The sequence below is a fragment of the Nicotiana tabacum genome, chromosome 11 (assembly GCF_000715075.1).
Source record: "Nicotiana tabacum cultivar K326 chromosome 11, ASM71507v2, whole genome shotgun sequence".
Classification (NCBI taxonomy): Eukaryota; Viridiplantae; Streptophyta; class Magnoliopsida; order Solanales; family Solanaceae; genus Nicotiana; species Nicotiana tabacum.
Genome location: NC_134090.1, coordinates 180,751,412 through 180,823,500, shown reverse-complemented (window position 1 = coordinate 180,823,500; position 72,089 = coordinate 180,751,412). Strand labels below are relative to the sequence as shown.

Below are 72,089 nucleotides of genomic sequence, written 5' to 3'. Positions count from 1 at the left end.
CCTGGAGAATGAGGATGAGAATTAAAGAAGTCAGGCGTCCACCTGGAGAATGAGGATGAGAATTAAAGAAGTCAGGCGTCCACCTGGAGAATGAGGATGAGAAAAGAAGAAGTCAGGCGTCCACCTGGAGAATGAGGATGAGAAAAGAAGAAGTCAGGCGCCACCTGGAGAATGAGGATGAAGAAATTGAAGAAGTCAGGCGTCCACCTGGAGAATGAGGATGAGAATTAAAGAAGTCAGGCGTCCACCTGGAGAATGAGGATGAGAATTAAAGAAGTCAGGTGTCCACCTGGAGAATGAGGATGAGAAAAGAAGAAGTCAGGCGTCCACCTGGAGAATGAGGATGAGAAAAGAAGAAGTCAGGCGTCCACCTGGAGAATGAGGATGAAGAAATTGAAGAAGTCAGGCGTCCACCTGGAGAATGAGGATGAGAATTAAAGAAGTCAGGCGTCCACCTGGAGAATGAGGATGAGAATTAAAGAAGTCAGGCGTCCACCTGGAGAATGAGGATGAAGAATTGAAGAAGTCAGGCGTCCACCTGGAGAATGAGGATGAAGAAATTGAAGAAGTCAGGCGTCCACCTAGAGAATGAGGATGAGAATTAAAGAAGTTAGGCGTCCACCTGGAGAATGAGGATGAAGAATTGAAGAAGTCAGGCGTCCACCTGGAGAATGAGGATGAAGAATTAAAGAAGTCAGGCGTCCTCCTGGAGAATGAGGATGAGAATTGAAGAAGTCAGGCGTCCACCTGGAGAATGAGGATGAGAATTAAAGAAGTCAGGCGTCCACCTGGAGAATGAGGATGAGAAAAGAAGAAGTCAGGCGTCCACCTGGAGAATGAGGATGAAGAAATTGAAGAAGTCAGGCGTCCACCTAGAGAATGAGGATGAGAATTAAAGAAGTCAGGCGTCCACCTGGAGAATGAGGATGAAGAATTGAAGAAGTCAGGCGTCCACCTGGAGAATGAGGATGAGAATTAAAGAAGTCAGGCGTCCACCTGGAGAATGAGGATGAGAATTAAAGAAGTCAGGCGTCCACCTGGAGAATGAGGATGAGAAAAGAAGAAGTCAGGCGTCCACCTGGAGAATGAGGATGAGAAAAGAAGAAGTCAGGCGTCCACCTGGAGAATGAGGATAAAGAATTGAAGAAGTCAGGCGTCCACCTGGAGAATGAGGATTAAAGAAGTCAGGCATCCACCTGGAGAATGAGGATGAGAAAAAGAAGAAGTCAGGCGTCCACCTGGAGAATGAGGATGAGAATAGAAGAAGTCAGGCGTCCACCTGGAGAATGAGGATGAGAATTAAAGAAGTCAGGCGTCCACCTGGAGAATGAGGACAAAGAATTGAAGAAGTCAGGCGTCCACCTGGAGAATGAGGATAAGAATAGAAGAAGTCAGGCGTCCACCTGGAGAATGAGGATGAGAATTAAAGAAGTCAGGCGTCCACCTGGAGAATGAGGATGAAGAAAGAAGAAGTCAGACGTCCACCTGGAGAATGAGGATCAGAATTGAAGAAGTCAGGCGTCCACCTGGAGAATGAGGATAAGAATTGAAGAAGTCAGGCGTCCACCTGGAGAATGAGGACAAAGAATTGAAGAAGTCAGGCGTCCACCTGGAAAATGAGGATAAAAATTAAAGAAATCAGGCGTCCACCTGGAGAATGAGGATGAGAATTAAAGAAGTCAGACATCCACCTGGAGAACGAGGACGAAGATGTTAAAAAGAAAGTCAGGCGTCCACCTGGAGAACGAGGATGAAGAAGTTAAAAAGAAGTCAGGCGTCCACCTGGAGAATGAGGATGAAGAAGTTAAAAAGAAGTCAGGCGTCCACCTGGAGAATGAGGATGAAGAAAGAAAAGAAGCAGTCAGGCACCCACCTGGAGAACAAGGGAATACAATTGAAGTATTGAAGTCAAAAGCCCGCTCATATAAGAAAGGAGCACACTTAGAATCATTAAAGCAGAGGAATCCAACAAAATCCCCAGCAAGAAACAACAAGAATCCCAAACAGATGAAAGAAATACGGGACACAATGAAAAGGAATACGGAATAAGCCAAACGCCCAAGAGTCACCAAGAAATCAAGACAACAAGAAACGCAAGGGCATAATCTAGATAAGATTTTATAATTCATGTACCATAGTCTAGTTTAGCTTTTTGTATTACCTTGGAAGTAAGGTGTAATAAGGAGGTCAGCAAGCAGTAAAACATCACGAAGCAGCAGTAACATCACAGTCCCACGGTAGTCCCAGCTACCCAAAACTTCCCGAACTACATTGACCTGATTCCTTTATAGCCAAGGATATGTAAGAAACCTTTGAAGCAGAGGTTCGGTCAAATCTTTCAAAAAATGCTTCCCACGGAGTATTCGAATGGGCAAAAATCGCTCGTATCCGCTCACTTTATCTTTGCACGGAAACTCTTCGAGTTTCCGCACAAAGAGGGGCAGCTGTGAGCACGTGATTTTTGCTTAAATGAAAACTACTCCAAAATAAATCAAAAAATAAAATAAATTTCTTTTACTGGGTAATTTTTGAATTTGCGTGATGTTAAATATTTGTTTTATGTCCGTAAATATTTACGGTGTCATAATAGAATGAAAAATAAAATAAAATACATGTTGCATGCATATAGGATTTAATTATGTATTTAAAAGATAATTTAAACAAAATCACAAAAAATATGCAATAGTTCTATTTTAAATATTCCACTGTGTGATTGATGTTTTGTCTATATGTTAAATAATTGTTATAGAATAATTAATATATTTTGTGAAGTTAAAATTGTTTTATAATTAAAATTAGAAATTTAAATTAGAAAAAATGAGAAAGAATGTATATATATATATATATATACAAAATCGGACCTGGATTAAAATCCAGGCCCAAATGAATTAATTCCCCCCCACAGCCCTATCCAGATGACCATGTCCAGTCCAATTCAGCTACGCCAAACAACGTCGTTTGGTGATCATTCATCAAGGGCCGTTAGATTAGATCAATTTAACGGCTGAGATACACTACCCTTACCCGTAACCCGTAACCCGACCCTTTGACCCAATACAGGCCGACCCTGAACTTAGACCAAACGACGACGTTTGGTTAAGTGGATTGATCTCAACCCTTCATTCTATCTAATCCAACGGACAATATCAATCCACCCCACCCCTATATAAGTCCCAGGCCCCTACCCCGGCCCCAAACTAAACACCCCCCCCCTCCTACACTGTTCATCATCGTCCCCCAAACCCCCACTCCTAACCCTAGCTGCCCTAGGATCCCACCGCCTGAAACCCGGTGGCGTCAACGCCGCCGGTCACCAAAATAACACCCTAGAACCCCCTGAACCTCCTCTATCCGAATATGTTAGCCGTTTGGCTCGAATCTTCCTGAAGGTTCTCGAATCTTCATTTGAAGATTCGAGCCAAACTTAGATCTAAACCAACCAGCCCCAAATTAACACCATGGCTTCCCCTAACTACCCTCGTTGTGGATCTGGTGTTGGTTTGGTTCGAATCGCCTCAGAATTCTTCGAATCTTCTTTTGAAGGTTCGAATCAAATCTGAACTCACTCAGATTCTTTCCAAACTAACACCAAACGACCCTTAGGCCTCCCTCACCCTTGTGTCATCTTTGGTTCCCTTCGAATCTGCCTAGAAGTGTTCGAATTTAGGATCCAAGAATCAGAAAACCCTAAAAATTTCAAAACATGGAATTTGCCTGAGTTAAATAGAAGATTGGGGTCTAATCGACCTTAGTTGAAGTATTTTCAACTGAAAATACTTCGACTAAGGTCTGTTTGATTTCAAAAAGGTCCGAATTCAAAGTCAAGTTCGAGTCCGTATGAAATTGAAGATTCAGAGGTATTTTCCTATTTTTCTTTTGTTTCCTACATATGTTGTTGCCTATTTTAGTTGTCTGTTTAATTTTTTCATTTTTTTATTTGTTTAATTCCGTGATTCTGCCTCCTACCTATCTACTTGATCCGAATGTGAATTGTTTCTGTTGGTTGTGATTAATTACAATGTGTCTAATCGACTCGATTAAGTTCGTTGATTAGTTATATTATAGAATTCTGTTTCTGAAAATGTTGTTTGAAATAATCTGTTTATCAGTTGTTTGTCAACAATTGTTGTAAATAATCAGTTTGACTAATACTCGTTAATTAAATTAGCTTTGTTTGAAATTCAATAAGATGCTGTTGATTTCTTAGCATTAAGTTTCAGGCAGTGTCAATATACTGACCATGCCCCTGCACTTATGCTAAATTCAATTTCAATTCAGATTTTTGTTCTGTTAAGTTCTGTGTATTGTTAATACGTTTGTATACAAGTTCAGTGTTCAATCTGAATTTAGTTTTGTCCATTAGCTATTAGACATTGGGTGTGGGATCAATTAGCTATCATTAAAAAGACAAAATGTTTGTTTTGATTTAGGAATTGGTTTTTAGCTGCTAAACAAATTAATTCAGATAAACCAGTTAAGATTTAGGCAGTCTGTGGTCTGGGGCAGTAAAAACTGTAATTACAGTAGGATTTCAAGGGTATTTCTGGGATAGAAACAGTAGGGTAATGTGATAATAGTAGTAGGTTGAAAGTGGAAAGTTAATGGCTATTATTTAGTGTGATAATGGGAAACAAAGGGTAATGGGCTGCTGAAAATCAGGAAAAGTTAGCCTAATGGGATTTAAAGTGGAAAAACAGATTTTTAATGGAAATTTTCTGTTTTTAAAAGATAAAGGGGGTCCGGGCAGCACTTAAAAAGGGGGGACAGACCTGTATAAGATAGAGGGGATTGGGACTGATTTAGGAGAGTTTTACACACAGACTTTGAGAGCTTAGAGAGAGTTTAAAAACAGACTTTAAGAGGAGAAGAAAAAAAATCAGATTTGAAAGCAGATTTTAAGAATTTAGGAGAACTTATCAGATTTTAAGAGGGAATTTGAGAGAGAGAAATCAGTTTTTTTTTCAGACAGAAATTTTAGAGTTCAGTTTTTCAGAGCGATTAGAACAAGGAAAAGTGAGACTTTGGGTAGATTTTAAGAGGAGAAACAATCTGATTTAGAAAGAAAGAAATATGAAATAGGAATCTGAAACAGGTAGAGGAAAGAAACTGAAATCTGAAATGTTATCTTTCTAGAATCTGTCCGTTGTTTGCTTGTGAATATTGTTCGGCTCAAATCTGAAATTTTCCTCAAGCTTCTGTCACTGTTCATCTGGGTTAACGGGTCTTGTTCAGACTTGTTGTGTTATTGGTATATTCTGCTGATTTTGTTACTGCTACTGCTGAAATTTACTTCTTCTACCTCCATTTCCAGGTACATACTTTTTAAACTTAGGTTGTGAAAAGCTTCAACACGACAAATAAATGAAGTTTGGAGTTATAATTTTGCTTTTTACTCATCTAAGTCCTTTAGTTTAAATTTCTGTTTTATTTCATGTTGGTTAACTAGTAGTGAATTCAACACTATGGCTATTAGTTAATCATCTTATTTTGAAATTCGTGTAAAAGTTTGTAATAATATTATCCATTTCGAAATCTCATTAGTATAGTTATATTTGAATTGTCAAAGTAGGGAATATGGCATGAATGTTGGTCATTATTTAATTTTGTTGTTAGCTAAGTAAGAAAGTAATGTAGAAGTATCAAGAAAACTACAGTAGTAATATCTATTGTTAAATAAGGTAAAATGGTGTTGGTATTATTTTCATGTATAAGATAGCATGTATCTATAGAACCATCAGTGGATGGTAAGTTGAGTTGTTATGGCTCATTATGATGTTAAAGTGCTACGAATGTTTCAAGACATACAAATATGTGGCATGTAAGGCAATGTTGTTAATCAATTTGTACAATAATTCCCTTTATTATCAATTTGATGTCTATTTACCATTCTAAATAAATAATTAGGCCTATTAGATTAAAAGCAAGTATATGAGAATAAGATGAGATATACAAATTGCAACACTTTTTATCAACGACAATTAGAAATAGGACTTGCACTAAATAGAAATAATAAAAGTTCTTGAAAAAATATTCTTCCCTTTATAAATCATTTTTAGTTTCATATACAATTCATTATTGGGCATATAGATATATATGTTGTATTTGTGAAGAATAGTATTAATCATGTTCTTATTCTTTATTTTGAATTTGAATAGTCTTGGATGAACATGTTATATGCGGAAATTATAATCAACGGGCAACATTCAATAAATTGTGAATTCTTTTTCAAGAATTAAAGGGTATCTTAAATGAAGATTTCTCATAATATAATAAACAATTTGGGGGAAAAGTCCATAATACTATCTTGCGCGATCAGGGATGCGTTCGCGCACCCTGATTATTTTTTTTAAAAAGTAACTTCGGATTATGCGTATGCGCAATTTCGAGCGAATATTTAAGAAAAGGATTTTTCCAAAGGCGTTAAATCAATTTCATAAAAACCCAAGATGTACGGTTCACTATTTAAGAAAAACAAATATTCTTGATTCGACACAATTTCGAAAAAATGATTGTTTAATAAATATATTATCAAAAGTTATCGTGTACACGTACGCGTGACACAATTCCGTATTTTTAAATTTATAACACGAATATACGTACGCGTAATTCGATTCAAAGAAGGGTCCTCAATCACAATAAGTATAAGTGGTAGTAAAATCATGTAACATCAATATATTTAATAAAATCAAGATAATTAAGCCAATAATAAAAACAGTTAAGCGACCGTGCTAGAACCACGGAATTCGGAAATGCCTAACACCTTCTTCCGGATTAACAGAATTCCTTACTCAGGATTTCTGGTTCGCAGAATAATAAACAGAGTCATATTCTCCTCGATTCAGGGATTGAAATTGGTGACTTGGGACGCCTTAAAATTCCCAGGTGGCGACTCTTAAATAATTAAATAAATCTCGTTTCGACTGTCCTTTAATTGGAGAAAACTCCCCACGCGCCCCGCGGGTGCGGTAAAAAGGAGGTGTGACAGCTCTGGCGACTCTGCTGGGGACGAACCCAGAATCTCTGGTTCAGGGTTTAAAGAATTCGAGCTTAAAATATCTATGTTAATTGGCTTTATTTACTATATGATTTTCAACTGTTTATATGCTAATATGCTAAATATTTTTTTTTACCGCTTTAATATTATTTGAATTGGGAATATATACAACTGCTACGAAACCCCTTCTTTCTGAGTCTTCTGAATTTATGGTGTACACGTGCGCGTGACCCACCTTTCTGTTAAAGTCATACCAAATAAGACGGAGTTGGGACAAGTAACTAGGCCGGGCAGACTTTCGTGCTCCCGGTACGTTGCCCCCGCTTCGGCTCAAACTGTCCGTTTGGGTAAGCCAGGTTTAGAACAATCAACCTAAGGTTTTACACTTAGAATAACTCAGCCATGTATCGGATCCCTAGTAGGAACGAATATTTGCATCATATGCATTTGGCCTTGGAGACTCAACACAAGGGTTGGGTCTGTCTAGGACAGGTGAACCCAAAATAAAAAGACCATCATGATGCATCCTACTTGTTACTTGTGCATTCATTTGCCTCGAACATGCTTGTTGACCAGCTTAAATAAAATCATGGTGAGAAGAAAGGAATAAAATGGGTTGTTTTAAAATTTTCGAAAAAAAAAATAGTTTTAAATTTTGAAATAAAGGTATTTAATAAATAAATAAAAAAATCGAAAATGATTTTTTTTTAGTATAAATTTTCAAAATGAATTTTGACTTATCGAAATTAAATTTCAGATACAAAATGAGCACCACACAAAGCCCCTCATCCACAAGTACGGAAGAATTTCTATGTCAGCTTCAAATGTGGTGGTATGATTTAGGCGAAGACGGTCAAAAATGGGTGATCTGATTGCAGCGTTATGAAAGTTAAACCCCGTGATGATCTGATTGCAGCGTTAGTAACTTTTTGGGACCCTGCTCACAATGTTTTTCGTTTCTCTGACTTCGAGCTTACTCCTACATTAGAGGAGATAGCTGGATATGCTGGTTTTGACGGAAGTCTAAGAAATCAAAGCTTGATATTCACAAAGGCTCCTTCGGTACATCGATTTTTCGGTCTTCTGAACATCAGCAGTCAGGAAAAGCAATGTCATCAATGGATGTTGTTCCTTCAACTTTTTGTATTCAAGATTCGGAAAGTCAGATGGGTTCGAAATTCATGAGAAAGGCCTTACTAATAAGCAAAACAAAGACACTTGGCAGATGCACCGTCGATTTGCTTTCATGGTGGCTTTTCTAGGAGTCATGGTCTTCCCAAATAAAGAGCGAACAATTGATATTCGCACCGCAAAAGTTGTGCAAATCCTCACCACTAAAGAAAATCACACCCTTGTCCCCATCATTCTATCAGATATTTATCGGGCTTTGACTTTATGCAAATCAGGAGCAAAAGTCTTCGAAGGATGCAAAATTTTGTTGCAAATATGGGTGATTGAACATCTCCAACAACAGCCCAAGATCATACAGTATGGGTCAAACAATGATAATTGCATCGAAAGCTATGAGGAAAGAACAAAAAACTATCAGGTTCCAGAAGGGATAGAAGCATGGGTATCTCATCTAAAGGCTTTAACAGCAAATCAAATTGAATGGACCTTGGGATGGCTCCCAATGAGGGAAGTAATACATATGTCAACCTCAAATAGTTATCTACTACTATTGGGATTAAGAAGCATTCAGCCGTATGCACCACTAAGAGTCCTAAGGCAACTAGGGAGATATCAAATAGTTCCTGATGATGAAGATTTGAGTATGCAAGTAATCGAATTACACCCAGAAGCCACTATTCCCGAAGCTCTACTTCAGCAGATGTGGAATGGGTGCCGATACTTGAAAAGTGATACTCAAGTCCTAGACGCTACAAAGGGTGAGATAAATCCTGGATATGCAAGGTGGTTCGAAAAACGGTCTCGCGTGGATGATGTACCAGAACCTGAGCTAAAAAGGCCAACAAAAAGACCCCATGTTCAAAACTTCAATGATAAAATCCAAGAGCGGTTGATCTGGGGAGAAAAAGAAAAAGGGTACAAAGCAACTATCCATGCCCTAAAAGAAAATCTGAGAAGCCTCAGTTTGGAAAAAGATTTACAAGCACAAGAAGCCGAAGGCGAGAAGAAGAGTCTAGCTTGTGAGAATGAAAGTCTTCATGCCCGATTCCAAAAAATGAAAAGAGTTTCTGAAACGCCAAAAAGAAGCTGGAAGGATCAAAAAACCATCGCCAATCTCTTTGAAAGAATGCAAGATTATGATTCCATTCTTGCGGAAAATGAAAGGGCGTTGAGCAAAGCAAAAAAAAGGATCCAACAATTAAACGAAGAAGCCAGATCTAACAAGGAACGCCAGGATAGGCAATCCGAAAAAGACAAGGCACAATTCAAGAAGGAAAAAGACTATTGGATGCGATCAGAAGACCAGTTTCGCGCACAACTAGAAGAGGCAAGAAGATGCAACAGAGAATATCAACAAGCAGACCTCGACAGGGAAAGATCGCAAGCAAGATTAGAGCAGGCCAGACTCCGAGCTCTATTAGAATCAACTTTAGATCGTGAAAACCGTGTCAGAGATATAGCCACCACTCGTCAGCAGCAATTGCAAGACCAAGACCAACATCTCCAAGGTTTCAGGGCACAAATCCACGACCTGGCAGTCTTCACATCTCAAAGTTATGTAAACTGCCAAGGAATGGATTATGAAAGGTTTACAGAGCATGCGCCCACTTTTGCTCGTCATCTAGCAATGGAGTTGGAAAGGATGTATCGTACGCTGGGAGGCCATCCGGGTCAAGCCCCACATTGAGCAGATAATCCAATATTTGACAACAAAAGTGGAAAGTGGGGCACGTTGTGAGATGTTAAGAATTGTATCTTTTATTTTGATTTAAGTGTGTGTTTTCAAGCCATTTTCTTAAAGTTTTCAAATGTAATTCCATCTTTGTGTAATGAATAAAAGTGAGTGCCTTTGGTCCAAACTACGCAAGGTCTGATTCATGTGAGGCATGATACGTAGGCAATCTCTAAGATTCAACCACCACAATAAAAGATATATATAATAAATAAAAATGAATAACAATAAAAATTTCAAGAAAGCTGGGACGACACAAACAGCCGAGCAAATGCATAATAGAAAGGGATTATTTGTCTAGGAGCATTGCATCTCAACGTGTAATTATATATGTGTTAAACTCTCAAAACTACCAAGTTTGTTCATTTCAGAATTCAAGCAGTTAGTTTCTCTAAAGAGTATACTGGCATATTATCACTATCACACAAGATCAAAAGGACCAATACCCGAAAGTATGTCTATCCCAGATGTTGACACAGGTATGGAGCTAGAGGAGATGGATGTCGGGAAAATGAAAGAAGAGATGTTTAAACTCAAGCAGCAAATGGCTGAGATGTACCAAGCCTGGTCTACAGGACAGTTACCCCCATCTCACCCAAATAACCCTGCTCCATCAATGACCCAAACTCAGGATAATATCACCACTGAATTATCCCCAAATTTCCCCATTTACCAGCACTACCGAGGCACCACCTCTCAGACACCACAGTCTCCACCTCCAAAACCAGTTCCGTACTTTCCTCCAACTATGACTCCTGTTTTCGTAGCACCTCCCCCTGCTACATTTCACAAATCTCCTAGTGAGCCTACATTCCAGGCCTAGTACAACCAATATTACCCCCCGGAGCCCACCTTCAAAGCCTCCGAAATCAATTCAACTGCTCCTCGGTTTGATCTCCCAACCGAAATTGACAAGCCAGCCAAAAATGCTGAACAAGAAGAGATGTTCAGGAAGGTCAAAAGTCTAGAACAATCGTTCCGAGACATGCGGGGATTAGGTGGGCAAGTCAGTGTAGCATACAAAGATTTATGCTTATTCCCCAATGTACAATTGCCAGTTGGCTTCAAGATGCCCAAATTTGACCTATACAGCGGGCACGGCGACCCAGTAGCCCACTTAAAGGGTTTTTGTAGCAAGATGCGAGGAGCTGGGGGAAAGGATGAATTATTGATGGCTTACTTCAGTCAAAGTCTAAGCGGATCAGCTTTGGAGTGGTATACACGCCAGGACCATGGAAGATGGTACACCTGGGATGACCTGGCACAGGCATTCGCATACCATTTCCAATACAATCTGGAAATCATCCCAGATCGATTATCTTTGACAAAATTTGAGAAGAAGCACAATGAAAGCTTCAGAGAGTATGGTTTTCGGTGGAGAGAACAGGCAGCAAGAGTGGATCCTCCTATGAAGGAGAGTGAAATGGTAGACTACTTCCTCCAAGCCTTGGAACCGACTTACTATGCCCACTTGGTTTCAGTGGTTGGGAAATCATTCAACGAAGTAGTGAAGATGGGAGGTATGGTGGAAGAAGGCCTCAAGACAAATAAAATCATGAGCTATTCAGCAATTAAGGCAACTACTCAAGCTATTCAAGGCGGGGTAGGAGGAATCGGAAGAAAGAAGAGGGAGGAAGCAACAATAGTTGATTCAGGAATTTGGTCGGGACCCAGAGGTTCACCGCTTTACTATAATCAACCACGACCTCGCCAATCAGCTTACCACCATGATTCATCCCAACACTACTATCACCCTTCAGAGCCTCATTTTTCCATTAACCATGCTCAAGCATACAATCAGCCACCTGTTCACACCAATTGGCGTGCTCCTGTCACACCAAATACTTACCCACGAGCCTATCCCGGACCAGGTTTTAGGCCTAGGCCAGCATTCAGGGGAGAAAGGGAACAGAAAAAGAAAACTTACACTCCATTGGGAGAGTCTTACACTAGTCTGTTCCACAGGCTGAGACAGCTAGACATGCTGAGACCAATACAATCCAAGCTACCCAATCCTCCTCCAAAGAATCTGGATTACACCATTAGCTGTGAATATTGCTCCGGTGCACCAGGCCATGATACGGAGAAATGCTGGCATTTGAAAAATGCAATACAAGAGCTGATTGATACTAATAAAATCGAGGTTCAAACCCCCGAAGCCCCAAATATCAATAGAAATCCAATGCCAGCCCATCAAGAGGCTAATATGATAGAAATCATACAAGCTAATGGGGAGACAAAAAAGCCGTCACAAACTGTCATGATGATCAAATCTCATGAAACCAGGCCAGATAAGCAGTTAATAGAGGAGAAGCCGGTATCTAAGCAGAACAGAAATGGTGATGGACCATCTATGATAATCGAGGAGGGATCATCGAGCAAAGTTGCCGCAAAACAAGAAAGGCCGAAAGTGATAGTACCAGGGGTTGCTAACAAACCCATTATATTTGTGGAAGGAGCCCGTACAGATCAGGTTATTATTGCACCTTGCAATCCAGCTGCCGGTCATCAACAACAAAGCCATCCCATGGAACTATGAACGGGTGACTGTAATGTACAAGGGCAAAGAAATCAAGGAAGAAGTGTGTGAGGTGCAAGGCTTGACACGTTCGGGAAGATGTTTTACTCCCGAAGAGTTGAGAAAAACTAAAAATAATCCAACGCCAACAAAGAGAGCTGTGACGGAAGAAGAGGCGGAAGAGTTTTTAAGAAAAATGAAACTCCATGATTATTCTGTCGTGGATCAATTAAAAAAGACCCCCGCTCAAATTTCATTGTTGTCATTACTGATCCATTCAGAGGAGTACCGTCTGGCTTTGATAAAAATCCTGAATGAGGCTCATGTTCCTGAAAAGATCTCTGTAAATCATTTGGGAAAAATAGCCAACAAAATCTTTGAGACAAACAGAATTACATTTGCTGATGATGAATTACCTGTGGAAGGTACCGAGCACAACAGAGCTCTTTACCTCACCGTGAAATGTGAAAACTCCGTAGTAACCCGGGTATTGGTTGACAATGGGTCCAGTGCAAACATATGCCCTCTCTCCACTTTAAACAAATTAAAAATTAAAGAGGAGAGGATCCAGAAGAATAGTATCTGCGTACGAGGATTTGACGGTGGAAGCAGAGATTCATTTGGCGACATAGTGTTGGAACTAACTATAGGGCCAGTTGAATTCACAATGGAATTCCAAGTGTTGGACATGACTGTTTCTTACAACTTGTTGTTGGGTCGACCATGGATCCATGCTGCTAAAGCAGTCCCGTCAACACTACATCAGGCTGTCAAGTTTGAATGGGATCATCAAGAAATAGTCGTGCATGGAGAAGAAAGTTTAAATGCTCACAACAGTACCATTGTACCGGTCGAGGGAACAGAAATTGACCAAGGACCATGGGTATACCAAGTGTCCGACACGGTGTCAGTAGAGAAAATTCCAGAAGGGAAATACCTTCCGAATCCAAAGATATCCTCTGCATCAGTCATGGTAGCTTATGAAATGTTAAAGAATGGCTTTATACCCGGCAAAGGTCTGGGCTTATCTCTGCAAGGAATTGTACAACCAGTATCTCTCCCCGAGAACTGGGGAACATTCGGTTTAGGGTTCATACCCACCGCCAATGACGTGATAAGGGCCAGGAAGTTGAAACACCGAGCATGGGTTCTTCCAAAACCAGTACCACATCTGTCAAAGTCTTTTGTCAAGACCAGTGCTAAAAATCGCCTGATAACAACAATTCCTAAATCCCGGGTCAATCCTAAAGAGGAATTAATTGAAAGGTTCGAGAAATTATTTAGTGATGTGAATATGTTGGAAAGCGGAGAAGGGTGTAGCAACGCAGAAGTTCAATTCGTTGGGCCAGAAACAAAGCTCAATAATTGGAAAGCCACTCCTCTCCCAATTCGAAAGGAGTCTTGGTAGTTTATTTTGATTTTCTTTCAGTTTGTTTGGGTTACTTCAGGGTTGTAATCCCAAAGCTTATCTTACAGTTTGTTTGAAGTGTGCAAACCTTGTTATCTTTCATCATCCAATAAAAAGCAGTTTCCTTTTTATTATCATTCATGATAGTTTTCTTTTCTTTTTCTTCTTTCCTGTACAGTTCCTTTTACGCTGGCTCTAGTGATATGGCATGCATGAGGAATCCTCAGCCCAGTCTTAAAAATCAATCTGGTTCCGAAGTAATAATTCAAGAAATATATTGTGATTATGAATCAGAATATGATGAAGATGAGGTTTTTGAAGAGATTAGTAAAGAGTTAATTCACTTTGAGGAAAAAATCAAACCTAACTTGAGTGATACCGAGGACGTCAATATAGGGGACACGAGTAATGTCCGGGAAACTAAAATAAGTGTCCATCTCGAACCAAAGATCCGAGAGGAGTTAATTAAAGCACTCATAGAATTCAAAGATGTTTTTGCATGGTCGTATGACGACATGCCGGGCTTGAGCACTGATTTAGTGGTCCACAAATTGCCCACCGATCCAACGGTGCCTCCTGTCAAGCAGAGGCTGAGAAAATTCAAGCCTGATATGAGTGTGAGAACTAAGGAAGAAATCACCAAACAATTGGAAGCAAAGGTCATTCGAGTCACTCGATATCCTGTTTGGTTAGCTAATGTCGTTCCTGTGCCAAAGAAAGATGGCAAAATTAGAGTATGCGTCGACTATCGCAATCTCAACAAAGCAAGTCCAAAGGATAATTTCCCATTACCCAATATCCATATTTTGATCGACAATTGTGCCAAGCATGATATAGGGTCTTTCGTGGATTGTTATGCCGGGTATCATCAAATTCTAATGGATGAAGAAGATGCGGAAAAGACGACATTCATAACACCATGGGGAACTTATTGCTACCGGGTAATGCCATTCGGTCTAAAGAACGCCGGAGCAACCTATATGAGAGCAATGACCACAGTGTTTCATGATATGATACACAAGGAAATTGAGGTATACGTGGATGATGTGATCATAAAATCAAAGCATCAGGCCAACCACGTTGGGGATTTGAGGAAGTTCTTCTTAAGACTTCGCAGGTACAACCTCAAGCTTAACCCGGCCAAATGCGCATTTGGAGTTCCATCCGGAAAGTTGCTGGGATTCATTGTCAGTCGACGAGGCATTGAGCTAGATCCGTCAAAGATTAAAGCCATCCAAGAACTGCCACCTCCAAGAAACAAAACTGAAGTAATGAGTTTGTTGGGGAGGTTAAATTACATCAGCAGGTTTATTGCTCAGCTCACAACAACCTGTGAGCCAATTTTTAAATTGTTGAAAAACGATGTTGCGGTCAAATGGACCGATGAGTGTCAAGAAGCATTCGATAAGATAAAAGGATACTTGTCAAACCCACCCGTGTTGGTCCCGCCAGAGCCAGGAAGACCTTTGATTCTTTACTTGACGGTTTTGGAAAATTCATTTGGTTGCGTATTGGGGCAACATGACCTCACTGGCAGGAAAGAACAGGCCATCTACTACCTTAGCAAGAAGTTCACAGCTTATGAGGTTAAGTATACTCATCTGGAAAAGACATGTTGCGCCCTAACATGGGTAGCTCAAAAATTGAAACACTATTTGTCATCCTACACTACTTACCTCATTTCTCGGTTGGATCCATTGAAATACATTTTTCAAAAGCCTATGCCAACGGGAAGACTTGCAAAGTGGCAGATATTGCTCACAGAATTTGACATCATCTATGTGACTCGAACTGCAATGAAGGCTCAAGCGCTGGCCGATCATTTGGCCGAAAACCCAGTCGATGAGGAATATGAGCCGTTGAAAACTTATTTTCCTGACGAAGAAACAATGCATATCGACGAGGTGGAGCGAATTGAAAAGCCTGGATGGAAACTTTTCTTTGATGGAGCCGCTAACATGAAAGGAGTCGGAATAGGAGCTGTAATCATTTCTGAAACAGGGCATCACTATCCTGTTACGGCTCAGTTGCGATTTTATTGCACCAATAATATGGCTGAATATGAAGCTTGTATTTTGGGGTTAAGGCTAGCCGCAGACATGGGTATCCGAGAAATCTTAGTTATGGGAGATTCGGATCTGTTAGTACATCAAATTCAAGGAGAATGGGAAACCCGAGACTTGAAGCTCATCCCATACCGACAATGTCTACATGATCTTTGTCAGTGGTTTCAATCAGTGGAATTCCAACATATTCCAAGAATCCATAATGAGGTTGCCGATGCATTGGCTACCCTGGCATCAATGTTGCACCATCCGGACAAAGCTTATGTAGATCGAATACATATTCAAGTCCACGATCAGCACGCTTATTGCAATATGGTTGAGGAAGAATTTGATGGTGAACCATGGTTCCACGACATCAAGGAGTATATCAAGATGGGGATATATCCCGCACAAGCCACAGGAGACCAAAAGAGGACCATTAGGCGATTGGCAAATGGATTCTTCTTAAGCGGAGGAGTTTTGTATAAAAGAACACCAGATCTTGGATTATTAAGATGCATAGATGCCAGACAAGCTACAACTGTCATGTCTGAAGTACATTCAGGAGTTTGCGGACCCCACATGAGTGGATATGTGTTGGCAAAGAAAATCCTCCGAACTGGTTACTATTGGCTTACCATGGAGCGAGATTGTATCAGTTTTGTGCACAAGTGTCATCAATGCCAAATACACGGAGATTTGATTCATTCTCCACCATCCGAGTTGCACACAATGTCGGCACCATGGCCCTTCGTTGCCTGGGGCATGGATGTAATTGGACCAATTGAGCCGGCAACATCCAATGGGCACAGGTTCATTCTGGTAGCTATTGATTATTTTACCAAATGGGTTGAGGCCAAGACATTCAAATCAGTGACCAAGAAAGCTGTGGTCGATTTTGTCCACTCAAATATCATATGTCGATTCGGAATCCCGAAGGTGATCATCACAGATAACGGTGCTAATCTTAACAGCAACCTAATGAAGGAAGTATGTCAACAGTTTAAGATTACACATCGCAACTCTACCCCATATCGGCCCAAGGCGAATGGAGCAGTAGAAGCAGCCAACAAAAACATAAAGAAGATAATTCGGAAAATGGTAGAAGGTTCAAAATAATGGCATGAAAAATTACCATTTGCATTATTGGGATACCGCACTACTGTTCGCACTTCAGTAGGAGCCACTCCTTATTTGTTGGCATATGGCACTGAAGCAGTAATTCCTGCAGAAGTTGAGATTCCTTCCCTTCGGATCATCGCCGAAGCAAAGATTGATGATGACGAATGGGTCAAAACCTGTCTAGAACAGTTAAACTTGATTGATGAAAAATGATTGACCGCAGTATGCCATGGTCAATTATATCAAAGAAGAATAGAAAGAGCATACAACAAAAAGGTATGTCCCCGGAAGTTTGAAGTAGGTCAGCATGTGCTGAAACGTATTCTTCCACATCAGGTTGAAGCAAAAGGCAAATTTGCCCCGAATTGGCAAGGACCATTCATTGTGACCAGAGTATTATCGAATGGTGCACTATGCTTAACAGACATTGAAGGCAAGTGCATAGACATCGCGATCAATTCTGACGCGGTAAAGAGATATTATGCATGAATTTTTGAATGTTTGTATTTAGCATTATTTCGAAGATTGGAATGACAAAGGCAATTTATTCTGCTATCCGAAACACTATACCCTTTGTTTCCCCTTTGAGCCATACTTGTTTCTTTCCTACCCTCTCTTGGAATCAATGAAAATCAAGTATGAAAAAAAAAATAATAAAAAAAAAATAAACATCACTATTATTTAGTGAACTACGTTTGACCTGATTCCTTAAAGAAGGATACGTAGGCGCCTCACGGCTCGGTCATATGGTGCACGACATACACCATGTGCACCAAAAAGAAACATCAAGCGACCCCAATCAAGAAACTGGGGCAAGAATTGTATTAAAGAAAAAGATTCCAAGAGTTGTAATTCTAAACCCATACCAAAGCTATTTAACTTTTAATACCTTTTCCATTTCTAACCCCATACCAAAAAGACCTTTCGATCAATCTTAGAAAAATACTGAGTCAAGCAAATGAAGATGGTTCATAACACTCTGGTACAAACAAGAAAAGAAAGTAAAAATGAGAGAGTCTCATAGGTGAAAACCCACACGGGCACCATAAGGCGACGGAAGTTGAGAGAAAAGTAAAATGAGAGAGTCTTATTGGTGAAAACCTTCATAGGCACCCTAAGGCGAAAAGGAAGTGAAAAATGAGGAAAGTTTATCGATGAAAACTCTTTGAGACAATTGAAAGGAGATTGATTAAAAGACTGGGTTGATTAATCCGAAATGCATACCCTGATCATTGGTGCCAGTAATTCCAATCAGATAAGTCCTTTATTCCTTTTCCAACAGTCATCCAAATTTGGATTTTTCTTTTCATTCTATGATTGTCGAAATCAGCGTATTTCGTTACTAATAATCTTACTTTCTAAAAGCTTTGAGATAAGTTTTATTCCAAACAAATAAGAAGGAATGTCAAGGTATACTACCAAGATTCAAGGTTACAAAACACAGCCACGAAAGGTGGGAGATAAAAGATATAGGTGTAAGAAAGGTGAAATCAAAAGTGGATCAGCAAAGTCAGAAGGGACATATGATTACAGTTAAAAGGTTTTGAAAGAAAACATACAGAGGGGAATCCTATAGTCAAGAATCAATTACAAGGACAAAACAGTCTTTTCAACCATTCCAAGGCAATAAAGAGAGACGAAGAGAAGCATCACCATCGGCAAGAATACCCCAGTCAACCACCCTGCTTTAAACTAACGAAGTTTTCTTTGAAAACAGGGGCAAATACAATATTTGTGTCAGGAAATACCTGGTAAAAGAATTAAAGAAGTCAGGCGTCCACCTGGAGAATGAGGATGAGAATTAAAGAAGTCAGGCGTCCACCTGGAGAATGAGGATGAGAAAAGAAGAAGTCAGGCGTCCACCTGGAGAATGAGGATGAAGAAATTGAAGAAGTCAGGCGTCCACCTGGAGAATGAGGATGAGAATTAAAGAAGTCAGGCGTCCACCTGGAGAATGAGGATGAAGAATTGAAGAAGTCAGGCGTCCACCTGGAGAATGAGGATGAGAATTAAAGAAGTCAGGCGTCCACCTGGAGAATGAGAATGAGAATTAAAGAAGTCAGGCGTCCACCTGGAGAATGAGGATGAGAAAAGAAGAAGTCAGGCGTCCACCTGGAGAATGAGGATGAGAAAAGAAGAAGTCAGGCGCCACCTGGAGAATGAGGATGAAGAAATTGAAGAAGTCAGGCGTCCACCTGGAGAATGAGGATGAGAATTAAAGAAGTCAGGCGTCCACCTGGAGAATGAGGATGAGAATTAAAGAAGTCAGGTGTCCACCTGGAGAATGAGGATGAGAAAAGAAGAAGTCAGGCGTCCACCTGGAGAATGAGGATGAGAAAAGAAGAAGTCAGGCGTCCACCTGGAGAATGAGGATGAAGAAATTGAAGAAGTCAGGCGTCCACCTGGAGAATGAGGATGAGAATTAAAGAAGTCAGGCGTCCACCTGGAGAATGAGGATGAGAATTAAAGAAGTCAGGCGTCCACCTGGAGAATGAGGATGAAGAATTGAAGAAGTCAGGCGTCCACCTGGAGAATGAGGATGAAGAAATTGAAGAAGTCAGGCGTCCACCTAGAGAATGAGGATGAGAATTAAAGAAGTTAGGCGTCCACCTGGAGAATGAGGATGAAGAATTGAAGAAGTCAGGCGTCCACCTGGAGAATGAGGATGAAGAATTAAAGAAGTCAGGCGTCCTCCTGGAGAATGAGGATGAGAATTGAAGAAGTCAGGCGTCCACCTGGAGAATGAGGATGAGAATTAAAGAAGTCAGGCGTCCACCTGGAGAATGAGGATGAGAAAAGAAGAAGTCAGGCGTCCACCTGGAGAATGAGGATGAAGAAATTGAAGAAGTCAGGCGTCCACCTAGAGAATGAGGATGAAGAAGTTAAAGAAGTCAGGCGTCCACCTGGAGAATGAGGATGAAGAATTGAAGAAGTCAGGCATCCACCTGGAGAATGAGGATGAGAATTAAAGAAGTCAGGCGTCCACCTGGAGAATGAGGATGAGAATTAAAGAAGTCAGGCGTCCACCTGGAGAATGAGGATGAGAAAAGAAGAAGTCAGGCGTCCACCTGGAGAATGAGGATGAGAAAAGAAGAAGTCAGGCGTCCACCTGGAGAATGAGGATGAGAATTAAAGAAGTCAGGCGTCCACCTGGAGAATGAGGATGAGAATTAAAGAAGTCAGGCGTCCACCTGGAGAATGAGGATGAGAAAAGAAGAAGTCAGGCGTCCACCTGGAGAATGAGGATGAGAATAGAAGAAGTCAGGCGTCCACCTGGAGAATGAGGATGAGAATTAAAGAAGTCAGGCGTCCACCTGGAGAATGAGGACAAAGAATTGAAGAAGTCAGGCGTCCACCTGGAGAATGAGGATAAGAATAGAAGAAGTCAGGCGTCCACCTGGAGAATGAGGATGAGAATTAAAGAAGTCAGGCGTCCACCTGGAGAATGAGGATGAAGAAAGAAGAAGTCAGACGTCCACCTGGAGAATGAGGATCAGAATTGAAAATAGCAGGCGTCGTCAGTACTTTGCAAACCATGGGGAAAAACACTTTAGCACCTATGGCCAAGGATATGTAAGAAACCTTTGAAGCAGAGGTTCGGTCAAATCTTTCAAAAAATGCTTCCCACGGAGTATTCGAACGGGCAAAAATCGCTCGTATCCGCTCACTTTATCTTTGCACGGAAACTCTTCGAGTTTCCGCACAAAGAGGGGCAGCTGTGAGCACGTGATTTTTGCTTAAATGAAAACTACTCCAAAATAAATCAAAAAATAAAATAAATTTCTTTTACTGGGTAATTTTTGAATTTGCGTGATGTTAAATATTTGTTTTATGTCCGTAAATATTTACGGTGTCATAATAGAATGAAAAATAAAATAAAATACATGTTGCATGCATATAGGATTTAATTATGTATTTAAAAGATAATTTAAACAAAATCACAAAAAATATGCAATAGTTCTATTTTAAATATTCCACTGTGTGATTGATGTTTTGTCTATATGTTAAATAATTGTTATAGAATAATTAATATATTTTGTGAAGTTAAAATTGTTTTATAATTAAAATTAGAAATTTAAATTAGAAAAAATGAGAAAGAATGTATATATATATATATACAAAATCGGACCTGGATTAAAATCCAGGCCCAAATGAATTAATTCCCCCCCACAGCCCTATCCAGATGACCATGTCCAGTCCAATTCAGCTACGCCAAACAACGTCGTTTGGTGATCATTCATCAAGGGCCGTTAGATTAGATCAATTTAACGGCTGAGATACACTACCCTTACCCGTAACCCGTAACCCGACCCTTTGACCCAATACAGGCCGACCCTGAACTTAGACCAAACGACGACGTTTGGTTAAGTGGATTGATCTCAACCCTTCATTCTATCTAATCCAACGGACAATATCAATCCACCCCACCCCTATATAAGTCCCAGGCCCCTACCCCGGCCCCAAACTAAACACCCCCCCCCTCCTACACTGTTCATCATCGTCCCCCAAACCCCCACTCCTAACCCTAGCTGCCCTAGGATCCCACCGCCTGAAACCCGGTGGCGTCAACGCCGCCGGTCACCAAAATAACACCCTAGAACCCCCTGAACCTCCTCTATCCGAATATGTTAGCCGTTTGGCTCGAATCTTCCTGAAGGTTCTCGAATCTTCATTTGAAGATTCGAGCCAAACTTAGATCTAAACCAACCAGCCCCAAATTAACACCATGGCTTCCCCTAACTACCCTCGTTGTGGATCTGGTGTTGGTTTGGTTCGAATCGCCTCAGAATTCTTCGAATCTTCTTTTGAAGGTTCGAATCAAATCTGAACTCACTCAGATTCTTTCCAAACTAACACCAAACGACCCCTAGGCCTCCCTCACCCTTGTGTCATCTTTGGTTCCCTTCGAATCTGCCTAGAAGTGTTCGAATTTAGGATCCAAGAATCAGAAAACCCTAAAAATTTCAAAACATGGAATTTGCCTGAGTTAAATAGAAGATTGGGGTCTAATCGACCTTAGTCGAAGTATTTTCAACTGAAAATACTTCGACTAAGGTCTGTTTGATTTCAAAAAGGTCCGAATTCAAAGTCAAGTTCGAGTCCGTATGAAATTGAAGATTCAGAGGTATTTTCCTATTTTTCTTTTGTTTCCTACATATGTTGTTGCCTATTTTAGTTGTCTGTTTAATTTTTTCATTTTTTTATTTGTTTAATTCCGTGATTCTGCCTCCTACCTATCTACTTGATCCGAATGTGAATTGTTTCTGTTGGTTGTGATTAATTACAATGTGTCTAATCGACTCGATTAAGTTCGTTGATTAGTTATATTATAGAATTCTGTTTCTGAAAATATTGTTTGAAATAATCTGTTTATCAGTTGTTTGTCAACAATTGTTGTAAATAATCAGTTTGACTAATACTCGTTAATTAAATTAGCTTTGTTTGAAATTCAATAAGATGCTGTTGATTTCTTAGCATTAAGTTTCAGGCAGTGTCAATATACTGACCATGCCCCTGCACTTATGCTAAATTCAATTTCAATTCAGATTTTTGTTCTGTTAAGTTCTGTGTATTGTTAATACGTTTGTATACAAGTTCAGTGTTCAATCTGAATTTAGTTTTGTCCATTAGCTATTAGACATTGGGTGTGGGATCAATTAGCTATCATTAAAAAGACAAAATGTTTGTTTTGATTTAGGAATTGGTTTTTAGCTGCTAAACAAATTAATTCAGATAAACCAGTTAAGATTTAGGCAGTCTGTGGTCTGGGGCAGTAAAAACTGTAATTACAGTAGGATTTCAAGGGTATTTCTGGGATAGAAACAGTAGGGTAATGTGATAATAGTAGTAGGTTGAAAGTGGAAAGTTAATGGCTATTATTTAGTGTGATAATGGGAAACAAAGGGTAATGGGCTGCTGAAAATCAGGAAAAGTTAGCCTAATGGGATTTAAAGTGGAAAAACAGATTTTTAATGGAAATTTTCTGTTTTTAAAAGATAAAGGGGGTCCGGGCAGCACTTAAAAAGGGGGGACAGACCTGTATAAGATAGAGGGGATTGGGACTGATTTAGGAGAGTTTTACACACAGACTTTGAGAGCTTAGAGAGAGTTTAAAAACAGACTTTAAGAGGAGAAGAAAAAAATCAGATTTGAAAGCAGATTTTAAGAATTTAGGAGAACTTATCAGATTTTAAGAGGGAATTTGAGAGAGAGAAATCAGTTTTTTTTTCAGACAGAAATTTTAGAGTTCAGTTTTTCAGAGCGATTAGAACAAGGAAAAGTGAGACTTTGGGTAGATTTTAAGAGGAGAAACAATCTGATTTAGAAAGAAAGAAATATGAAATAGGAATCTGAAACAGGTAGAGGAAAGAAACTGAAATCTGAAATGTTATCTTTCTAGAATCTGTCCGTTGTTTGCTTGTGAATATTGTTCGGCTCAAATCTGAAATTTTCCTCAAGCTTCTGTCACTGTTCATCTGGGTTAACGGGTCTTGTTCAGACTTGTTGTGTTATTGGTATATTCTGCTGATTTTGTTACTGCTGCTACTGCTGAAATTTACTTCTTCTACCTCCATTTCCAGGTACATACTTTTTAAACTCAGGTTGTGAAAAGCTTCAACACGACAAATAAATGAAGTTTGGAGTTATAATTTTGCTTTTTACTCATCTAAGTCCTTTAGTTTAAATTTCTGTTTTATTTCATGTTGGTTAACTAGTAGTGAATTCAACACTATGGCTATTAGTTAATCATCTTATTTTGAAATTCGTGTAAAAGTTTGTAATAATATTATCCATTTCGAAATCTCATTAGTATAGTTATATTTGAATTGTCAAAGTAGGGAATATGGCATGAATGTTGGTCATTATTTAATTTTGTTGTTAGCTAAGTAAGAAAGTAATGTAGAAGTATCAAGAAAACTACAGTAGTAATATCTATTGTTAAATAAGGTAAAATGGTGTTGGTATTATTTTCATGTATAAGATAGCATGTATCTATAGAACCATCAGTGGATGGTAAGTTGAGTTGTTATGGCTCATTATGATGTTAAAGTGCTACGAATGTTTCAAGACATACAAATATGTGGCATGTAAGGCAATGTTGTTAATCAATTTGTACAATAATTCCCTTTATTATCAATTTGATGTCTATTTACCATTCTAAATAAATAATTAGGCCTATTAGATTAAAAGCAAGTATATGAGAATAAGATGAGATATACAAATTGCAACACTTTTTATCAACGACAATTAGAAATAGGACTTGCACTAAATAGAAATAATAAAAGTTCTTGAAAAAATATTCTTCCCTTTATAAATCATTTTTAGTTTCATATACAATTCATTATTGGGCATATAGATATATATGTTGTATTTGTGAAGAATAGTATTAATCATGTTCTTATTCTTTATTTTGAATTTGAATAGTCTTGGATGAACATGTTATATGCGGAAATTATAATCAACGGGCAACATTCAATAAATTGTGAATTCTTTTTCAAGAATTAAAGGGTATCTTAAATGAAGATTTCTCATAATATAATAAACAATTTGGGGGAAAAGTCCATAATACTATCTTGCGCGATCAGGGATGCGTTCGCGCACCCTGATTATTTTTTTTAAAAAGTAACTTCGGATTATGCGTATGCGCAATTTCGAGCGAATATTTAAGAAAAGGATTTTTCCAAAGGCGTTAAATCAATTTCATAAAAACCCGAGATGTACGGTTCACTATTTAAGAAAAACAAATATTCTTGATTCGACACAATTTCGAAAAAATGATTGTTTAATGAATATATTATCAAAAGTTATCCTGTACACGTACGCGTGACACAATTCCGCATTTTTAAATTTATAACACGAATATACGTACGCGTAATTCGATTCAAAGAAGGGTCCTCAATCACAATAAGTATAAGCGGTAGTAAAATCATGTAACATCAATATATTTAATAAAATCAAGATAATTAAGCCAATAATAAAAACAGTTAAGCGACCGTGCTAGAACCACGGAATTCGGAAATGCCTAACACCTTCTTTCGGATTAACAGAATTCCTTACTCAGGATTTCTGGTTCCCAGAATAATAAACAGAGTCATATTCTCCTCGATTCAGGGATTGAAATTGGTGACTTGGGACACCTTAAGATTCCCAGGTGGAGACTCTTAAATAATTAAATAAATCCCGTTTCGACTGTCCTTTAATTGAAAAAAACTCCCCACGCGCCCCGGGGTGCGGTAAAAAGGAGGTGCGACACTCAACAATTATCCAATATCAGGAAAACATAATAAGACTTGTTCAACATAAAGATTAACCAGTTTAAGTATGAATAGTACGTATAAAGAGACATAACGGTCACACGTGTAAGACTCAATAGCATGCTATGACCCAACAACAATGTATAGATACTCGTTACTTCACCTATACATCGTACTCAAAAACTAAACATGTAGCAAATAAGGCAACAATACCTAATCCCTCAAGCAAAGGTTAGCCACAACACTTACCTCGATTCTACGGCCACAATCAAGCCCCAATTACCGCTTTACCTCTCGATTACACTTCCAATATACTTGTATCTAGTCATAATTAACTTAGTAACATCAACAAATGCTAGAGAAATCAATTATAATGCAAAATTATAGGGTTTCCAACATTTTTCCCAAAAAGTCAAAAATCGACCCAGGACCTGCTTGGTCAAAACTCGAAGTTCGTACCAAAACTCGATTACCCATTCAACCCGAGCCCGGATATACAATTGGGTTTGGAATCTGGCCTCAATTTGAGGTCTAAATCCCCAAATTTCGAAATTCCTAAATTTTACCCAAGAACACCCAATTACACCATGGAAAGCCCTAGATTTTGTAATGAAATCTTGTAAAACGATGAAATAGATTGAAAGAAATAAGTTAAGAATCATTTACCTATGGTTTGAGAAAGTTTTGGTCTTTAGAAAATCGTCTCTTGAAGCTTAGGGTTTGAAAATTTGAGAAATGAATTGAAAATCCCGTCTAAGACCCTTTTACTCAACTGCAGATGTCGCAATTTGCGACCTAAGCTTCGCAATTGCGAAGCTCGCAAATGCGAAGAACTATCAAAATTGTGAAGTTTCCCACACTTCTGATTCCATCGCAATTGCGAAGGTAATGATCGCAATTGCAATCAGGGACCTCGGCAAATGCGACAAAAGGATCACATTTGTGATCACACCCCTTCCCAGACTTTCTTCGCAAATGCGAAGGTATGTTCGCAATTGTGAATTAAGCTAGACCAGGTCTTCCTCGCAATTGTGATAAGGACCTCGCAATTTCCATGACTATGAAGCTCGCAAATATGAAGCCTGATCTCGCAATTGCGAGAATAGAGTCTTGCTACAGGTATCACCTGTAATAGCAGATTTCTAAGTTCAAACTCACTCCGTAACCTATCCAAAACTCACCCGAGCCCTCGGGGCTCCAAACCAAACATGCACACAAATCTTAAAACATCATACGAACTTGACCGCGTGACCAAATCACCAAAATAACCTCTAGAACTATGAATTCAACACCAAAAAACATAAAATTTCAAGATAGTTTCAAAACTTTCATTTTCTCAACCAAAGGTCTGAATCACGTCAAATCACTTCTGTTTTTCACCAAATGTCACATATAAGGTTTAAATATTATAACGGACCTGTACCAAAATCCAGAACCAAAATACGGGCCCGATACCAACAAGTTCAAATATTATTCAATTTCCATAAACTATTATATTTCCAGTTTAATAATTTTCTTCAAAAATTCAATTTTCGAGCTAGGGACCTCAGAATTCAATTCCGAGCATAAGTCCCATATTTTACTACGGACCCTTCAGGACCATCAAATTACGGGTCCGGATCCGTTTACATAAAATGTTGACTGAAGCCAACTTAAATCAATTTTAAAGGCAAAACTCAATATTTTTCTCAAATTTTCATATAAGGCTTTTCGGAATCATGCTCGGACTGCACACGCAAATTGAGGAGGGAGAAAATGCAGTTTTCAAGGACTCAGAATACGGAATCGGATTCTAAAATGAAAGATGACCCTTTGGTTCATCACAGTTAATTTTCTCTACACTTACTAGTTGGCCTGAACTGTGTTAGAACACTTACACAAGCATACACGTAGTTAATCACTCCTATCGGTTTAAGAAGATGGTTCATGATATTATTGAGTATTTATACACACCCTCGTTTACTTGTCTTCTATGTGAGAATGGTTCTATTGGCATGTGAGTCGTTCGTATAGTTACTAATTGAAATAAGGGCACAAGATGCCACGTGTTTTGGGTTCACAAAGTGGTACCTGTGACTTATGAATATTTTGAGGTATAGTACCTCGTGGAGATTATTGGATAACCTGATATGAAAGTGGTTATTCGGTCCTATTAGGATAAATGGACCCGGAAGGGGTCCCTAGCTAGTTGATCATCCTCGGCCTTGATCTTAGACTTGTATTGATTATGTGCATCGGCCCAAGTGACAGCTAGATACTCGATCAAATTTTGCTTCAACTGCTGTGAAGCTATGGAACTCTGAACATTGAGACCTTGAGTGAAAGCTTGAACAGCCAATCATCAGTGATCAGTGGTAAATTCATTCTCTTCGTTTGGAACCGAGATACGAATTCCCTGAGCATCTTGTTATCTTTGTACCTTACCTTGAAAAGGTCCGACTATTTTGTTGCAACCTTAATGACTCCGGCGTGCGCCGTTACAATAGAATCTGCAAGCATAGCAAACGAATCAATAGAATTGGGTGGTAAATTATGATATCATATCACGGCACCCTTCGATAGAGTCTCCCCAAATTTTTTCAGCAATAAGGATTCAATTTCGTCATCTTCCAAGTCATTTCCTTTGATGGCGCACATATACGATGTGACATGTTCATTTGGATCAGTCGTCCCGTTATACTTAGGAATCTCGGGCATGCGAAACTTCTTGGGGATTGGCTTCGGAGCTGCACTTGGGGGGAAGGGTTTTTGCACAAATTTTTAGAATCTAGTCCTTTTAATATCGGAGGTGCTCCCGAAATTTGGTCGACCCTAGAGTTATAGGTTTCCACCTTCTTATCATTTATCTCGATCTTCTTTTCTCCTATCTCGATCTGCTTCGCCAACTCTTCGAGCATTTTTAGGATAGTGGGATTTGTCTCCAATTCCTTCTTATTCGATTTTCTCGAAGTCGATTCGACCCTATGCACAATTTCTTGGGATGGCTCGAGTTCGACCTTACTCGGCATGTGGTTCTGATTTTGCAGCGGAGCTATTGCTGCCTGCTCAGCCTACAACATTTTGAAGATTAACCACAGGCTAATCTGCCATCTTCACCGCAATGTGCATTCTGATTAGCTAATCGGGTACCCCCACAAATGCTGCTTTCGGGATCGACGACCACATTTCCATTGATTTTAAGTTGAGAGCGAGATCTAATCCTAAAATTTCCGAATATGTGATTAGAGTGGTCGAACTATGGACCTTTACCTCTTGTTTAGATGGTTGTTATAAAATTTTATTGTATTATTATATATAATTGTTAAATTTGTTATTGTGATAATAAAAAGACCTAATTTATATAAGTACTAATTTGGCCTGGTTGGATCGTTATTTTATTTCTCTTTCTCATTATGTCTTTACTTATTGTTTCGTAATTTTATTATTTTCTTTACCTTAATTTTCTATCAATTGTATCTCATATTTCTAGTTTATTTGGCGCTACCTTTTTCTCTTTATCTCTTTTAGCATTCTCCACAGCATATTTCAATTACTCGTGTTAAGGTTTCAAGTACTGGTGTTGATGTTCCAAGTACCCGTGCTCAGATTTTAAGTACACGTATTGAGGTTTCAGGTACTCATGTTGAGATTTCAAGTACACGTGTGGAATTCTAAGTACCCATGTTGAGGTTTCAAGTATGTGTACTGCGGTTTCAAGTACCGATGCTGAGTATGGGTAGGTACATGGTACCCATACTAAGCATGATTTGATATTGGTTACCTGTGTTGAGCATGGGTAGGTACCAGCTACGCTTACTAAGGTTCAAAGATCCTGTGCGGAGCACGAGTAGGCACTGGGTATCCATGTTGAGGTACTAGGTACCCGTGCTGAGGTTCCAAGTATTTGTGTTGAGTACGGTAGGTAGTTGGTACCCACATTGAGGTTCTAAGTATCACTGCTTAGCACGGTAGGTACAGAATACCCGTGTTGAGGTACTAGACACCTGTGCTAAGATTTTAAAATTTGTGTTGATGTTCTAAATACCCGTTCTAAGGTTCTAAGTACTCGAACGTAAACTTCAAGTACTCATGCTGAGCACAGTAGGTATGGGCACCCATCTTGAGGTTCCAAGTACCTGTGTTGAGGTTCCTTGATATTTTTGTTGGAGGCTTCCACGAATCCATTAATTTTTGGCTTATATGTTATAGAGTTTCGGTGCTTGATTTTGAATGTTGCACATATGTCTTTCATTAGATCACTATTGAGATTTCAAGTACTCCAAATCTACATATGATATGATCCCAGACAAATCTGCTACGACCTTCTTAGTAATTTCGGTCAAAACTTTAATTTAGAAGAACTCGGGTTATGGTAATCAAAAGAATATATGAAAGAAAGTAATTTGGCAAGCAATAAGATAATCAGAAGAAAAGCAAGTAAATCGGTATATTCAAATAGTATTTCTTGTCATTACAATTGATCCGTTCTCTCCCTTTATAGCTATTTTGGAGATATGCATTTTGCCTTTGTCATAATAAGGCCATTATGGACAATTAAAGACATTAAATTCTACGTTATATAATCATTGTGTTTAATACAGATTCTCTAACGTTTTTAGTATTTAAAGCTCATTAAATACTGTATTTGTACTCCTATGTAGTGTCAGATTCATTCCCCTTGATTCTTGGACTTAAATAGGTACGAGCGCTGAGTCTTTTGGATAACCGCTCGTGCCTCTTCCTTTGCCTCTGCTCGTATTTCTTGCAACTCATGCCTCTTTGCCAGTTGTAACTTTTTGACTAGTCTATCTGTCATGACACGTCATCTTTACACCACTTTAATATGTAAACTCAATTTTTCCCAATACAGATAGTCCCCCACTTACGTTTATTCATCGATTGAATATTTGGGAAGTGGATTTCATTAAAATGAGGATTTTTGTCACAATTAATGCTATGACAGAGTCGATGCTTCAATTGTCACTTCTATTTAATGCTCTTCACATGTGTCATCTTTTCATTAGTTCTGAAGTTTTGCAGCATTTTTAAGGCTTTTTCACGGCTTCACTATTAATGAAGCATCAGTTATCATTATTATGGTCCTTCCATCAATGTACCTTTTCCTTTGGCGATTGCTTATCAGTATAAATATAACTTTCTTCTTTGTCTTTACCACATAATATTTCCTGAACATCCAATTTTCTCAAATCTTTGTTTGCTTCTTCATCGTATCATCATGTCTTCATCAAACCCTAACCCTAGAAGGGTTCCCATTGTTGATACATTCCTTGATGCCCCCAGTAGGATCAGAAGAGGAGGTAGGCTCCATAGTTTAGGATCTGCACGTGGTTCTTCTATTCCTTTACCTAGTTTTGGCCCTTCTTCTACAACTAGAAGTTCTCTTTCACAAAGATCTTCTTCTAGGGGTAAAGAACCTTCTAAACCTCTTCGTGAGCCTTCAGTAGAAGAGATAGTTCCTGCGGAACTGTCTTTTTATCATGACAGAGAGTCTCTTAGAAACCAAATATCTTCTTTAGATCGTGCTGATATTTATCCCACTCAAATTACTGAAGGTTTGATTTCTATAGTTCGTAGAGACTGCCATTGGAGTCATGATTTTCCTATTATCATTCCCAATCCGAATCAAAGAATTACTTCCTACTTAACCGGATTTTCCTTTGTTTATACATACCCTTTCACTTTAGGATTTAAACCAGCTATTGACCCTGTTATCCTTGAGTTCTGTCGTTTCTTTGATGTTTGCTTGGGTCAAATTGGCCCAATAATATAGAGGGTTGTTGCTTGTTTGAGGCATTTGACCAACACAGTCAATGTGCCCTTTACTTTCCCATATTTGATCCACCTTTACTCCCCCAAACTCTTTCGCAATGGTATTTTTACACTAGTAGCCAGGAGCAAAAGAGTTTTGGTAAGCCCTGAAGATGACAAAGATCGTGGCTGGTATGCCAGGTTTGTTGCTGCTCCCACTGTTGGTTTAGTGGGTGATGAGAACGTTCCCTTCCCTGAGAAGTGGAATTTTGCACGTGAGTCTTCTGACTTTCTCGTACCTTTTTCTTCAATTTTGTTGATTTTTCTTCTAATTTTGCTTTTCTTTTTCAGCAACCATGGGAGTTGTGGAAGGTATTCCCAATTTCCGTGATTAGGTAGACAAGTTATTGAAGATTTCTCCAATGGATGGTAGATCTTAGAAGACCCTTTCCCAACGATTTGGTTGGAAAGTAAAAACTCATGGTAAGAGCTTTTGTTTTATTTTATCTTACATATATTTTTTATTTCTCTGAACTAATTTCAATCCTTCTTTCTATCAGGATTTGCTATTCAAGGAGTTATTGCCGAGGCGGTCGTGGCTTCTCGTATCTTTTTGGAAAAGGACCAAGAAATAATCTTGAGTTCTTCATCAAAGAGAAAAGCCGTTAATGAACAAGATTCTGAAAAAGATGAAGACGGGGGCTCTTTGGTAACAAGGCCATGGGCTCGAAGATGCATCATTTCTGATGATGAAGAAGAAGCATCCCCCCGTCATTCTATTCCTCTTACCGAGTCTGTTGAGGCCCCGGTAGTGATTCTTTGACGATGATGTTGCTCACACTGCTGCTCATGACTCTGTTGAGCAACTTTTTATCAACGGGTTTGGTGGTGAAGACTTAGGCCCAGTTTTGGATGAAGCACCTATGGCTTCTTTTTCTACACGCGTGTCTGTGACTCCTTCTTTGCCAATCTCGGCTGTTTCTGTTCCTCCCCAGACTGTCTTTACTACTTCTACGGTTCCTACTTCTATTGTTCCTCCTTCAACAATTCCTCCCCCAATCATTCATCGTGCTGAAGTTGGCTCCACAACTAGGAGTGGTGCTATGAGGCAAGTGATCATTGAAGTTCCGGGTAAGGGCAATCTCTTAAGGAAATCGGGTCAAGCAGATGTATGGCTAAAGCCCTTAATTGGACCAATTGAAAAAGCCAAGCTAGAGAGCCATAGCTCCTTGACTTTGATGAATGATATTGTGCACGCTTCTTTAAAGGTATTCCCCATCTCTTTTTTCCTTTGTTGTGCTTTAAAATTTTTCTATCTTTGAGATTCTCATTTCCCTTCCTTTTTTATAGGCCAATCTTATCGGCACGGAGATGATGAAAAGGGTTGCCCTCTCAGAGCAATTAGTGCGTGATATTCTCAATTAAAGGCATGCAATTGGAAGGAGCAGTATGAAAGCCTTCAGATTGATGTGGACTACTTAAAAGAAAGTAAGAGTACCTTGGAGCAGCAGGTACGGGCCCTAACTTCAGAGTTGGCAGTTGAAAAGGCTTCCTCAAGTCAAGCGGATAAAGAAAAGGCTCATCTTGAAACCTCTTCCTCCGAGCAACTGTCCAAGGCAAGTGAAGAGATTAGAGAGTTGAAGGCTCTCTTGGGTGAGAAAGAGGCTTATGCTGGAGAGCTCGTGCAGAATTTGACTCAAGCACAAGAAAACCTCCGAGCTTCTTCTGATAAGGTTTGTGCCTTAGAAAGTTCCCATGCCTCTCTCCAAGATTCTTAAACTTTTACCTTGGCTGAAAATGAGAAATTAAAGAATGAAATTGCTGAATGGGAAAGGGATTATGAAATCCTTGAGGATAAATCTGCCATTGAAGTGAGTTGGGAGTTTTTGAATTCTCGTCGTGATACCCTAGTTGAAGCTAGCCAAGAGACTTTTAACTTGGAATCTGAGTTAGCTAAAATCAATGAAACTATTGAGAAGGCTCAGCAAACTCAAGATTTTCCTTCTCCCGTGACCGAAGCTTCCGTGAATGTTGAAGTTGATACGGGTATCCCAACTCATTCAAGCCCAGTTGAGCCCGCTGCTGTAAACCAAGTTGAGCCCGCTGCTGTTGATGTATCTTCTTCAGTTCTTACATCTTCTTAGTGATAAGTTTAAGTCATTTGAATTTCTTTGTGTTGTTTTGTTTTTTGGGAAAATTGTCGTAAAACCCTTGGCCTCATTTGAAGGTTTGTTTTGGAAATTCAAGTCCTCGAACCTTTCATGGGGCAATTTGTATAAACAATTCACAATTTATGACTAAGTTCGTACTTAGTCTTAAGCTTTTTAATATTAAGAAGTTTTCTCGTTATTATCTTGAATTTCTGTTTAGTTTATTCTTGCCTTTATTTCTAAGGACTTATAGAATAATTTACATTTTTATTCTTTAAAAATGCTTCTATTAACTTCATGAATATTTTTATTAATCATGAATTTTATAAAAGAGGGCCCTTTTATATTTGACACTTAATGAAAAAGACGTCTCAACTTCATAATGGTGTTAACATACGATAAAAGAAATAGGAATGCACATGTTTCTTTGATATAACTTTGACAAGTTTTTATTTAAATTTTGTCTAGTATTGAATAACACTTTACACGTATTTGAATTACATCTATAACTTTATCGTAACTATTTTTCTTGCAACAGATTTAAAAAAGAAAATAAACACGAGGTTTTTATCTATAACCCATTTCAATGAAAAATAAACACGAGGTTTTTATCTATAACCCGTTTCAGTGAAAAATAAACACGAGGTTTTTATCTATAACTCGTTTCAGTGAAAAATAAACACAAGGTTTTTATCTATAACCCGTTTCAATACATAGCCCTTACCCTAACTATGGTAAGGTTTTTCTTTGGCCTTAGCTCGTGACTTTGCTCTGCACTTGACTCATTCAATGAGTGAACTTTTCAGGGCTTGATCTTCTTTGTCTTCCTTATACACATGTCTATGTATATTATGTAGTCCCCCAAGTATTTGAGCGTTGAAGTATGAAGCCTCGAGCACTTGGTTGTTCCTCTCATTTGGTCCTTTCCCTGTAAAGAAAAACATACGGGACTCGGAGGTACGATTATAGATGAAGACTACTTAATTCGTTTGAAATTCTATCAGAATAATTGTAACCCTAGCCCAGAAAGTTTAATTTATTCCACGTACCTTGCATGTCGTTACTCATCATTTAGTACGAGTTAGCGTTTTGCCTATCATCTAAAATCGTTAGTAAAATTTTAACAATTCAAAAATTAAATTTTAAAATATGGATACCTGACCGTGGGTATTCTTCAGAAATAATATCTCTTCAAATGAACAACATTCCAATGTGAAGGTAGTATCTTGTCATCCATTGTTTCCAGCTCGTATGCTCTTTTACTTGCAATATCATGAATTCTATAGGGTCCTTCCCATGTTGGACTTAGTTTCCCCGAGTTAGCTGCCTTCGTAGATTGAAAAATCTTTTTGAGCACGAAGTCCCCAATTTTGAAGAATCTGAGGTGTGCTTTTTCGTTGTAATATCGTTCTATGACCTGCTTCTGTGCTGCCATTCTTGTTAGTGCAGCTTCTCTTCTTCCTTCAAGTAAATCAAGATTTACACGCATTTCCTCGTCATTAGATTCTTCTGTCGCCTGTGTGAATCGTGTACTCGGCTCTCCTATCTCAACTGGAATTAAAGCTTCAGCTCCATAAACCAATAAAAATGGTGTTTCTCTTGTACTTGTTTTTGTTGTTGTGCGATATGCCCATAAAACACTAGGTAACACTTCTGGCCAATTACCTTTGTATTCCTCTAAACGCTTCTTTAAATTATTGATAATGACTTTGTTTGTTGACTCAGCTTGCCCATTACCTACCGGATGGTAAGGTGTAGACGTAATCCTTTTAATCTGCCAACTTTGAAAGAATTCTGGGATTTGAGTGCCTATAAACTGAGGACCATTATCACACACGATCTCCTTTGGCACACCGAAACGGCATATGATATTTTGCCAAATGAAATCTTTAACTTCCTTTTCTCGCACCTGTTTAAATGCCCCTGCCTCTACCCATTTAGTAAAATAATCAGTGAGTACGAGCAAAATTTTTACATCTCCTTTTGCTTGCAGTAGTGGACCCACGATATCCATCCCCCATTTCATAAATGGTCACGGTGCAATGACCGGATGTAATAACTCCATGGGCCTATGCATATTATTACCGTACCTTTGGCATTTATCACATTTAGCCATGAATCTTTCCGCTTCTTCTTCCATTTTGGGCCAATAATAACCTGCCTTAATTAAGGTTCTTACCAATGACCTTCCTCCTGCGTGATTCCCATAATGCCCCTCGTGTATTTCTCTCATTATGTATTCCGTCTGAGAAGGTCCGAGGTAGGGGTGTTCATGGTTCTGTTTGGATCGGTTTTTTCCTAAAAAGAAACCAAACCAAGTAAGTTGGTTTTTCAAATATTAGAACCAAACCAAACCAATTATGTCAGTTTTTTCTCGATTCGGTTTATGTCGGGTTTTATCGATTTTTTGATTTTTCAGTTATTTATCGTTTTTTTAAATATAAGACATACACTACCAAACACATATTCCTGCGGCCATATTTTCAACGTAACACTATCAAATCAATTGCCCTTTGAGAAATCTATTATTTACTAAAATATATTGATGATAATTGAATCAAATAGTGATGAATAATTTAAGGACTCAATTAAAAATATATTTTTTTAACATGAAATGGATTCTTACACTTAACAAAAGAAAACTATCAATCAAACTAGAATATAAAAGTAAAGAATTGTACTAAAAGTGCAGACGATTAATCTTCACCATAAAAATTTTGAAACTTTGTAATAAATAAATAATTGAAATTTTCTATAAAAATATACATATATATAGGTGTAATAATAAATTTGTAATAGCTACTCCTATAGTCGGTTTGGTTCGGTTTTTTCGGTTATTTTTTTATTAAAACCAAAACCAAACCAAATTTGATCGGTTTTTAAAATTCAAAACCAAAACCAAACCAAACCAAAAAAGTATCGGTTCTTTTGGTCAGTTTGGTTTGGTTTTCGGTTTGGTTCGTTTTTTCGATTTTTGTGAAGAAGGTCCGAGGCATCTTGCTAAGGGACCACCAAACATTTTTCGGTAAAGATTGCCTTGCTTTAAGCAATACCGAGCAGCCTTTTTTCGAAGCGCATGAGCTTTTTTTTATCTTCAGGGACGGTACCATACTGCAAAAAGGCAGTAATCTCGTTCCTCTAATCCCAAGTTAAGTTATTAAAATTTACCTCATTCTTATTGAGGTTGAGAATTGAATGAAACAAATGAATAATTGAAGCATTTTCATTGCTTGCCACGTCCGCCGCAGATGCAAGGTTAGCTAGGACACTGGCTTCAACATTTTCATCCATTGATATTTGTGTTACTTTCCAGGTTTGAAATTGCTTTATCAAATCCCGTACCTTCTCTAAGTATTGTTGCATCCTTGCTTCCCTGGCCATATAAGTCCCTAGCATTTGATTAACTACGAGCTGTGAATCGCTTTTGATTATAATCTTATTTATGCCAAGTTCTCGTGCCAGTTCTAAACCTGCAATCACAACTTCATACTCTGCCTCATTGTTAGTTATAGAATGACATTTTATGGCTTGTCGAATGGTTTCACCCGTAGGTGGTACCAAAACAATCCCCAAACTAGCACCCTTTACGTTAGATGAACCATTAGTAAACAAGGTCCAAGTTCCTTGGTTAGCTCCGTTGAAGACCTGCAACTCTTTTTCTGCTTCTAATTGCATCCCTTGGCTAAAATCAGCTATGAAATCAGCTAACACTTGAGATTTTATAGCAGTTCTAGGTTGGTAGGTGATATCATATTCACTTAATTCTATAGCCTATTTAGCTGACCTACCTGACAATTTATGCTTATGTAATATATTGCGTAATGGATAAGCAGTTACTACAGCAATAGGATGACATTGAAAATAAGGACTTAATTTTCTAGATGCCATGATTAATGCAAGTTCAAGATTTTCCAATTGAGGGTACCTTGTCTCCGCATCTAACAAAGATTTGCTAACATAATAGATCGGAGATTTTTTACCTTGGTCTTCACGGACTAAAACAGCACTTACCGCTACTTCTGAAACAACAAGGTAGATGAGCAGCCTTTTCCCAGCCTTTGGTTTTGCGAGCAATGGTGGATTTGATAAGTATGTCTTCAAATTTTTGAGTGCCTACTAACATTCCTCATTCCAGTCAAAGTGATCTTGCTTTTTAAGAGCTGAAAAGAATTTAAAGCACTTTTCTGATGATTTAGAAATGAATCTTCCCAAGGCTGCAATTATTTTTGTTAACCTCTGCACTTCCCTTTTGCTTGAAAGCATATCAGGAATTTCTTCAATGGCCTTAATCTGTGCGGGATTCACTTCAATACCATGGTTAGAAACAACAAAACCCAAAAACTTACCTGACGCAATACCAAATGCACATTTCTCCGAATTTAATTTCATATTAAATTTGCGCAAAATCTGAAATGTATCAGACAAGTGTGATATATGATCTCTCAAATGCTGAGTTTTAACAAGCATATCGTCTATATAAACCTCCATGGTTTTTCTCAGATGTTCTTGAAACATTTTAGTAACCAGCCTTTGATATGTTGCACCAGCATTTTTGAGACCAAAAGGCATTACTTTATAACAGTAAGTCCCTCTGTCTGTTATGAATGAAGTTTTTTCCTCATCTACTGGATCCATTTTGATCTAATTGTACCCTGAATATGCATCTAAAAAACCTAATAGTTCATGCCCTGCAGTAGCATCAATTAGTTGATCTATATGTGGTAGTAGAAAAGAATCTTTAGGACAAGCTTTATTAAGGTCTGTGTAATCCACACAAACTCGCCACTTACCATTCTTCTTTAGAACTACAACAATATTGGCTAACCAATTAGGATACTTTACCTCGCGGATGGATCCAATCTTTAGAAATTTTTGAACCTCTTCTTGAATCACCTGATTCTTGAAAGTTCCTTGCTTATTTTCTTTTGTTTGACAGGAGGGTACGTTGGGTCTTCATTCAATTTGTGAGTCATTACCTCCGGTGGTATTCCTGTCATATCAGAGTGGGACCAAGCAAAACAGTCCACGTTAGTTTTCAAAAATTCAATTAACTTACCTCTCATGCCTTGGCTTAGACTGGCCCCTACGTAGACTTTCTTATCAGGCCATTGTGCAAATAACACCACAGCCTCCAGTTCTTCAATTGTTGTTTTGATATTTTCGTTTTCTTCTGGTTCTTGAATGGTATCAGGCCTTGAATCCACATCTGTCCGCCCTTGTTCAGTTGAGGTTTGTGCTGTGGTGCCCTCAACTGTCTTCTGTGATTGCTATTTTTCTTCTTTTTTTCATACTTGAATATGCTACAGCACATTCTCGCGGATTTGACATATTCCCCATGGTGATGGAAATTTAATAACTTGATGCAAGGTTGAAGGAACGTCATCCATTTCGTGGATCCATGGTCTCCCAAGGATCATATTGTAAGCCATCTCCATATCTACTACTTGAAACTTTGTATCTTTGACAACTCCTTCTGCGAATGTGGTGAGTGTTACCTCTCCTTTCGTCACAACACTAGAATTGTCAAATCCAGATAAAGTATGCGCCTTGGTATTAATTTATCCTCATCTTGCATCTCACGTAATACTCATAGCAAAATAATGTTGACGGAACTAATTGGATCAATCAAAACTCGTTTCACACTAGTATCATGTACAATTAATGATATTACCAGGGCATCATTATGAGGAGATAATACACCATCCGCATCAGCATCATCAAATGTAATACTGTCTTCCTCTAATACATGTCGCACCCATTTCCCTTGGGTAATTGTGACTTTGAAAATTTTATTAGCTGCAGTGTACGTTACGCCATTGATGTCTTCACCCCCGCTTATAACGTTGACGGTCCTTTTGGGAGAAGGTGGTTTAGGGGGTTCCTGCCTATTCTTCATGTAAGCTTGCTTACCTTTCTTACTGAATAACTCTGTGAGATACCCTTATTTTAATAAATGATCAACTTCACTTTGTAAAAATCTACAGTCTGCTGTTTTATGTCCCGTGATCATTATGAAACTCACACAAATGATCAGGGTTGCGCCTGTTTGGATTCGATCTCATCTCTTTTGGCCACCGTACCTTGTCACCCATGTTTCTCAAAACAGCTACGAGCTCGGAAGTGCTCACATTGAAATTGTAACCGCCAAATCTCGCCTTCAAATTTCTATCATCATCTCGTGACTCATGGGTGTTTCGATCATTCCTAAACCTTGATGAAGAGCCTGACTCTCTATTCCTTGATCTATGATCATACCTTTGATTGTCCTGTTTTGACCGTGAATCTTATCCTGCAGGTCCCATATATGGCTCGTACCTATTTTTACCGGACCTTTTTTCGGTTTCCGCCCGTCTCGAACTTACTTTTTCTTTTTTTTTTTTGAATTGTGGAACAACTTCTTCTTCTATCTTTAGCTTCGTGTTATACCTGTTGTAAATGTCATTCTATGTTGTAGCTGGGAATTCACGAAGACTTTTCTTGAGTCACCTCGTAGCTTCTGAGCTCTTTTCATTCAAATTGCTTGTGAAAGCTATAGCTGCCCAATTATCAGGTACACGTGGTAATGTCATTCTTTCACATTGGAATCTATCCACGAACTCCCTAAGCAATTCTGAGTCCCCTTGCTTGATTTTGAAAATATCTTCCATTTGTTTTCCGACTTTTTGAGCTCCCGAGTGTGCTTTGACGAAAGAATCTGCAAGCTCAGCAAAAGAATTTATAGAATTTTCGGGTAAAAGAGAATATCATGTTAATGCACCCTTGGTAAGTGTTTTACCGAATTTTTTAACTAATACTGATTCAATCTCCTACTTGGTCAAGTCGTTGCCTTTTACGCCTGTTATGAATGCATTCATGTGGTCTCGTGGGTTTGTTGTTCCATCGTATTTTGGAATATTAGGCATTTTGAATTTCTTTGGAATCGGGAGGGGAGCAGCACTTGGCTTCCAGGGGTGTTGCGAATATATATCCGTATCTATCCTTTTGATTACGGGCGGCACTCCGGGTATTTGCTCTGTGCGGTCACTTTGCTCCTTAAGCTGTTTCTGCAATGTTAGTACTAAATTTTGTAAATCAGAATTGACTAAGTTACCTGGTTCTCCCTCCTGTGATTCGCTGGGGATTCCACCACTACCTGAATTAACGAGCCCGGAACGAGGGTTCTCCAAAGTGTTGTTATTTGGAGTGGGTGTAGGTGGTGTAGTAGGTAACTGGCTAGCAAAAGCCTTAAGAGCTTTATTGACCTGTGCAACAATTAGTTTCTGCAAAGCTTCATCGATAGCTTCAACATTTCGAATTGGGCGTTTCCATTTGTATGAGATCCATCAGGAGAGCCTTCACGAGACCGCCGAGGAGAGCCTCATGGAGAAGGGACGGGGGTTTGATTACCCTGAAGTTGTTGGTTTCCTTTGTTTCCTTTGTTACCTTGAATGTTGTCATTGTTGTTCGACATGGTTGATGCAACAGGGAAATTTAAGCTTAAAGAGGATAGATTATCAGATTCCTGGTAACGGAACCAATTTGTTTAACCAAAAAATGGAATTTCAGTCAAAACTTTAATTTAGAAGAACTCGGGTTACTGATAATCAAAAAAATATATAAAAGAAAGTAATTTGGCTAGCAATAAGATAATCAGAAGAAAAGCAAGTAAATCGGTATATTCAGATAGTATTTTCCTGTCATTACAATTGATCCGTTCTCTCCCTTTTATAGCTATTTTGGAGATTTGCGTTTTGCCTTTATCATAATAAGGCCATTATGGACAATTAAAGACATTAAATGCTACGTTACATAATCATTGTATTTAATACAGATTCTCTAACGTTTTTAGTATTTAAAGCTCATTAAATACTGTATCTGTACTCCCATGTAGTGTCAGATTCATTCCCCTTGATTCTTGGACTTAAATAGGTACGAGCGTTGAGTCTTTTGGATAACCGCTTGTGCCTCTTCCTTCGCCTCTACTCGTATCTGTTGCAACTCGTGGCTCTTTGTCAGTTGTAACTTTTTGACCAGTCTATGTACCATGACACGTCATCTTTACACCACTTTAATATATAAACTCAATTTTTCCCAATACACCGGTGAGATTTCGAGTTTCAGCGCTAAGCCCAGATAGGTACCAAATACGCGTACTAAGCACGAGTTTGCTATATATATATAACACTTCTCTTTAAGTTCCAAATTGTTACTTACTGTCCTTTAAAAAAAATTCAGTTAATGTTTAATTTGATCTTATATATCAATTCTGTCAACATCATTAATTTATGATGGGAATGGACAAGTGCTTGATTTGATATTTATTATTTTTAAAAAAATGCTTGAGTAGATGTGTTAATAAAGTTGGTAAGAACTAATCAAGTTCCTAGCTACTTCCTATAGCGAGTGAACACAGGAGGACTTGATAGTCAACTAATTGCATTGTGCATTGACTCAAAGAAAAAGCAGAGAGCAAGTCTTCACACTTAACTTTCTCCAATTTGTTTATCATCCAATCCATTTTTTTATTATCTTCTTTCTCATTGAATGTAAAGATTATTTTTTTTCCTCCTTAGCTCAAAGCAGTACTACAGCCAAACAAGAAGTTGACTAACAATAACTGAATCCATTCTAACAATTCAACCAACCATAAGAACAACTTTATCATCTGTTTCTTACTCTAAGGTAAAGTGCTCTTTATTGAGATCTAAAGTCTTATTTGGATTCATCTTGCATTTCTTAGGTATTCATTAACTAGTTTTTCTCATCATACAGATTTGCAATATCTAAAGGAAAATACAGATTTGCATTTTTGTTGACGGTACCGATATATTGTCTCTTTGAGCCGAGGGTTTATCAGAAACAGCCTCTTTGTCCCATTGGGTTAGCGGTAAGGTCTGCGTACACACTACACTTCCCCACTTGCGAGACTGTACTGGATAGTTGTTGTTGCTAGCTAGTTTTGCAAAAATGGGAGAGGAGAATTGTTGGGAGAGAGAGGTAGTGATAACTGAGCTAACTAAGGGGAGGGAATTGATGTGTCAGCTGCAAAAGCATTTTGATCCAATGAAACAGGATGTATGCCAGTATTTATCTGTGGAAATACTTTCTTCCTATGATAAAGCTCTGTCCCTCTTAAATGGCACAGCTTTATCTGGGATGAATAAAGGTAAACAGATTAGTAATCCAGCACCATCTTCATCAACTGGCAAGCTGGAATCTCTGCATCTTCTGGCTGATGCTAGCACAAAGAGTTCTGACCGTCCCTGCAACTCCAGGAAGAGGTACTCTCATTTCAATTTATGTGTCAGTATTTGACCGGGTAAGAAGAGGTATTCTAGTTTCAGTTATGTGGTAGTATTTGACTGGGGCGGAGTTCAAGATAGAGACAAAGATTTATGCTACATAATGGGCTTAAACATGTCATGACATTTCTAGGTATATAAGAACATATCAACGCTACACGATAGCTAATATATTCATATATGTGTTCCAAAGACATGACCTTCGATAGGGAGGTATGGAGGTCGGGATTAGGGTTTTGGGTTGACAGGTAGTCGAGAGTCTCTTCTAGTCGTACTAGTAGTAGTACTAGTCTTATATTCTCTTATTCCGAGTTCCTTGTTGTTAGACGATGTGGCATTATTGCTGGTAGTTTTCACACTTCTCTTGTAGCTTCGTATTCCTAGTTCCCTTGCTATTACAGGCTATGGTATCTATTTCTGTTATCTTATTTCCTTGCGATTATTACTGTTTGTTCTTGAACCGAGGGTCTATCAGAAACAGTCTCTCTTGCTTCATAAGGTAAAGGTAAGGTCTGCGTACACGTTATCCTTCCCAAACCCCACTGTGCGGGGATTCGTTGTTGTTGTATCCCAAAGGCAAAACTAACAAACGATATGTATATGATCGCTGATAATTTCACATAGACTATTACTGTAATTTACTCAGATGAGACGACAGACCAGTTTTAGAAAGTGAAACTGGTGCATTCTTACATTTGGTGGAGGTCCTTGTTAGGAACTTTTTAACTTGTTCCACACAATTAATCATTGTAGGAAGATGGTGTCGCGAAGGACAGAGTACGTACGTGCTCGATCTGGAGAAGAGGTTCCACCTGAGGATGGATACATTTGGAGGAAATATGGACACAAATATATTTTAGGGGCAAAACATCCCAGGTGAGAATCTGGTTCTGTATGTTTCTTGTCCAGCAGCAACCAAAACCTGGATGTTCTATTTCTTGTTTGTACGAAGTTCCCTTCGCTTTGTGAAGGGAAAACTGCCCAAATTCGGCTCTTATATTATCCGAAATTGCTAATTGTGTCCTCCCTTAGACTTTTGGTCCATTCATACCCCTTTGCATTAGAAAATCGTCTCGTATTGTCCTTGTCATTAACAGAGCTCCAGGTAAATAGGTGGACTCTACGTGTCCAGATTTACCCTTTTTGGAGCTCCGTTAGGGGTCAAGGAGAAGAACGAAACCTTTTTTCCTAATTACGGGGTAAGCTTAGATCAAAGTTTAACGGAGAACAAAGTTGCTCAAAGGTGGATATACTACACTATATTCAATGTTTTACCTAGAAATACAAGTTCCCACGACAATTTCTTATGGCACTGCAGAGAATACTATCGATGTGCTCGTCGTCGTTTATCTAGTTGTACGGCTACTAAGATGGTCCAGCGAAGTGATACAGAGGCAACAGTTTTTGAAGTTATTTATGGAGGAAGTCACAGTTGTGGTCAAGAAAGCAAACTGCAGCAAAATGGAGAATTAGTTGCTGCACTAACAAAAGAAACACAATGTGATGAAGCTGGAAGAAGAGGGGAAATATCTGAATCCTATTTCACTGAGATGGTTTCAACCCCAAATACTTCATTCAACAATTCCTCAACAGGGATAGTAAACTCCAATTCAATCCTCAACATGACTAATTCTGATATCATGACAACACCAACTTCAGCACATGCAGAGGGGAATTCCTCAGCTGAGGATCTTTGGACTACATTTTTTTCTACCTTGAAATGAGATTGATAGTCAAGTAACTATCTAGTCCAGATAAAAGCTACTTTTAGGAGGACTTGCGGGTTCTTTTTTATGACGGTCGTATCCGAACCATCTTACTCGCACCTCCACTAATTCCACAGGGTACCTCCTACCTCTCAACAGCATAGGTATCGGATAACTTTATCCGCTAAAACTTGGACAGATGAGAAGAGATCACCTAATATTTTTTTCCTCTGTTGGAACTTGCAAGGCTTTATTCTATCAATATATTGATAATTATTGATGAATTTACTGTTGAGACAAAAATATTTTAATATCTCAAAAAGAATATTTACAATTATGTCTAGGTTCATTATTTTAATATAATATTAATTGGTCTTAATAGAATTGTAACTCATAGAATATTTTCAATTAACAATTTGATTTTAACGGTTTGGCAATGGATGGCTTTCAATGTTTTTACGTTTTGGCCTTTTGGCATTCTTGGTATTGAATTCTTAATGATCCGTTTTGGCATTCTTGGTATTGCATACTTAATGATTTGTTTTGGCAGTGAATTCTTGACATTAAATCCTTAATGGATTTTACAGGTTTTTCATTTTCAGATGTCCATTTTCTTGGACTATATATAAAGCTATTTGTTTGTGTTCATGGAGTAGTGTGAAAAAAGTTAAAAAATTTCTTCCCTTTTTTTTGTGCTGGGTTTTTTCTCATAAATCTTTGTTGTTTCTACTCCTAGTTATACTAGAAGAGTTTTGTTGAATCCTGGGGGATACGCCTAATATTATTCATCTCGGTGTGGGTGAAATATCCTTAAGGACAGTGTCTTTGACATGCCTCAAGCTAAATCTTTTACTCTCCATAATTATCCAATTTTTTCCAACAATCTTAAGGATATTTTACATTATTATTATGGAGAATAACGCTGCTAATGTTGTTGTCGATGCTACTACTCCTGCTGCACCAACTGTTTCTGTTGTTGTTTTTGGTGGAGATAATTTTAACCGCAAACACGCTGTTATTGACAAAGGAAAAGAAATTGCTACTAGAAGCAGCCTTGTGGAGGAGAACAACTGTAAGAGAAAATCAAGTAACATGTATGATAAAAGAAATGGTTATAAACCCAAAACCAACAATCAAACCTTAAAGGAAAAATGCAACTGCTTTGTGTGTGATACACTTGGCCACTATGTTGCTCAATGCCGAAAAAGGGTTGGGAATGACAATCCCACTAAGGCTAAAGTAAATTTAACTGAAGCCAAAGTGGATGATATAATTGTTGCGGTTGTTTCCCAGATGAACCTTGTGGCCAATGTGAAAGATTAGGTGTTAGATTCTGGAGCCGCTAGGCACATATGTGCTAAATTTGTGTTTTACACCCAAGTTGATGAGGGAGAAGAAGTTGTCTATCTTGGTGACTCAAGAACTACTCAAGTTCTTGGAAAAGGCAAAGTTTTTCTCAAACTCACATCTGGCAAAACTTTGGCATTGAATGACGTATTGCATATTCCTAGTATCCGAGCCAATTTGGTCTCTGTGGGATTATTAGGAAAAGTGGGGGTGAAGGTTTCTTTTGAATCTGATAAGGTCGTGTTGACCAAGAATAATAATTTTGTTGGCAAGGGTTATTATAACATGGCATGTTTGTACTCAATGTTATCAATGGAAATGATAATACTTCTACTTACTTGATTGATTCTTTTAATTTATGGCATGCTAGAATAGGATATGTTAGTTTATCTTATATTAAAAAAAAATGCATTCTGAAGGTCTTATTTCAAATATTAATAAGTGTGAAGTTTGTGCAGAAGCTAAACAAACTTCAGTATTTAGAGAATCTAAATTATTAAGTTTAATTCATACTGATTTAGGAGACGAGGTGAAGCCATTTTATCTGCTTGTCATTTACAAAATAGAATTCCTTATAAGAAAACAGACAAAACTCCTTATGAATTGTGGAAAGGGTATCCACTTAATTTGAAATATTTGAAAGTGTGGGGGTGCCTTGCTAAAGTTATGTTGCCTGATCCTAAGAAAAGAAAAATAGGATTTAAAACATCTGATTGTATGTTTATTTGGTATGTTGAAAACAGTACAACATACAGATTTTTAGTAGTTAAAGGTGATGTACTTGAAAACAATACTATTGTTGAAACAAAAAATGCTGAATTTTTTGAAAATATTTTTCCTTTAAAATTTGAGAAAATTTCTAATGCTCCTATTATTCCAAGTGATAATATTTCACATGTTTCAATTATTAAAAATGATTTTGGAAGTGAGGATTTAAGAAGAAGCAAAAGATTAAGGAAAGAAAAATCTTTTGATAATGATTTTTATACTTATCTTGTGGATAATGATCCTTTAACATATTCTGAAGTTATATCTTCGTATGATGCCTCATTTTGGAAAGAAGTTATTGATGTAGAATTAGATTCAATTTTACAAAATAAAACTTGGATTTTAGTTGATTTACCTCCGGGAGCTAAACCCATTGGTTGTAAATGGATTTTTAAGAAGAAACCCAATCCGGATGGTTTCACTGATAAATACAAAGCTAGACTTGTTGCAAAAGGTTTTACCCAAAAGCAAAATATTGATTATTTTGACACTTATGCTCCTATAACTAGAATTTCCTCGATTCGTGTTTTACTTGCCTTGGCTTCTATTTATAAACTTTTTATTCACCAAATGGATGTTAAAATGCTATTTTTAAATGGTGATTTGGAAGAGGAAATTTACATGGAGCAACCTGAGGGTTGTATAATGTCTAGACAAGAAAATAAAATATGTAAACTATTAAAATCTTTATATGGTCTAAAGCAAGCGCCTAAACAGTGGCATGAAATATTTGATCAAGTATTGATTAATGATGGTTTTTTATCAATTGAAGTAGATAAATGTGTTTATACAAAATGTTTATATGGTACATGTGTTATTATTTGCCTTTATGGGGATGACATGTTTACTTTTAGTTCTAGCCTTGATTTGGTAAATAAAATCAAATTTTTCTTGTCTTCTAATTTTGAGATGAAAGACATGGGAGAAGCTAGTGTTATTTTAGGCATGAAAATTATAAGAGATGGCAATAGTTTGATGTTGACTCAAGAACATTATGTTGAAAGAATTCTTAAAAAATTTGATAATTTTGATGTGGTACCTATAAGCACTCCTTATGATGCTAGTAGTCAATTAAAAAAGAATAAGGGAGATGTTGTAGATCAAAATAAATATGAAAAATGCATAAGTACCCCCCTCACTTATACCCGGATTCCCAACTACACACTTTTTCTTTGCGGGAATCCTATTACCCCCTAAACTTATTTTAAATGAAATTATTTGCACCCTTAACGCTGACGTGGCATAGAGAAAAAACGATTTTTAGGTTATTTTTTTATTCTTTTTTACCATTTTTTCTTACTTTTTTTTTTCTTTGTCTTTTTTTTCGTTTCTTCTCTAATTCCGACGGATATTCATTCACCGACGACTTTGTCTAACCGTTTTTCTTCTATTTTTTCTTTTTACACACAAATTAAACTTTCAAAAAGATCTATTTATAAGCAAAGCAAAATACACTCAGATTTGGGGGGGAAAATTCATCATCGGAAAATCTTCCCACGCCGGAAAAAAAATAATGTATTGAAATTTTAAATGAAAAATGTTTTCTGAGCTTATATTCGTTTTTATTTCTTTTGCTCTTCCTCCCACTCGTAAATTACACTTTCAAGAAAAAATTATATATATATATATATATATATATATATAAAACACACTTAGATCGGGATAAAAATATATCGCCGGAAAAAATGGTATTTGTGAAATTCCGACGACCACCAATTTATGCCACCAGTGACCAAAACAAAAAGAAAGAGAATGAAATAACCAAAAAAAATGAGAATAATAAGAAATAAGAAAAAAGGATAAGAAAAATAAGAAAGAATAAAAAAAGTACTAAGAATACATGTGGGGGCGCGTGTAGCTCACCACTTGCCAAGAGTTTGGTTATCTAGTTTTAGGGTGCAAATAATTTCATTTAAAATAAGTTTAGGGGGGTAATAGGATTCCCGCAAAGAAAAAATATGTGGTTGGAAATCCGAGTATAGATCAGGGGGTACTTATGCATTTTCCCAAATAAATATGCTCAAGTTATTGGTAGTCTAATGAATTTGATGAATTTTACTAGACCTGATATTGCATATATTGTGTGTAGATTGAGTAGATATTCTCAAAACCCAAGTCATGAGTAATGAAATATTTGAGAGGTACCATGAACTATGGTATTAAATATAGTGGATTTCCCATTGTATTAGAAGGATACAGTGATGCTAACTAGATCTCTGATTCAGATGAGACAAAATTCACTAGTGGTTATGTGTTCACCCTCGATGGGGGTGTTGTGGCATGAAAATCAGCTAAACAAACAACACCTTCTGTTGTTGGCTGGCAATGAGACCGAGTGGTTAAAGAACCTTTTGGCGAGTATTCCATTAGGAATTAAACCGACACCTTCTGTGTCGATGCATTGTGATTGCCAAGTTGCAATAGCCATTGCCAAAAATAAATCCTTTAATGGGAAGAGTAGACATATCCGATTGAGACATAATATGATAAAGCAGCTGCTGAGAGATGGAATTATTTCCATTGATTATGTGAAGTCAAAAGTGAATTTGGCCGATCCTCTAACTAAATCTTTGGGAAGAAAATTAATATCTGAAACATCGAGGGGAATGAGACTTTTGCCAATTTGAGTGATATCAACTATGATGGTAACTCAACCTATGTGATTGGAGATTCCATGAAGTAGGTTCATATGAGTAATAACAAGTCATTAGTTGATCAAATGTGCACTATTAATTATATCCCTTCCTATGATGTGTGTGTATATAGTGCAAGACTGCAAGGAATGAGAGGCTGAGTTATTAAACTCTTAATCTAATAATCCATAGCCTTTTATAGGTGGTGTATTGTGCTGCAGAATACACTTGATGGATGGACCTATATGAGTGTGGTGTGGGGCCGCTCCTATGAAATTTATAGCAAAAATTTCTAGAGCACTCATGAAAACTAGGCGCGCGCATGGCCTATTAGCGCAAAACCGCGACAAAGAACAAAGTGTGTGTGGGTATAATGTGATAGATAAGACACTAAACTTACAAAAGAATTCTTGGTTCATAGAAGTTTTGAACTTCACCAATTATTCTGTGAGTTTAATCTTATTTTATCTAGGTATGGTTCATAGTCCAAGAGACACCAGATGCGACACGTTATGCTCATTTGTGAAACCCAGCAAATATAGTTTTATCTTATTTTATTATAATATTCTTTTTGAGCTATGTGGGGGATTGTTGAGACAAAAATATTTTAATATCTCAAAAAGAATATTTACAATTATGTCTAGGTTCATTATTTTAATATAATATTAAGTGATCTTGATAGAATTGTAACTCATGGAATATTTTCAATTAACAATTTGATTTTAACGGTTTGGCAATGGATGGCTTTCAATGTTTTTACGTTTTGGCCTTTTGGCATTCTTGGTATTGAATTCTTAATGATCCGTTTTGGCATTCTTGGTATTGCATACTTAATGATTTGTTTTGGCAGTGAATTCTTGACATTAAATCCTTAATGGATTTTACAGGTTTTTCATTTTCAGATGTCCATTTTCTTGGACTATATATAAAGCTATTTGTTTGTGTTCATGGAGTAGTGTGAAAAAAGTTAAAAAATTTCTTCCCTTTTTTTTGTGCTGGGTTTTTTCTCATAAATCTTTGTTGTTTCTACTCCTAGTTATACTAGAAGAGTTTTGTTGAATCCTGGGGGATACGCCTAATATTATTCATCTCGGTGTGGGTGAAATATCCTTAAGGACAGTGTCTTTGACATGCCTCAAGCTAAATCTTTTACTCTCCATAATTATCCAATTTTTTCCAACAATCTTAAGGATATTTTACATTATTATTATGGAGAATAACGCTGCTAATGTTGTTGTCGATGCTACTACTCCTGCTGCACCAACTGTTTCTGTTGTTGTTTTTGGTGGAGATAATTTTAACCGCAAACACGCTGTTATTGACAAAGGAAAAGAAATTGCTACTAGAAGCAGCCTTGTGGAGGAGAACAACTGTAAGAGAAAATCAAGTAACATGTATGATAAAAGAAATGGTTATAAACCCAAAACCAACAATCAAACCTTAAAGGAAAAATGCAACTGCTTTGTGTGTGATACACTTGGCCACTATGTTGCTCAATGCCGAAAAAGGGTTGGGAATGACAATCCCACTAAGGCTAAAGTAAATTTAACTGAAGCCAAAGTGGATGATATAATTGTTGCGGTTGTTTCCCAGATGAACCTTGTGGCCAATGTGAAAGATTAGGTGTTAGATTCTGGAGCCGCTAGGCACATATGTGCTAAATTTGTGTCTTACACCCAAGTTGATGAGGGAGAAGAAGTTGTCTATCTTGGTGACTCAAGAACTACTCAAGTTCTTGGAAAAGGCAAAGTTTTTCTCAAACTCACATCTGGCAAAACTTTGGCATTGAATGACGTATTGCATATTCCTAGTATCCGAGCCAATTTGGTCTCTGTGGGATTATTAGGAAAAGTGGGGGTGAAGGTTTCTTTTGAATCTGATAAGGTCGTGTTGACCAAGAATAATAATTTTGTTGGCAAGGGTTATTATAACATGGCATGTTTGTACTCAATGTTATCAATGGAAATGATAATACTTCTACTTACTTGATTGATTCTTTTAATTTATGGCATGCTAGAATAGGATATGTTAGTTTATCTTATATTAAAAAAAAATGCATTCTGAAGGTCTTATTTCAAATATTAATAAGTGTGAAGTTTGTGCAGAAGCTAAACAAACTTCAGTATTTAGAGAATCTAAATTATTAAGTTTAATTCATACTGATTTAGGAGACGAGGTGAAGCCATTTTATCTGCTTGTCATTTACAAAATAGAATTCCTTATAAGAAAACAGACAAAACTCCTTATGAATTGTGGAAAGGGTATCCACTTAATTTGAAATATTTGAAAGTGTGGGGGTGCCTTTGCTAAAGTTATGTTGCCTGATCCTAAGAAAAGAAAAATAGGATTTAAAACATCTGATTGTATGTTTATTTGGTATGTTGAAAACAGTACAACATACAGATTTTTAGTAGTTAAAGGTGATGTACTTGAAAACAATACTATTGTTGAAACAAAAAATGCTGAATTTTTTGAAAATATTTTTCCTTTAAAATTTGAGAAAATTTCTAATGCTCCTATTATTCCAAGTGATAATATTTCACATGTTTCAATTATTAAAAATGATTTTGGAAGTGAGGATTTAAGAAGAAGCAAAAGATTAAGGAAAGAAAAATCTTTTGATAATGATTTTTATACTTATCTTGTGGATAATGATCCTTTAACATATTCTGAAGTTATATCTTCGTATGATGCCTCATTTTGGAAAGAAGTTATTGATGTAGAATTAGATTCAATTTTACAAAATAAAACTTGGATTTTAGTTGATTTACCTCCGGGAGCTAAACCCATTATTCATCTCGATGTGGGCGAAATATCCTTAAGGACAGTGTCTTTGACACGCCTCAAGCTAAACCTTTTATTCTCCGTAATTATCCAATTATTTCCAACATTTACTACGTCAATAATGGCTCGTTTGGTATGAGGGATAGGGGATAATTAATACCGGGATTAAATTTGAGATGAGTTTATCTCATATTTGGTTGAGATAAAATCATGATATAACTAATCCGGGGATTAATTATCCCATAGCAGTACAGTAACATACATGCCAATAATGTAATGCAAGTTTTTGATATCAAATACATCAATTTATATTTATAGGGCTTGAGATTTTGTTAACCTCATGTTTGAACTGCATTTGCTGATGGTTAGTGTTAAAAAACTCGGACAGAGCAAAATATACATGAACTTGTAAAATAAAATAAGAGTGGTTAAGTAGCTATGACCATAACTTTGTGTAGAAATATTCAAATGACAAACCGTTTGAACAATTGGAAATTAGATTTTAGAAACTCTAGCTTTTCACACTGATGTTACTATTCTAGATTCAAAAACTAATCTATGACAAATGTAGAAGTATAATCTCTTTCTACTATTTTAATCATGGCAAAATACATAAGTTACCCCCTAAACTATGGACCAAATCCCTGTTACACACTTTCTGACCACGAAAATCATCTTACACACTCAACCTTTCTTGAGTATGTCTAATACACACTTTTTTTTCTTGACCAATTTTTCAAAATATGTGTAAAGTCACGCACTAATAAGATTGTGACACGTGTTATTATTCTTTTAAAAATTAAAATATGTAAAATTACAATTATACCCTTTACCATCTTCCCCCTTGCATCTCTTTCTCTTCGCCGGCGACAACAACCAGACCTCTGCCATCTAATTCAAACAAAAAATAGAAGCCCCAATCAAATGCTCCTAGCTTCTAATTTCTAAATATTTTCGAGATACAAAATTCGAGTACCAAATATTGGAATCTTTTGCAAAGAACTTATTAAGATTTGATCCAAATGCCAAAAATAATTAGTTGTACTAGAATATTGGTTCTTCTTAAGCAAACCTACAACCCTCTCCAATGGTATATAATGGTAAGTGGGTTCCTTCATGGTTGCCCCCAACAGGTGTAAGGGGAAAAAGGAAGAGAAGAGAAAAAGTTGCTTCAATGGTGAAGGTATAGTGATTTTTCGACAGGTGAGTGTTGATTGATTTTAGGATGGTGGAGAAGTTGTGGAGCATCAATGGTGGACGATGGAGAGGTCTGGATGGGCTCTCGACGGGCAGGTGGTGGATTAGTTTAGAAAAATAAAAAAGAGAAACTAAAAAAAGGAAAGAAAGAAAGAAATGTTATTGTAATCGTTGGATAAATTTCACTAAATCTGAACTGTTTAAATAAAATATCAGACATATAATTTTTTAATATTCAGATGCCTCATTTTGTTTGTAAAACACGCGCTAGCCACGTAGGCAAAGAGGTGTGTATTAGACACACTCTGGAAAGGTTGAGTGTGTAAGATGATTTTCATGGTCAGAAAGTGTGTAACAGGGATTTGGTCCAAAGTTCAGGGGTAACTTATGTATTTTACCTTTTAATCATGGAAATATATATATATAGGTCTGCCGTGAAAGATACTGCTATTTCATAAATCCCAAAATAGAAAATTAAAGAGAAAAACCATCCATAACCATAGACATTTATTACATTGATATACTAGCTCCCCAACAGACATAACTTGAGCTAACCTTATTAATTAGAGTACAAGAAAAAAGATAGACTTAAACTCCCAATTTCTCTAGACGATAGTACAGTAACCAGTAGGAGAATCCCCGGCGGCGACGGCGGCGGCGGCGACAGAACCCTCGCCGTCACCGGTGGTCCAATCCTTGCACTGGCAGTGTTGTCCTTCTGGGATTCGGTTGTAAACAGAAGGAACATGTCTTCCACAACCACCCCAACTGGTCTTTCCACAAGTCGAACACTTAACCTCGTAACACATGATTGTCGTTTTCTCCTCTCTTGATCTTCGATTATTTCGTAAGAATTTTGGTTGGTTTATGAAAGAGAAAGAAACGTTGGCTGTATATAGTAGTAAAAACCGTGCTGAAAATTGTGTGGTCCATCTCCATAACGAAAAAGTCTAAAGTTGCCAAATTGGTGGGCGTTAGGAAGAAAAAATTTAAACCAATACTTCGTTCTGATTGGTCGAAGAGCTACGCCATTTCTCCTATTAAAGACTTTTACTCTTATTTCTAGTTGTTTCGATGGCCGTGGATACACTGCATGGCCGTGGATCTCTCCACCAAATGATGAAATTCTCAACAAAGGATGGAGTTAAGACCGTATACGGGGAACAACATGCGGCAAGGGAAATGTTCGCGGTGCACGACGTGGTACCGGAGCCAATATCTCCGCCCGCGCCAACAAGGATTAAAGAATTAGACCTCACAAAAAAATATAAGAAAATAGTTCGTGAGAAAAATAGAGAGTGAACGATATTATAGTGGGTAAAAACATCAAAAGAGAGTTATTTCTTTTGAGTGTTGTAGCTATTCTCAAGGGCCGTGATTTTTCCCTTATTCAAAAAAAATTTCACGTAAAAATCTCAGTGTGATTATCGCTCTTTTATTTTTGTTAATTACCGTATTGTGGTGCTATATTATTATTTTGCTTTTATTAATATTATTTATGTGGGGTTTTTGGTGATATATTGAATGTCCAATTGTTTCTTGGCGCTTTTTGTGGGTTGACTGACTTTGGAAACGGCGTCATCTACAAGGAGTTGAATCACTGTTTGCAGATTTCTGAAAATGCTTTTACTTTATTCAACTGCCAATAAAAGTTTTTTTTTCGCCAATAATATCACCTACTATTATTTTTAATTTTTTGTTTATGCTTTGTTTTTTGCTCTCAAAAAAATTGTGGCTGTCACTTTATCCGTCTCAATTTAGTTGTCGTGTTTTAGCCTAGAGTCTATCGGAAAATAGCAACTCTCTATCTGTATAAGGTAGAGCCTAAGGGTAAAACCGCTTCTCCCTAAATTTCACTTGTGAAATTATACTGAATTTTTTATTTATCATTCTAATTTAATTGTCGTGTTTCATATGTTTGCAGTTTGGTGGAGGCAAATTCATGTTGATTTATGTTATGAGTATATTTCTTGGATAAAAGCTACTCCATAAAAGAAAGATCCATGAATTAATATCTTTTTGGATTTCGAGATTCTAAATCTAAGTGAAGTAAATTATTTTGTCTTCCAAAAATGAATAAGTATTAATGAACTGGTATTTTAAAAACGCAAAAGGAAAAAGGACAATGAGTTTTATAGCTCATGAAAGGACATTTTTGAATGGTCCAATAAATTTTATAGCTCATAAATGTAGTAACTCAAATATAGTTTAAATCAATAATAATGCTAACAAAATAAATTCAATTCAATACTAGAAATGACAATAGTGTTGGATATATGCTTTTAGTTTTGTATTAGTTTATAATAAAAATGCATAACTTAATTTATCTTTTTCTTTAGTGCTTAGTCATATAATTAATAGTACTTCTTTGGTGTACTTATATTAGCATGACTTATTTTTTACCCGTAAAACGGTACAGTTAAATTTGTTCGTGAAGTCTAGACAAGTGAAGTAATTTGATCCAAAAAATAACAAAGTAACTGATGAAAATTTTTACTTAGCCTTAAAATGTAGATGAAATGGCAGAGCTGATGAGTCTGGGAACAGGGTTTCCAGGCACATAATTATGAGATCAAAAAGCGAGAAAGCAAAATTGTATTAAAAATCTGCATTGAATGTAGCGTAAGTTAGGCAGAAAATTCATGTCCTTTACAATGATAAATCAACTCCATATTTATAGCTATGTCTAGGGAAGGAGGTCCTAGAATCATGTCCTTCTTTAATATCAATTATGAGGGTCATTGATGAAGATGTAACGGTAGACATAAATGCCAAATTCCTTGTAACGGACCATCATCTTTAATGTTGCAAAATATTCTGTATTAAATGTTACCGAGCGTAAAACATTTAATACTCCTTTTATGATCGTTATTCCTTCCGGTGACAAGCGGAATAGCTATGTTCGGTGGTCATCCCCATCTTAGGTTCCACGTGTCCTTCCTTTAAGCGGCCACGTATCATGTCGTATTTTTTCCCTATACAGATAGGACCCCTGCTTTTCGGTGACATAATCTTGTGTTACCGGAAAGTTGGTAGAAATAGTTCTTTTTTGTGGGAATTACTATAACCCCCTCTGCAATCCTCTGTCGGATGATTAGACGCACGTCTCTCCGCATTTAATGTTCCGAACACACGTCAACCCATGATTTAGCATAGCTTTTGCCGTTTATCGAGGTAATCATAGCCATGACTTTATCCGCCAAAACATTACTTAATACGCATCATCCTCCTCTTATGTACTTCATAATTTCTTAAACTTCTAACTTCCACTTGTGCTAAATTTTGTACTCTAACCAGTTACAATTGAGAGGGTGCAGTTGTGGATAGTAAAGGTTACTTCACCTTTAACAAGAGGTCTTAGTTTAGAGCACCGGAAATGGAATTCTCTTTGGAACTCTCTATAGTGGGCTTTCTACGGCACAAATCTAGATTAGTCGGGAAGTTGGTTCAGAACCAGATGATTAAACTAAGAAGAGGGGGACAAAGAGAGGGATGAGAATACCTCTTCCTGGAGTTAGAAGGACGGTCAAAACTCTTTCAGCTAGATTTCAGTCGAGGGCGAATGTAACATTTCAGATGTATGAATTTATATATAAAAATCTACTAAAATTTTAATAAATATTAGATTTGAATACATAATTTTAACAGTACAATTAGTGCAATGCTAAAAATCTTAAAATTGAACCCAACAACAACCCAGTGAAATCCCCACAAGTGGGGTCTAGGGAGGGTAGTATGTACGGAGACCTTACCCCTACCTATGAAGATAGAGAGGCTATTTCCGAAAGAGCCTCGGCTCAAGAACGTTAAAAAAGAAAAAGAAAATGGAATGATACAGAAACAATAGCAACCACGAGGTAAACAAACAATAAAAGCAAATAATACAACGAGTAATGATAGAGATCCAGGGATACGAAACTACAAGAATAGTGCCAATCTTACTGCTAATACTGACACACTGTATAGAAATAAGGGACTAGGAATAGGAAAGTTAAAATTGAACCCATTAAAATTAAATTCTGGATCCGCCTCTGATTTCAGTCGTCTGTTTCCATTATTTCAGTGTAAACAGGGTTCCAAAATAAGCATCATCCCTTTTCAAGATATGGGAGAAGATGATCTAACATAAATATATAGAGACTAATTGTAAGAGGGGTGTCTACTTGGACAATCCAAATGTTGCATTGTCTACTCATCAACCGAACTACATTTCTCAACACAAATATAGGGCTTGAACCAAAGTTGTTCGTACTACTGAACTCGTAAGTTTGACTGTAGATTTCCCTGGCGCATTCTTCATGGGCCTGAAATTCTATGCATGTTTCATGTAACGCTCAGGGAAGTTGACTCTGGCATTTTTCCCGTACAATCTATAGGCGGCATCATCGTAAGCCACAGCAGCATCATGAGAATTGTCAAAAGTGCCAAGCCAGACGCGAGCACCACGCTTGGGATCGCGGATGTCAGCTGCCCATTTCCCCCAAGAACGCTGGCGGACACCTCTATAGATGCGCCTCGCATTTTGAGGTGCACTATTAGATAAGGTAGTGAGACTATCATCAAGTAACAAATTGCGGACTGAAGTTGGTGTGGAGATGAAATCGACACCTTTATAAGTGCAGCTAACATTTTCAGGTCCATCATTAAGTAAAGCGGTGAGTCTAGCATCATCATCAAATGACAAAAAATTCCAGTCAGGATGGGGTGAAGAAGTTGGTGTGGAAATGAAGTCGGAATTGGCGATGTTGAATAGTGAATTGGAATTGGAGTTTGATGAGAATACAACACCTGTTGAGGAATTGTTGAATGAATTATTTGGTGTTGAAACCATCTCAGCAATATCAGATTCAGATATTTCCCCTCTTCTTCCAACTTCTTCAGATTGTTTTTCTTTTGTTAGCACTGTTAGCACAGGTGCAGGTAAGTCTTCATTTTGGTTTTTGCTTTCTTGACCACAACTGTGACTTTCTCCATAAATAACTTCAAAAATTGGCGGCTCTGTGTCACTTCGCTTGACCATCTTAGTAGCAATACATTTAGACAAATGACGACGAGCACATCGATAATATTCTCTGCAGTGCCATAGAAAAATAATTGTTAGAAGTTAACCTGGAATTCAATGATCAATATGTGAAATTAACATGGATAGTGTATTACCTAAGTTGCTTTGACACGGCGGTTTAGGTGCCGCACACCTATCGACACGACACTGAGTATTGTGTGGGTATGGGATCCATACCGGATTTGGTCAAATAATTTTGGGTACTTTGACCATGACGGACGAAAAAATTCGAGACGATATACTATTTGATTCTCAAAATCAAAACCAAAACCAGGGTAAATTTGAGAAAATAAACATACTTTATCGAGGAAATCAATCTTTAACGTATCTAGAGCTTGAGAATAAAAAAGAAATTTACACTTTACAAGTTATACATAAGTATTCCACAAAATCTCTCATAATTTAGAGATATTTTGATATTTGTATTTTTTGAATTATTTTAGCTGGATCCCGGTACCTATATCCGTACTAGGATCCGTATCCCAGAAAATTAGAATTTACATTTTGAAGGATCCGATCTCTAGATCCGCACTCGTGTCGGACACCCACACCCGTGTCCGAGCAACTTAGTGTAGTACCATCCAACCCTTAAGCCAATTCATGTCAAAAAATGAAGGGGAACTTGGTATATACATGAAGACAGAGATGTCCAGATTCTGGTTGCTGCTGAGCAAGGAACATAGAGAAACAAATTCTCACCTGGGATATTTTGCTCCTAAAATATGTTTCTGTCCATATTTTCTCCAACTGTATCCATCCTCAGGTGGAACCTCTTCTCCGGATCGAGCATGTACGTACTCTGTCCTTCGCGAGATCATCTTCCTACAATGATTAATTGTCTCACAAAAATAAAAGTTCCTAACAAGAACCTCCATCAAATGAAAGAATACTCCAATTTCATTCATATAAAATCTTTCTTTAAATCATCACTTAACCATATTATATCAAGATTAGCTAGGTACTAAGAGCCTACAGGTCAGGGGTTCGAGCCGTGTTAGCAGCCACTAATGTTTGCATTAGGATAGGCTGTCTACATCACACCTTTGGGGCGAGACCCTTCCCCGGACCCTGCGAGAACACGGGATACCTTGTGCACCACGCTTCCCTTGCTAAGCTAGGTACCAAGAGAGCCAGATTGTGCAAAGCATTCAATTTACCACTAAGATCTAAAGCAATTCGCTACTCTTTGAATGTTCTAAAGATCTATAAGCTTAAATGTAGCACATATAACTTCCACTTGTGCTAAATTTTGTACTCTAACCAGTTACAATTGAGAGGGTGCAGTTGTGGATAGTAAAGGTTACTTCACCTTTAACAAGAGGTCTTAGTTTAGAGCACCGGAAATGGAATTCTCTTTGGAACTCTCTATAGTGGGCTTTCTACGGCACAAATCTAGATTAGTCGGGAAGTTGGTTCAGAACCAGATGATTAAACTAAGAAGAGGGGGACAAAGAGAGGGATGAGAATACCTCTTCCTGGAGTTAGAAGGACGGTCAAAACTCTTTCAGCTAGATTTCAGTGGCTCGAACCCGTGACCTATAGATCACACGGAGACAACTTTTGTCGGTACTCCAAGGCTCCCCTTCATGATTAAACTAAGAAGAGCGGGAAAAAAGAGAGGGATGAAAATACCTCTTCCTGGAGTTAGAAGGACGGTCAGAACTCTTTGTGCTACTATCAACCGGAAGATGAGGAGATTCCAGCTTAGCAGTTGATGAAGATGGTGCTGAATTGATAATCTGTTTGCCTTTGCTCATTACTGATAAAGCTGTGCCATTTAAGAGGGACAGTGCTTTATCATAAGAAGAAAGTATTTCCACAGATAAATACTGGCATACATCCTGTTTCATGGGATCAAAGTGCTTTTGCAGCTGACACATCAATTCCCTCCCCTTGGTTAGCTCAGTTATTACAACTTCTCTCTCCCAACAATTCTCCTCTCCCATTTTCCGCAAAATCTGAACGCTAAGCAAAGTCACGAAGCTAGCTGACTACGCTCCAGTAGAGCGCAAAACCAGAGATGATGGTTGAACTTAAACAAGGCTAAAAACATAGTCAACAGAAAAATTGCAGATCTGAATATGAATTTGAGCTTGATGAGGAAAGGTAATTTTGCTTTTTGCTAGTGAGAGAGAATAAAAAATGAATGAAAAGGGAAAATTCAAAGAAATGAATTGGAAGGTATACAAATTAGAGGAAATGAAGTGTGAAGACTTGCTTATTAGTCTTCATGCCCTTAACAAAGGTAATTGACAGAGTCAACGCACATTGCATTAGTTGACTATCAACACATTCTTTTACATTCAAGATAGGAACTCATAGTACCTACTACTTTTTTTGATGACCGAGAAATCCATCTAGGCCGATCGTTTGGACCAACCGCAGTCTTCGAAACTCGGTTGATAATGGGCCCGCCCCTCTACCCTTCTCGACTTAAATACCAGGATTTGCTTTGCATGGTATGGGGGCTTGAACCTGTGACCTAAGACACAAACCCACCACCCTTTGCCACTTGAGCTAGGCCCTGGGGGCCCTCATAGTACCTGCTACTTCCTTCGTTCTTTTTTTTTTTCCAAAGGGAAAATAGTCAAATTTTCTTGCGCAGAAAACAATTTGGTAGGGGTACTCTCCCAGATCCCACTTGTGAAATTTCACTGGATTTGTTGTAGTTGTATTATATTTATCCTCCATTTAAGATTTCGAATAAATTTGCCTTTGGCCTTTGGATAATATATATCAAACTAATTTCCTTTCAAATTAAAATTTTTAAACTACTATTACTTCAACATTCATCCATACTTGTACAAATCAAACTAATGATGTAAAATGAAATAGGAGAAATATTTTATTTCTATTTTTTTTTTTCCACTGAATGGAAACTCCATAACTGCCAACTCGAAATTGGAAATGAACCCTTGTCGAGACATCAAATCTGACCAAAGTTAACTTGACTGATTTATACGATTCAAGCATCAGGTTTTTCATTACAAGAATGATCACCATAAAAATATTTTCCCTATAAAAAAATGAAATTATTGATGCAGAAGACTACCCAAATTTCCAAGAATTTCCAATGCAAAGTGTAGTTCCACAGCAAATGGCACTGGCAACTGCTTCCTGCTGGAGCTTCTTTCTTCTTCAACAGTTTTGCACACTTGAGTGCAAATGTATCCTCACCCCCAATGGAAAACCAAAAAGAATTTCTAGTCATGTGACTGACCAGGTACAACAACAACATATCCAGTGTAGTCCCACAAGTGGGGTCAATGTGACTGACCAGGTAATATCCGCAAATTCCCAGAGTAAAACTCATGCAATTTCAGTAGTGAAAAGAGCCACGCACAACAGTGCACGTTTACAAAATTAGACAACACCCGGGATTTCACCAAAGAAAGAAATAATCGATCACCCCTTGCTATTGACAAAAGAGAACAATTTTAAGATCCTCACACTTCCAAAAAAAAAAAAGGAAGACCGATCTTATAGAAGAAAAGTACAAGTGAAATGAAACTGGAAACATAGAGCTGTTATTGATGTTACTAATGTAGATTCAGAAACTAATCCGCAACAGATGTACCAACAAAGTCTCTTTCTACTATTCAATTAAACAAATGGAAATGTAAGACTAGGCAACAATGCCAAGTGAAGATTAAAATACTACAAAATATCAAAAAAGTATTCCAGACCTTGACCAATTTCCCAAATTGAAATGCCTGCCCCCCATGAAAGAGCTTCCTCAAGCCGCACTGCAAGTGACATGAGCGACGGGTAGAATACAGCATGCTGGACTTGCTGATTGTCAGAATACAAGAAGAAATGCTCAGCACTGTCCTCCTCCCACTGAATTAAAGGCTTGTGTTCCTCCAACAAAGAGAGATATTCGTGTGATATGATAGGCCCCCCACCTAAACCTGTGCAGGTAATGATCCTTCGCAAATGGTGAACAGATACAAACAACTAAACAATCATTATGCTCTTTAAGGATTATTATTAGTGCCACTTCATGGAAACCCACATAGGATGAAATAATCACCCAATCGTATGGTTAAATTATTTTTGAAAATTCAAATATTAGAGACGTTTAATCACTAATACTTGAATCGACTTTAAAGTTGTGTTAGTTTGATAGTTAAATAGTAGTAAATAACTCTAATCCCATATGTATTAGGAGTAGGACATGTATTATATATAAATAGGGCTCATTGTATCATTGTCATAATTAATCAATAATATATCTTTTCGCCCGTGCATTCTCACATGGTATTAGAGTATTAGTGAGAAACCTATCGATGTGCATCATTCCAGCGACTTCCGGGAAGAAAGACCTTGTCGCCGTGCAATTTTTCGGTGGCCTAAGTGACTATTTGCTTCAAAGTCACTAATTATCAGTGTTGTGCGAAATCCAACACCACCAAAAGGTTCCCAAGAGATAGACGACCAAACCCCAGAAAAAAACCACCTGAAAACACTCACCCACGCGCCTGCTGGAGTTCTGCCGTCGCCGGCGCGTCTGTCCCACACGCCGACACATGAACAGTGTTCCGGCTGAATTTGAAAAAGTTCTTTTGAATAGTGTAATCGTCTTGCAATTCCGAGCCTACCCATCCAATTTAAACCTGATTCCGACAACTTATATTTTTCCGGTGTGAACATTGATTTCCGGCGAAACAGTGATTTTCAGAAAATTTTCTGTTTTTTTCCGGCGTGAACATTATAATGTCATCCTTATTAGAAGCCTTAGACACACAATCCGTTGGATCCAATGCATTGAATCCAATCCAGATGGTTTCCTTACCGGATTTAATTGAGTTCCTTCAGTACAAAGCACATAAACAGACATCTTCAAAATTAACCTCTATTGTTCCAACAAATAGTAGCATGACTTGTGTCTCCCAATCTTCACCTTCTGAGTCTTGGGTCATTGATTCAGGTGCATCTGATCATATTTCTGGTAGCAAATCTCTTTTCACTAGTATTTTATATTCTCAATCTTTTCCATCAGTCACAATGGCCAATGGGTCTCAAGTCATGGCAACTGCAATAGGTCAAGCAAGTCCACTTCATTCCTTACCTCTAGACTCAGTTCTTTATGTTCCTGGTAGTCCTTTTAATCTCATAGTCGTTGGTCGCTTAGCCAAATCACTTAAATATGTTGTTTTATTTCTTGATGACCTTGTTGTTATACAAGAACGCAGTACAGGGCGGATCATTGGTACCGGACGTGAATCAGATGGACTTTATTACCTTATCCTTGCAAAATCACATGGACTCGCATCTTGTCTTCCTCTAATAATTGGTCCCGTTACTGATTCTCCAGATTTATTACATAAACGGTTAGGACATCTCAGTTTGTCAAAACTTCAGAAAATGGTACCTGGCTTATCTCAATTGTCCACTCTAGAGTGTGAGTCATGTCAGCTCGGTAAGCATACCGGCTCCCATTTCCCTCGGCGTCTTGATAATCGAGCAAAGTCACTTTGTACTTTAGTCCATTCAGATGTTTGAGGTCCTAGTCGGGTCAGTTCTACTTTGGGATTCCACTACTTTGCCAGTTTCATTGATGATTATTCCAGGTGCACTTGGATATTTTTGATGAAAAATCGATCTGAGTTGTTTTCTATTTTCCAGACCTTCCACGCTGAAATTCAAAATCAATTTGGGGTTTCTATCCGCACATTTCGTAGTGATAATGCCCTAAAGTATTTGTCTTCCCCATTTTAGCAGTTTATGAACTCTCATGGGATTATTCATCAAACATCTTGTCCATACACATCCCAACAAAATGTGGTAGCTGAAAGAAAGAATAAACATCTTATTGAAACTGGTTGTACCCTACTCATACAATCCCATGTTCCGCTGCGTTTTTGGGGGATGCAGTTCTTACATCTTGTTATCTTATTAATCGTATGCCATCTTCAGCTATCCAAAATCAAGTTCCATTCTCTGTATTGTTTCCCCACTTACCTTTGTTCTCTCTTCCACCCCGTGTCTTTGGGAGTACGTGCTTTGTTCATGACCTTACTCCAGGAAAAGAAAAGTTAGCTCTTCGTGCTCTTAAGTGCATATTTCTGGGTTACTCGAGAACGCAAAAGGGATGCAGTTGTCTGCATTCTTCGGTATATAAAATCAGCTCCAGGCAAAGGCTTATTGTTTGAGGATCGAGGCCATGAGCAGATCGTTGGATACTCGGATGCTGATTGGGCAGGATCACCTTCTGATAGACGTTCTACGTCTGGATATTATGTCTTAGTAGGAGGAAATTTGGTGTCTTGGAAGAGCAAGAAACAGAATGTGGTTGCTCGGTCTAGTGCAGAAGCAGAATATCGAGCAATGGCTACGGCGACATGTGAGCTAATTTGGATCAAACAGTTGCTCAAGGAGTTGAAATTTGGTGAGATTAGTCAGATGGGACTTGTGTGTGATAATCAAGCTGCTCTTCATATTGCGTCAAATCCGTGTTTCATGAGAGAAATAAACACATCGAGATTAATTGTCATTTTGTTAGAGAAAAGATACTCTCGGAGGATATTGCTACAAAATTTGTGAAGTTGAATGATCAGCTTGCTGATATTTTCACCAAGTCCCTCACTAGTTCTCGTATTAGTTATATATGTAAAAAGCTCGGTACATATGATTTATATGCACCAGCTTAAGGGAGAGTGTTAGTTTGATATATATATATATATATGGCTCATTGTATCATTGTCAATATTAATCAATAATATTGTCTCCCGTGCATTCTCGCAGTTTCATTGCACTTGAATCATTAAAATTTATCCTTAAATATTCTGCTGATGTTACTCTCATAGGCCAAGGTAAATTGAAACTACATCCTTGCATTCACCCATAGCCAACTGAATATTTTAGTTGCATTTCCATCCAGCAAACTATATATCCCAAGATCTCAACGGAGATGAGTGATCAACTGGAATCATTTAAAATAAAATTTAGCAGTCCTTTACATGACATGAATATTAACTTGGTCTCTACATCTATAATTTCAGAAAGTTCCAATGTTCTTCGTCAAAACTTTACAGATTAGGGAAAGTTAGAATTCCCTTTAGCTATTTGTTGGTATGTTTCAGTAAACCTTGCACTTTTAGCATTTTCTATAAGGCAATCCTAGATATCATTAGAGGTTCTATTTCTTCTTTTTCCTCAGGGGGGAAGGGGTATTGTTACTACATATAGCACAGCAAGATAAATATATACATACCTTTTGACAGGACAAAATCATTGCCATAGAAGTTGAGCCCGACAAAGATCTTTTCAGCCAATCTCCTACCTTTGCAGCCAGCAGCGGCAAGAAGATGCAAGGTCGAGCGTATCCACTTCAGAGGTGCATTGGGACCTGGATTGTAAGGACTTGAATAGTCATACGTCATAAGAGAGAAACCATCTACAGCATCACTCAGAGCTTGTAAATCTTCTGGTCCAAAATCATGCTCCTGCAGCTTATCTGTACGTGGTGGACCTATCACATATACTAACTGTAGATTTGTCTTGCCATTCCTTTCTAAGTGCACAGAATGCATAGCTTCTCCAAGTTGTTTTATAAATTTTAATGCCTACACTCGCAACCCATCAAACAAGTTAAAAAAGACCATCAGCAATCTTGTAAACTCCTTTCTCTAAAAATCTTGTGAACTACTCCATATGGCAAAATTACACTCACCCATGCAGAGTTCCTTAAGTTAAAAAAAAAAAAAAAAAAAAAAAAATTATAAACTAAGGATCAAATCATCTTACCAAAAGGTCAAAAATGTAGATTTAAATGTCAAACTCCCCTGATTCTCTAAAATCTTTTAACATTATTTTCTGCATCCATACTGTAAATTGACTTATATGAACAAAGGAAACAACAACTTACACTCTTGGTTTAATGAAGAAAATAATCTGTGCCTTTAGAACCTCAATTTCATTGTAGCTGTGTTTCACATCCAATCTTACCGTCACAGTGCATGTAGCCGAACATTCCCGCCTACATCTTAGGCACAATCACCAAACAGAAACAGCAACCCGGGCCTTTAGACTTAAATGTTTTTCATCCTTTTTATTATTTCTTTACATAGAGGACCTTAAATGTTCTTCCAGAAGGATTCACCACATTCTCACAGGCCAATTAGTCAAAATAAAATGGATAAATGACTACAATTAACTGATTAAATAATTTTTATTTTTATTTTTGGGTGAATCTGACTATTGTATAATTGACAGCCACAACATAAAAAGTTATTGATAATAAGAGTAGAAATTTTATGACATAAAAAAGTTAGGAGACCATTAATTGTTTACAAGACTCATTATACACCAAAAGTAAGGTGGGCTCAGATAATGCCAATTCGGACCTCCTTGATGAATGATCATTTCAAGGTCTGATTAGAACAGCATTGTTCAAAGGGGCAATGCTCCTTGGCATATATTTGTAACCAGCATACCCACATAGCCATTTAACAAAACCAAAAGAAGAAAGAAACAGCTAACTATACCTATTTGAAGCACTATCAGTGGGCAACTTGAACCATTGTTGAGCTTAGATTTGCAAAGGAACTGATGGGCAGATATGTTTATTTGTAAGCGAGTGCTACTTAAATAATATAATAGTAATTATAGGGTCTGTTATATCTCCAAAAAAAATAGACGAAGTAAGGGAATTTCATTAAATGGCATCAACAAGATGCATAGCAAAAAATATATCTCCACAATTTTAGGGCTTTTGACATTTATTTCCCAATAATTAAGGGCCTTTGGCACTTAAATGACAATTAGAGGGGTTGCGTAGATTGAAAGAGTTGGGAAATGATGTTCCACCTTGTATTTATTAGTAGAGTGAATAGACATTTCTACATAGGTAATAAACTACTGATTTTACCGGAAACTACTATCAAGGTAGTGGTCTAACCTTAAATACTATGACACATAATGTTTGGCATTTACCTCAGTTGGGAAGGAAAAAATGATTCTCCCCAACAAAGATCTGAATGAAAATGCGAAGTCTTATACTGTTACATATGCACTGTTTACTGTGACATTCTCAATTCACTGATGAAACCATTTTGCAATTAATGGGAAAAACACTTGCTTTCTTTAAGAGCACAACTCAGTCAATTTTCCTTACAACTCTATCTAGTAAATAATATTTTTCACTTTCGCAGTCAACCAATGCCTCAATACCAAATAAGTTGGGCTCGGCAAGAGATACAACAAGAAGACTTCCCAAGGATGTCGCATCATAGTACTCTTGCACAAACATGTATAATTCTGGATGCAATCAAAAAAAGAAAATTGAAAAGTACAAGATAGGATCTTATAAAACTTAGGGGTCAATTGTTTTGCAGAAGTTAGAACCACACACCATCTTATAAGAACAACAAAGCGTGTTATAGTTCAGGCTCTACACAAATGGTCATCATTCCTAAGTGTATCACTGAAAGGAAAAAGCAAAGAACAAGAAGAAGAAGAAAGAAGGTAAGCACTTAACCATGTTTCTCTTATCTGAATCATGCAAGATGCCATAAGCTACCCATCTTGACCAGGATTCAAGCACAATACCATCATACTCCAGTTCCCTACATAAGATAAAAGGATTCCAAAGTGTGTGGATGAAGAAAATGTATAGACAGAAAAGATATAATAATTGCATTTCCAACCACTGAATGAAGGTTACTATTTGTAACAGTATAGGAAGTCAGCAATCATTATTGGTAGGATAAAGATATTAAATCAGTTACAATATCTCTAAGCAAAATTTAACCAAAATAAGTAGGTAATAGAATGAAAATCGCTAGCAAACACTCACAAGATACACATTTGGCAAAACTTATCTCTATAGTCCAAGCCGACGAACAAAACTATCTGATAGAGCATACACTTTCTACTTTATAATATTATGCATAAATTATTCAGTCACTATCTTTGTACACAGCACAGGTGGCAGCAAATAGCACCAATTTAACTTATAGTTGAGTACCCACACCATCCCCTTCCCCCCACCTTCATGGAAAAGTCAATAAAGATAAGAAAATTCAAGCAGACAGCTAAAACAGAGACTCACTTGCACTCCGTTATGATAAGGTTGATTGCTTTCTCCCTAAGCCTCTTCTTCTTAAGCAGGTCCACTGGAATTGCCTCCAAGACAACTCTAGGTAAAATCTATACATAGAGAACAGGAAGAAGACCATTAGATAAGTTGGTGACCCAACTTAAGGTAAAGATTAGACGATTAGTTAATTCTCAGCTGTTAGCAATTAGCATCATCTCTATAGGCTTCTCTATTCAGGGGACCTGTTAGGCAACGGCAAGCAATTCCAAGAAAAAAACTTTCTTGGGAGCAAGTGGTCGAACAAGTACTAGACAAACAGTACCAGATGCCTTCGACCCCCGAGCCAAACCCAACCTCCCCGGCTTATCAGAAATAAAATACAGTGGTAAAGGAACCAATTCTAAGCAGTAACCCAACACTTCACCCTAGACTCCTGATGAAATCATGTTCCCCCCTTTTGTTCACCTCACGGTGTTCCAGCTGTATGAGTGCCACAAATTACATATTATATCTGCAATAATATACATTTCAATGTGGTCGGTTACCATACCAGAGAATTTCCTTTCATTCGAATGTCTGAAATCCATCCTCTATCAGCATTATGTCTTCCATTCAGAACTAATTTACTTCCTTCACTGGCATCATAAAGTACAAGAAGTAATGATATTAAAACGTGGAAATGCTTATAATACAAACAGTTCTCTTATAGTCGTAAGATATTGAAGAGTATTCCTGATATTGGAGCCCCTCTAAATCAGTACCCATTCCTATACTTGATTAAATTTTGATTCATTACTTTCATTTATTTGATAGTAGCAAGGACCTGGTGGTTATAGAGAAAACAACAAAAAACAACTATATCTAACAGCTTAGTCGTTGTTCTCAAGAGAAGGATCAGGCTTTAAAATTAATCATCTCATGGACAACGTCACAGAGCCAATTGAATAGCATGAAAACACATAGTTTATGATAACTGCATTATGCTTCAATGTATCCCCAAGGTACTTTCACTATTCAGCAGTTAAGCTAATCATGAGTCCACTTACTTCTTCAGTTCATACCAAACAGGTGACAGATGTGTAATTTTAGAACTGAACTTCTTCGCCAGGTCATAGCCTTTTGAATTCCTGCACCATTGGTCATACCGTCATGAACTGTAGAAACAATTTCTTTTAATAGGTAGTTCCACATTGGCACATCTAAGAAATTTCTATTCAGCATTCTTTCATGCTAAAATGAACAGAAACAAGCTAGTAAAAGGTTCCCCCTTCCCAAAGTTTTAATTTTTCCACATTTATCCATCACTTGAATCCTCACCGATTGCAGAATTTTCCTGTCATGAAATAACCCCTTTGCTTAAAACAAAGAACAAACTACTAATATAACTCCTCCTCAACCCCAAAGTAGTTGGTTCGACTATAAGAGTCCTCTATATCCATTCCACCTATGAAGACTCTTCATAATTTAACTATTTTTCGAATAGTCATCAACCTACCGCAACCATCCCCCGGCTCTACAAACCTCAATAGACACATAATTTGAGTTCTACACTAAAAAAGGTTTCCTGTTTAAGTGCATGACATTATGAACATTACCCAGAGCAGGTCTTATAATCTAGTACTCCCTCCGTTCCAAAAAGGATGGAACTATTTCCTTACTGGTCTATTCCAAAAAAATAAAAAAGATGGCCCTTTTCTGAATTTGAAAATAGTTCAACTTGAACTTCCCGATTTACTCTTAATGACAAAGCTTTTATAGCCACACAAATTTTATGGCAAGTTTGCGACCACAAATTGCAAAAGTCTTCCTTTCTTTCTTAAATTTTGTATCAGTCAAACAAGTTCACACAAATTGAAACGGATGGAGTAGGGTTTAGTGTCTAAATCAGTTTGTATTCTCTTGTCCTTTCCAACCATCAACCACTCACAAAGATTAAGAAAAAGGTGGATTTCGACATATAAAACTTCATACTTTCTCTGTTCCTTATTAGTCCATTTAAAAAAGAATGACATATTTCTATACTTAGAAACATCTAACTATAAACTTCCCGATTTATTCACAAGTTTCAAGAGTCTCCTTTTTTTCTACTTACAACTCTAAAACGAGTAAAACTACGTCATATAAACTGAAGCAGTAACAATTAAACATTATTCAACATAGAGTTAAACAAATGCAAATACCATGGAGTAATGTAGGCCAGGACAGGATTCCTAAAATACCGCTGACTTATATTTTCTGAGACTTTAGAATTCTCCTGCAATTCTTAAAATTCACCAAAATAAATCAAAAATAAATATATAAACAAAAGATGTATTTTTTTACAAAAGAAATAGAAATTGGCGGAGTAGAAATGTACAGTGAGAATTTCACGGTAGGTTAAATCGGTTTTAACGAGGCCACGCTGGTGAACATACGGTCTGTTACTATCACCACCATCACGAACAGTAGTAGAGAAATAGTAATTTTGACGGTAAATAAGTACAAAAATTGCAACGAAGAGAATGCAGAAGGTGGTGAGCCAACGGTGCCGATTTGTGTGAGATTTTACTGAGCCGTGGGTCCGGTGGTTCTGGGATGAAGACTCGACTCTTTCGGACCGGTGGCTCGAGCTCGGACCTCCTTGTCTGCTTCGCTTCTTAGCCATTTGTGATCGACACTGACATAATTCGAACCGGAGCTGAAGGAGAGAGTTGATTAATAGAGTGGAAGTTAACAATTGCACATGAGTTTCTATTTTTACATTTTGGTCTAGTTACTTTTTGTAAATAAGTTATACTCCCCGTCCCAATTTATATGACATATGACTCCGTGAGTAAAATAGTTGTTTCTTGATCGTGATTTTTTTATATGTCTTTTAAATATTTTAATTTATATTTATTATAACTTGTACTATTACATTTAACATAATTTTTAAATATATAAATTTTATTTTTAAATAACTTTAAAATTCTATGTTCGAATTTACAATTAAAATGAGACAACAATAAGGGGCCATTTAGCTCGCATAGTTCAAAGGCAAATTTAATCATTTTCCTTTTTTAAAAAAAAATAATACGTAGCATATTTGGACCAACCTTATAGCGGCACAGGTATATTTAAAGGGGAAGTGCACAGTTAGCCACTAATTACAGATGTCTTTACTCTTTAGTCATTGTTTGAAATATATTTACTCTTTAGCCAGTGTTTAATAAATTTTTATCTGCCCGAATGAAAATACCCATGTGCTAGACATGAGTGTTGTATAAATATTAAGGACATATTGTCCTTAACTTCATGAATGTTGTGTAAATATTAAGGACAAAGTATCATGTCATGAATGTTAAGGTCATGGCGTATTAACTTCATATGTGCAGTGTAAATGTTAAGGACATAATATTCTTAACTTGTATTTGCATCTTCTGTTGTTAAACTTTAGGACCTCATGTCCTTAATTTTATATGTGCAGTGTAAATGTTAAGGACATAGTGTCCTTAACTTTATGAGTATTGTGTAAATATTAAGGACATGATGTCCTTAACTTCATGAATGTTGTGTAAATATTAAGTACAAAGTGTCTTGTCATGTCCTTAACTTCATTGTGTAGTGTAAATGTTAAGGACATGGCGTCCTTAACTTCATGTGTGCAATGTAAACGTTAAGGACACTGTCACACCTCCTTTTTGCGCGCCTACCCCGAATGATAAATGCGTGAGGGAGTTTTTCCATTTTAAGTGACAATATTAGAAATTGGATTATTTATTTAATTCAGAGTCGCCACTTGGGAAAGGTTTGGCTTTTGGTGTCCCAAGTCACCGGTTTATCTTGAATCCCAATTCGAGGAAAATATTCGACTTTCCAAATAAAGTCTGCGAACCAGAAATTCTAAGTGAGGAATTTTGTTGACCCGAGGGAAGGTGTTAGGCACCCCCGAATCCCGTGGTTCTAGCACGGTCGCTTAAATTGTTATAATGGCTAAATATCTGATTTTAATACATGTTATAACTTGTGCTTTTATCAACTTTAAACCGCTTTTATTATTATTATTTTTTAATAGAATTGCAACGTCGTGAAAATGCATCTCGAACCACGTCGCAATCAATACACCCGTGGTTGTTAATACATTCCGACTTCGTTGAGATTCGGATTTAGGTCACATAGATGCACACCCGAATTTAAGAATGTAAATT

The 72,089-nt window shown here is 37.5% G+C and overlaps 2 protein-coding genes across 3 annotated transcripts; one reads left to right on the top strand and one right to left on the bottom strand.

The window, feature by feature from the left end:
- The first annotated feature begins 41,535 nt into the window (after nt 1-41,535).
- Nucleotides 41,536-44,603, top strand: LOC107801639 (putative WRKY transcription factor 41). The gene is made up of 4 exons (XM_016624993.2): nt 41,536-41,764; nt 41,855-42,363; nt 43,138-43,260; nt 43,703-44,603. The coding sequence occupies exons 2-4, from the start codon at nt 42,050-42,052 to the stop codon at nt 44,106-44,108; spliced, it is 843 nt and encodes a 280-aa protein (XP_016480479.1). The 5' UTR covers nt 41,536-41,764; nt 41,855-42,049; the 3' UTR covers nt 44,109-44,603.
- A 12,199-nt stretch (nt 44,604-56,802) lies between these two features.
- Nucleotides 56,803-70,632, bottom strand: LOC107801636 (uncharacterized). 2 transcript variants are annotated; one of them, XM_075225821.1, is made up of 12 exons: nt 70,280-70,632; nt 70,104-70,177; nt 68,970-69,050; nt 68,474-68,558; nt 67,936-68,033; nt 67,363-67,450; nt 65,098-65,449; nt 61,568-61,792; nt 59,514-59,649; nt 58,581-58,703; nt 57,608-57,891; nt 56,803-57,480 (listed from the first exon to the last, which is right to left on the bottom strand). In XM_075225821.1, the coding sequence occupies exons 1-12, from the start codon at nt 70,565-70,567 to the stop codon at nt 57,143-57,145; spliced, it is 2,172 nt and encodes a 723-aa protein (XP_075081922.1). In that variant the 5' UTR covers nt 70,568-70,632; the 3' UTR covers nt 56,803-57,142. The 2 variants fall into 2 exon arrangements, with proteins under 2 accessions (XP_075081922.1, XP_016480474.2); XM_016624988.2 differs by having other exon boundaries at nt 56,803-57,891; nt 70,280-70,630.
- Between the last annotated feature and the right edge of the window lie 1,457 nt (nt 70,633-72,089).

Excerpts from the sequence above, each read along its gene's own strand:
- LOC107801636 (XM_016624988.2), bottom strand. The coding sequence starts at position 70,567 with ATGGCTAAGAAGCGAAGCAGACAAGGAGGTCCGAGCTCGAGCCACCGG. Across the intron at positions 67,451-67,935 it reads CTTATCATAACGGAGTGCAA|GGAACTGGAGTATGATGGTA; the intron begins GTGAGTCTCTGT and ends TATCTTATGTAG. Across the intron at positions 58,704-59,513 it reads CCTTCTAACTCCAGGAAGAG|GAAGATGATCTCGCGAAGGA; the intron begins GTATTTTCATCC and ends TAATCATTGTAG.
- LOC107801639 (XM_016624993.2), top strand. The coding sequence starts at position 42,050 with ATGGGAGAGGAGAATTGTTGGGAGAGAGAGGTAGTGATAACTGAGCTA. Across the intron at positions 42,364-43,137 it reads CCCTGCAACTCCAGGAAGAG|GAAGATGGTGTCGCGAAGGA; the intron begins GTACTCTCATTT and ends TAATCATTGTAG. Across the intron at positions 43,261-43,702 it reads TTAGGGGCAAAACATCCCAG|AGAATACTATCGATGTGCTC; the intron begins GTGAGAATCTGG and ends ATGGCACTGCAG.